The following is a 71,696-nucleotide window of genomic DNA, read 5'->3' as shown; positions in this document are numbered from 1 at the left end:
TTTTGACTGATTTTGCCAAGACAAGTCTTATTATGTTACGTAGTACATCTTACAATTGCTAAACTGGTACAGTAAATCCTTTCTTAACATCGTCCCGGTTAACATTGTTTCGCTATTAAGTTGCTGATCTATGAGAGAACATACTCGTTTAAATTTAAAGATGTTGTCCCCGCTATGAAGAAAGTTATCCTCTGCTTGGCCAATAAAGCGGGTTTTGATGAGGTGGAAGAAGCTGACATGACACAACTTCTGCAATCACATGAAAAAGAGCTAACCAGTGAAGATCTGAAACAACTGGAGATGATGATATTCAATAGTTTGTCTAAAATTATTTAAATATTATACTCTATATGTAAATCATTGCCTTTTGGCAGATGATAAAAAATTTTCCTGGAACCTAACTCCCCCTATTTACATTAATTCTTATGGGGAAATTGGATTCGCTTAAAGTAATTTCAGTTAAAGTAGCACTTTTCAAGAACGTTACTACAACATTAAGCAAGGACTGACAATATTTGAAACTCAAGAGTTCAAATTTTAATCCTAATCTGACATGTTAGGGATGCCATGGACATTGTGTGTTTGGTGTTTTATTAATGTCAGAAATTTAAGATTACAATTGAACAATTTATTTGTCTTGAGTATTTGCAAAGTGATGTACAGTATTTTTATGAAATAACATTTTGTACATGTCAAAGTCAGTTTATTTATTTTATTTTAATGAATGATGTGTGGAATGTTCTTCCAGGTTGATTATCAAGCAACAGCTCAGGAACTGGAGTCTCATTTCCATGGCTGTGGTTCCATCAATAGAGTCACGATCCTCTGTGACAAGTTCTCTGGTCACCCAAAAGGGCAAGTTGCATTGTTTTGAAGTTTGTTGTTGACGTGTTGCTGTGCGTTTTCCATGTTTATTCCTCTTCATTTTGAAGTGTTTTGCTGTTTATGCCTCCAGCAAGGAAAATAAACATGATTAAGAGCCTTTACATGAAAACCAACCAAACTTAAATAAAAGGTGATGATGAATTCTAAAGACATTCTCACAAGAACTGATCAAACTATCAGATAAATATCCTCTATTTATCAAATATGTAGAGTGCATACCTCCGCCAGGCTGAGCAGTTTACGTTTTGTATCCCAGTCATGGGCTGGATCTGGATTCGGATCTGAATGAAAACCTAATCGACTTGTTCTTGTCACCAACCCAACTCCTCCACCAAGTGTTGTCATAATCCGTCCACAACATTTTGAAATATGCAATGTATAATTTTTGGCCCCATCTCTCAATGGTGAAGAATCACTTATCCGGATCCGGATAAGCCATATTATATCCATATCTAACAGCCAGATCGTATCCGGATCTTCACCAAAAACAAATTGATTGGTTTGAGCAGGAGAGGTTAGATAGAATGTTGGTCATTTCAAGGTGCAGGGATGATTGATCGAAGTTGGGAAGTTTACAGACTGGTTCAGAACTACAGAGTCTCCTATAAAGGCCTTAGCTGCAGAGTCCACTTGGCCTGATGACAGTCAAAATTTCTGCAGGTGAGGAATAGAGTTTGGATGGATGGGTGCGAGTTTATCCATGTTATAATCCAGTCAATCTACCATGAAAAAGGCTAAACCTTGCACAAATTGCAAATTGAACTGGAAGTGCGTTTTATAACTGCTAGCGGGGCCCAAGCGCCCCACTTTGATCAAAACCCACTTTAGGTCATAGATCAGATATCTGAAGTTTCATATTTTCTTATATAAGGATTTTGATTCAACCAATTATGGCTGGCGTACCACTTCACCCAGGATAACGTCATTATTATTAAACTTTATTTCCCATGGAGAGTTGATCACGTGTGCCAAGTTTCGATATTTATTAGGTCATCTCTGTCATCTCAGTAGAGATGACCTAATAACCCCAGTCTCGAAGTCTGTCCGTCTGTCCGTACGTCCGTCTGTCCACAATCAAACCGAGTGGAGACAAATAAGCAGTAGTGGAATGGATAGAGGTCGATGAAACGTGCACAACGATATAACTTTCAAGGTCGTCCAAGGTCGAGGTCAACGTCACGAGGCTGTCAAAGTTGCAAAAATCGTCGATTTCAAATCGTATCTCCTCCCTCATTTATCAAGAGAGATCAAATGTTATTGGTGATTCAGATACTATGGACTATTATATAGAACAACACGAGCCTTTTTTTTGAAATTTGCTCTCGTTCCGATTTTATAGCCCTTCAAACTTCATTCTGATTCCCCGGATGGGCCGTTCATAAAGTACGTACATACAAAAAAAAAGTATTAAAAAATTAAGAACCGGAACTCTCCGGGACAAATATTGCATTTGAAGCTTTTGTCAGATTTAACTAAAACAATGGAATACAAGTTTATATGCACACTTACTTTCATTTATGACATTAACATTGTTTTGAATGTCAATTTGTACTTTTATTTTCATAAATGACGTGCTGTGATATTAAAAGAAAAAGGTAAATTACACCGCGAGGCACTGCATCGTCATGGCTTACAAACATCGGTTCATAAGGAACTGCTGGCTTTGCAAGTGGTTAGCGATGTATGAGGGGGGTGGGTGGGTGGTCACTAGCCTGCATACAAGGGGGGTGGGAGGTTTTGAAACCCGGAAGTAGAGCGTACGTACTTAATGAACTGCCCCTATTCCAGTCTGGCAGAGAGTTACTTTCGACCTCTGGCAGAGATGACCGGCACTCCCTCTTGGGAGTATTTTTTTATTTATTTATTATCATTGAGCGGTTTTGGAGATGTCTAAAGTTTTTACTTTAATCCAAGGTGGCTGTCATACCACGTGACATACGACGTCACAATTATCATTAAAAATGTTATCCATGGGTTAGTTCCGATGTTGAAAGTTTAGTGTTGATTGGACACATGGTTGCTGAGAAAAAACAAGGACAAATGTGTCCAAGAGCAGCATCCTCAAGGTTTTGTCAGCGAAAAAAAACAAAACAACAACAACTTCCGATATTTTGTCACGTGCCTTGATTAAGCCAATAGCGAGACCCGTCATAGTGTATTTACCAAATAAATAATGTATTTACGAAATAAATAATGTATTTACGAATTTACATTACATTAAATGGAATAATCTTTAAATAGCAACGTAAACTTTAAAGCAAATGTCTGAATATATTTAAAAGTTCATGATAGACGCTGTCAATAGGTACCCTCAATGTGAGGATGTGTACAAGTGCTTAGTATTTAAGGAGATCCGGATCGTGTATATAAAAGAGCCGAGTCCGAATATAAAGGTTTTGTCTTCACAAGAAGAAGAAGAACAATGCCGAGCGTTCTTAGAGCAGTGTTCGCTACGCGAGACGTTGCTAAAAAATTTAAAGCAAATAAGACAGTGAAATGGGGTGGAATAAAAAAACAAAAACAATAGGGTACCAGCCAAGATGGCTTTGTCCCCTAATTATCATTTACCTCCGTCACCGAAGGTGGATGGATGTCGTTTTCACCCCTGTCTGTTCGTCTGTGAGCATGCTACCTCTCAAAGTTGGACATTCAGACAAAGTTTGGTGGACAGGTTGGATGTATGACAAGGACGAATTGATTTGATTTTGGTGAAGACCTGGATCCAAGGTTTATTTATTTATTTTAAGTGATTCTTCACCATTGAGTGATAGTGTTGCAGGGCGGGTATCGGCTACAAGCACGACCGCTAGATGGAGTAGTAGAGTCGGCTCCACCGATCACCCGGAATTTATAGGTCGTTACCCCGGATAACTCCGCAGCCGACGGGTCCCTTATCGGACCGAAGTTCGCCAATAGATTGACCACGTGGGGTAGGGTCGATTGCCAATTTCAATTTACCTAAATACCCACGTCGTCCAACTACCGGGGAAATTCACCCTCGACGATGCTCGTACGGAACGAGCCGCGAGCGTACTCGAACCGTGTGCGACCCGAGCGGATGATCATTGAGCCTCCGTCGGTCCAAATGCCCCTTTACAGCGGCAACAGCCTGGCTAATTCTCCAACACGCACAGTGTTAAACCAATAAAAGAAAGACAAAAACGAACCGATACATTTAACACATGGGTTTATTTATAATGGAGCATGGGGGCACGCAAGAAGCAGAGTTATCCGAATATAAGAGGCACGTATGTACAGCAAGGCACTTATACAATTTCCTACTTACGAGACTGGCGACACACACACACACACACACACACACACACACACACACACACACACACACACACACACACACACACACACACACACACACACACACACACACACACTGGACCCAAAGTGGTCTTTATTGAGGCCTCCAGCTTGGAGGTAGCTTGGGTAGATTCAACATGGATGAATGCATTGAACACAAAACTCCAACATGAGTTGTTATAACATACTTTTGTTGCGGTTGCTGGCCTACAAAACGTCAAAGCTAATTGACATCACGATATCTTTAACCCAAGGAATTGTGGGATACAGCCTGCGTCTGTTTTATTTTAATTTAAAGACATTAGACTTGTTTTAAAGGATAGAGATATCATTGGTGCTATTTTAGTATTTGGTGATTGCTCACAACCAGGCAGAGATTCTCTGCCAGTAAAATCCACAACCTGATTGTGCAAGCAGGAGAGGATGCATGGGGTGGACAAGATGGATACAGAAGGAAACTCCAAAAAGGGGAAAACTGGAAATTTTGAAGGAGAAGGGATTGTGGTTGGGGGGAGGGGGTCTGTCCACTCCATATAATACAACTAGATAGTTCACATAGAACATCTTACCCCACACAGCCTTGAGAAAAAGGACATTGAAAGGGTCTTTTAATCTATTGCTTTGCGTTTCCGAGCACAGTTTCCTACGAACTGCCATTTCGTCTGAATCTCGATATTCCCCAACATTGAAAGAGCAAGCGGAAAATTTTATTGGTCGAGCTGGCGTAAAATTGTGTAATATTTTGTCCAGGTAGTGCGAAACTGGAGGGTTTTTTTTCAGTTCCAATAAGGCAATTTGTGTTCTCCAGTGTTCAATTCATCATTCGATTGGAATAAAAGGAAAGATTTTAAAGGTTGTAGAAACAAACATTTCGGAAGTTTACTGCCGTACATGCTGCGTCTTGTACACCACCTTGTGTAACACGCTGCATTAGTTCTTCGTGCATGTTGTTCGTGTCCTTTATGACGTCGCTAAAAACAGTAAGTTTCCTGCTTGGCATGATTTTCAATTTTGTTTGACTGCCAGACAGGCAGACAGAGTTTTAAAAAAACAAAAAAAAATTTACCTCCACCACCGAAGGTGGAAGGAGGTTATGTTTTCACCCCTTTCTATCGGTTTGTTTGTTACTTTACTTGCAAAATCGAAGATTTTTTTCAAGTCCATTGGTTCGTTGATTTTGTTATTCTTTCTGTTTGTCGCCTGAAGGTCACAATTTTCAATAGATCTTCACGAAACTTCACCACATGGTAGAGTTTGTCAGAAGGAAGAAGCCTATTGTTTTTGATGTCAAAAGGTCAACAATAGGACAAAGGTCACCAACTTGGGTGGAATTTCTAAAATTATCAATTTTCATCCGATTGACTTGAAATTTGAAGAGGATTTGTATGTTTGGTCATTGAATTCAACCACCAATTATCTTTTAGGTCAAATTTGTTTTATGGATTCCGCAAGTGTCGTGCTCTGCACAATGTCTTCTTCTTGTTTGTCTGTTTGTTTATTTGTGTGTGTGTGCAGGATATCTCAAAAAGTTGTGGACAGATCCGGATAAAATTGTGGACCGGTCCGGTATGTGACAAGGACGAACTGATTAGATTTTGGTGAAGATACGTTTCCGGATCTGATAATTTTTTAAGTGATTCTTCACCATTGAGAGATGGGACTAAACTAATATAGAGCACGATATCTCAAAACGTTGTGGACGGATTCCGATGAAACTTGGTGGACATGTTTTGTGTTTGGCAAGGACAGATTGATTCGATTTTGGTGAAGATCCGAACACGGATCTGGATGCGAGAATTATTTAATTTTAAAGTGATTCTTCACCATTGAGAATTGGACCAAAAACGAAATAGTTCTGTTTCGCATGATATTTCAAAAATGTATTGGGCCTGATATGTTCTCGTGGATCAGGCATTGTGTGGTGGAGGTATGCGCTCTACCGAGTGCCCTTCTAGTTACCTTTGTATTACTCCTTTCTGCGCTTATGCAATCGGGACGAGATTCCGTACAATTTGCCAAATTTAGAGCCAAAGTACTTCCAAACTACATGTTTGTTTTCCGATTCTTGTTCAAAATATAACATGAAATGAAGTTGTTCCTCGATCATAGACTGACGTCCATAGACAGACCGACAGATAGCCAAAGTGATCCAATTGCTTCACCTCGCTTCTTTTTTGGAAGCTAAAGCCAAGTTGTTATGCAGAGATAACATGGTTGTCAACCATGGATGTAGATTGTCATCTTCCATAAGGATGAACTTGGGACCTTGCTGTTTGGGCCAGAGGGACGATTACAGTTGTGATGATCTCATCCATATGTCTGACATGCCTGGTGTTGGCTTAATGGTTAGGGTAGTGGGCTTGGGATCCTAGGGTCCTGAGTTCAAATCCCGCTCAGCTGTTGAATTAACACCAGGTGGGGTTGACTCTGCCTGTCATCCTTCCGAGGTCGGCAAAATGAGTGCCAGCATGCTGGTATACTGTGTCGGAGTGGCGACCCGTCCAGGATTGTTCCCAATAGCCAAGGAGACTGCTTAGGCGGCACCAACGCTCTGCACAGAGTATGGTCCTAATGGATGGATGGATATGTCTGACAACAGTCATATGATGACTTCAATACCAACTCGTATCAGGCTTTCCTGAGCAAACCAATCATGCTGCCTAATGGCATGATTAGTAAATTGCTCACCACCTATTCTCTATGCTCGATTCCATACATTGCGAGTCGATGTAGAATCTCAGGTCATTCATCAGCGCTTCCTTCGAGCAAGGATGACCATTCTTACGAGCGGTTGCATCCTTCTGGAGACCCGAGCGTTGTCTTCTCCGTAAACTGTCCAGCCTGATGGTACTTGGTTAGTGCCCTATAAATGATAATGTGATGAGTATTGTACTGGACGTAACCACAGTCGGATTCACCCGTTGATCCTCCTATCCACCCCATTAACCATCTTGATCGTTTGAACCAATTTCATTTCGGTGTTGAATGCCGTCGAGCCGTTCCTCAACCAACTTGTACATTTGACTGAGAAAATTCTGAACTGTGAATCCATAGGTAGGTTATTTCAGTTTAAAAGTTGTTGCTTAATCATTATTTTTTTCAAGAGGTCTTCTTTAACGGCCAGTTATTCCCCTCATTTTTGGGAGGTTGGCTGGGGAAAATTTTTGGCCCGAGTCTTTCATGAACTGGTTGGCCAGGCCCTGCCGTTCGACTGGTTAGGGCAGGAATTTGGAATTTGTTCTGATTGACGGACATCTGGTAGCTTGAACCTGTTCCTGCTTTTGAGCCTGGAGAGTAACTGCTGAAATCTCTGTCCAGGTTCTTCTGGCCATCATTGTTCTTTGTTCCTTTCACACTTCTTTCTGCTTTTTTCACATTTCTTTCCTTTTTTTTTCATTCTAATTCTTGCTTTTTCTTTTCTTTTATCTCTTTTACACTCTATTTCTCTTTCTTTATCTAACTGTCTTGGGAGAAGTGAATTATTGCGGAGAGTTTTCTGTTAAGGCTCACTTTGGCTGCACCTGGATGGGTTTGGGGCTCGAGGAGTAGCACGTGAAACCTGAATCCTATCCAGGTTCCTTCTGATGACTCCAATGCAGTGTTTGGTCTTCCGTTTGATTATACGGTGCCAGCAATAGCTCGCCTACTCTTCACGAAGGACACAGTGTGATCTTTAATGTCCACAAACTAATTGTGGCACACGAGACTATTTTTTATGAAGAGTACGATTCAAAAAAACAAAGCGCATCCAACGAACAATATTGCATGAAACACGACGACACTGATTTTACAACTTCCATACAGGACAGAGAACTAGTATCAGGCGGGTTTCATCCAAGACCCCAAAACTTCCTCAGTCAGGCCTAAATGCTTAGGAAATACACTTGGGCAGCTTTTGGAAAGTTTGATGAGTTGGTATGGAATAACTTCAGAGAGAGTTACTGCATGGATGGTTTTTATTTGAATGTATACAATTCCAAAACTTTAATCCAATTCGATCAACATGCTGGTCCAAAGTCTTGACATTTACCCCCCCCCACTACTTCTTTCCTCCACCCCTCCCTCCTTCCTCTACCCTTCCCTCCTTCCTCTACCCTTCCTCCACCTCTCCCTCCCTTCCTTACTTCACCCTTCCTCCCTCCACCCCTCCCTTCCCTCACCCCCTCCGTCCCCTCCCTCACCCCTCCTCACTCCCTCCACTTCCCCTCCCTCTCTCCCTCCCTCCACCCCTCCCTCTCTCCCTCCACCTCTCCCTCCACCCCTCCCTCTCTCCCTCCACCCCTCCCTCTCTCCCTCCACCCCTCCCTCTCCCTCCACCCCTCCACCTCTCCCTCCACCCCTCCCTCTCTCCCTCCACCCCTCCCTCTCTCCCTCCACTCCTCCCTCTACCCTCCCTCTCTCCCTCCACCCTTCCTCCCTCTCTCCCTCCACCCCTCTCTCTCTCCCTCTCACTCCTCCCTCTACCCTCCCTCTCTCCCTCCACCCTTCCTCCCTCTCACCCTCCCTCTCTCCCTCTCTCCCTCTCTCTCTCCCTCTCACCCTCCCTCTCTCCCTCCCCCTCCCCCTCCTCTCTCCCCCACCCCTCCCTCTCTCCCTCCCCCTCCCTCTCACCCTCCCTCTCTCCCTCCCCCTCCCTCTCACCCTCCCCCTCCCTCCCACCCTCCCTCTCTCTCCCTCTCTCCCTCCCCCTCCCTCTCTCCCTCCCTCTCCCTCTCTCCCCCACCCCTCCCTCTCTCCCCCACCCCTCCCTCTCTCCCCCACCCCTCCCTCTCTCTCCCTCCCTCCCTCCCTCCCTCTCTCCTCCACCCCTCCCTCTCTCCCTCCACCCCTCCCTCTCTCTCTCCCTCCACCCCTCCCTCTCTCCCTCCACCCCTCCCTCTCTCCCTCCACCCCTCCCTCTCTCCCTCCACCCCTCCCTCTCTCCCTCCACCCCTCCCCCTCTCCTTTCAACCCCCCCTTCTTCCTCCACCCCCACGCCCCTTTCCTGCATGTAATTTTGTGATCATTACAAATTGATTAACCCTCATTCATCAACACGTCATCTCCAAATTACGTCACAAATGGAGATGAACCTTTGTTTCATTGATGCTGAGGATTTGCATATTGCATGCCACAGGTTTGCATACATTGAATTTGCAGAGAAAGACTCTGTGCAGACGGCCATGGCTCTGGACGACTCACTTTTCCGAGGCAGGCAGATCAAGGTGAGCAGCATACCTTCCTTTCTCACAAAGCAACTTTGCTGCTCTCAAAACTAAAGAGCACTCTTTTCTTGGAAAGGTTTGTTGTTGTACTATAACTTGCCTTAACCCAAGCTATACCTTTCGTTCGTCTTGCTATTCTAATCACTTTAAAACATGTTTATTGTGTACCAATAATATGATTTTGGTGAGGATTCTTTTTTACATTGACAGTTGGTATTCAATCAATGCCATTTTGTCAAGATGATCATTGTGATAGCAACTGCTACATTGTTTACATCTTCCAAACATCCGTAGAAGTGGTAGTAACTCAATATGAACTAAGGTCTCTGGAACAGAACTTACTATAAAGTAGCGTGCTGGGTTGACCACTATGCACGGCAAGGTATGGGCACTCATCATGCAAGGCGGGGGAGGGGGCACCCACAATTCAAGGTAGGGGACAGGGGGTACCCACGATTCAAGGAGAGGGGCACTTCCGATGCAAGGTAGGAGACGGGGCCCCACAATTCAAGGTGTGAGGGGCACCCACGATGCAAGGTTATTAGATTTGAGATGAAAGTAATTTTTAAAATGGATTTTTGGTATGACATCAAATAGCCAAAGTGGTGTATCCCCCAGTCACAAATCTGCAAGCATGTGAGTGTTCACCATTACCTCCTGTATGCACACTTGGTTCCAATAACTTTTGTTATTTTGATAATTTAGCAATGGACTGAAGAAAGTAATTATATCAGTTTTGTGTATGTATGTACGTACGCACACACACACGTACGGATGTAAAATGTTCCTGTGCATCATTTATACCAAGATGAGAAATGAAACGAAACACATCTCATTTGGTGAAATCATTATTTAGTGTTTGATAAACATGAAATCAACACGTGTCGACATGTGTACAAGACATGTCTCCAGAGAATCGAAGAAGGGTGCGGTAAAGTCAGTTAACAGCTCAGTATCTGGTGTGACCACCATTTGCATCGACACATACTTGGCAACGACACTTCATTGAGGACCCAAGATAGTTGAAGAAGGCTTGAGGGATGTCATTGCCAGATCTGTATGAAGGCCTGCAGCAGTTGGGCAAACATCACTGGCTGGTTTTGAAGACTGGGCAATCGTCATTCCATACATGTTCCATGGGAGAAAGATCAGGTGAAACAGCTGGCCAGGGAAGTGTGGAATGTTCTGTTGTGCGATGTGAGGGCACACGTTATCCTGTTGAAGCGTGATGGCATGGGGAGGCATCAGCACACATCACAACCCAGCTGGAGGTCATTAATGACATTTTTACAGGTATTCGGTACCGTGATGTGAGGTTCATTCCTCCCGATTCTGCAGGTTCATGGACGTCACATGCGGCATCCATTATGGCAGAACGTCACATGTGACGTCCATGAACCTGCAGGAACGGGAGGACGTGAGGATGGAGAACTTGATCATGGAACCGAACACCTGTCAAATTGCAATTAATGACCTCCAGCTGGCTTCTGTGATGTGCGGTGATGCCTCCCCATGCCATCACGCTTTCACCGACAAACATTACACAACACGTGCATGTGTTACGTTCCCCTTCCCGTCGATAAACACGACAACGGTCATCACCACTGTCAAGATGGAGCCTCGACTCATCTGTAAAGAGGATAGCAACCCAATCTTGTCTCCTAAGCCTCGGAAGTTGTCTACTCCAAGCTTGGCACGCATGTCTGACTTGGCAACAAAATCAGACGTACTGCTGGCCGTCATCAGATGTTATGCTCGCGTAACCGATTCCTGACAGTTCTGGCACTGATTGGTCGCAAGCTCGGGATGCTGTGCGCTGTCATACTTGTTGTTTGGAACCGATTCCTAAGGTGTATGGATATGGTTATCCTGCTGACATGTCGTCACACATGGTCACCTTGAACATTGACTGTCTCTCATGTTGCCAGTTTGTTGATAGCGTCTCCAGAGTGACTGTATGGTGTTCTGATGAACACCAAAATGCCAAGCCACAACCTTTTGTGGCATTTCTGTCTCAAGAATGCATGTAGACGTTCATTTTCGGAAAGGCGTGGAATCACGTTGACGACGTTTAGACGTCAATAAAAATGCTTTTCACAACTGGGATAGTTTACCGAGTTGCAATTTGCTCAGTACCTCTTGTGGCACTGTCACGTGACTCGATACACGTGCGTGCAGTGCACATTATGCTCGTGCCAATTCCGGATATTCATGGGTTAACTAGGGAACATGTCAAGGCACATGTTAGTTGACCATTATATTGCTCGGGTACATGTCAGTATCGGTGCAATTTTATTTAATTTTTATTGGAGCAGGGGAACATTTTTCCTCCAATATATATATTTTTTTCTGGGCATGGTAGGGCTAAATAGCATTGTTACAAGCTTGGAATGTTCTCATGTTATGGCCCAACTGGCTAGGTAAATCCGAAAAGAACCAACCGACCAGGTATCAGCACCACGGACCGCGGATTCCCCAGAGGACGATTCCGGAGTCGAGGTGCATACTACCCACGTGGACGGGGTTCTTTTTATGGCGGTTACACCCCTCGCCCTTACAGAGGGATTGTTTACAGGTAAAGAGTGTCTGGTTTGTTTGTTTATTTTCCTGGGGGTGGGCGTAGTCGGGTGGTCCAATTTAGAAACTCGTGAATGTGCACCATCTGAATTTTAAAAGATCATTCAGTTTTGAGCCAGTCACACATCTACCACGTCATCAATTACTCTTGTAGAGGATGTGTCGGCACAGCGTAATGCTATAATACCAATAAAATGTTTAATGATTCGCATATTTCTCCTTTTAGGGGTCGAGGCAGAGCTACTTCCTGGTACTGCCCCTATTAACAAAAGATCGACGAGTGGAGTTTTCTTAATGTACAGGGGAGCAAGCGTAGTTTTTTTTTTTTTTTTTTTTTTTTTTTTTGGTCCCCCTTCAAAGGTTTGGCTTTTCATCCAAGCAGAAGTGTATGGTAAGATGAACTGAATATGTTTGCAAGCCACATCTGGTAAGATGTAAATGTCGGAAGCATGGTCGTCCATGCACATTTGAAAACGTATTGCTTCTGTCACCATGCCCATGCTGTACATAAAACAAATGGCTTCCCCATTGTTATTTTTATTTTAAAAATCTGTTCAGTCTCTTTTGCAGGTTGGCAGAAGATCAAGATATTCTCGATCCGTTGAGTCTGCAATGAAGGGCTGAGGATAGGATAGTTCTTCAGTTTAGCCCTACATAAATAATGGTTTATGTTAGGCATTTGATCTGAAGTTAGAGTTTAGGTGAAGTGTTTGGGTAAAATAAAAATAAAAAATAATTGTTACATTTATTGGTCTCTGTCTTGTTTCGGAATATGTAACACCGTACTGTAATCCACTATATAATGGTCTCCACCGTTTTGAAGCTCTGTCCATCCAGGGCGGAGCTTGGCTTACTGACCTGACTCCACCCACAATTGTAACTTGGAAAAAAAAATCGAATTGTACATACATCCAACCATTTTGGGGTTGCTACTTATAAGCTTCAGGCCGAGAGCCTTACACCTCGAGCCTCTGGTGTACATTTCAAGACTGAACAACACTCGTCTCCCATATAATGAAAGAAAAAGGTACGTTTTGATTACAACTTGTGCAGAGGATATGAAGTAATGCATCTTATTTTTCGGAATGATCGAGGCAGCGGACTATTGCACATACACCTTCCAAAGAAAAAATTTGTATACTCAAGAGAACTTGAGTTTATGTACATTTTAAAAACTGAACAGCGTGTCCATCATGAAAGAAAGGTACTTTTTGATTGTAACCCTTGCAGAGTAAAGAAAATGGTAATGATTAATATTTGGTCTTTCATTTAAAAAAAAATAAAACTCAAACCCGTTCTTTTGATGGCCTTTTATGCAAAACACTGGTGGAAAACAAAAAAAATGAAAGGTTGGTTTTTGTTTTTTTTGCCCGAGTTTTCAAGGTTGATCGGGTGCAAATACAGGATTAACTAGCATCCGTTGAAGACAGTCTTCGATATCCCCGCCATAATTAAAAAAAAATAATTTTAATCTGTAAACATCAAAAGGCACGAGTTCACCACTTGCTTGATATGTGTACCAAATTTCGTAAAGATATCTTGAGGGGATTTGTAGTTAAGCTCCGGAAACTAAATGTGATGGACGGAACCCATTTCTATATCCCCCGCCAACTTCGTTGGTTGGCGAGGGATAATAATAAACAAACTATTACACATGTGCAGACATGTATTCACTAATGTGAACCAAATAAACTGTTTACATTACATCATTTCTGGATCTGGCGAATTGCCAGTACCCATTCTGGAAAACTTGTGCAGCATCTAATTCAAGATTTCCAGAGGTTTCCCACGGGTGCTGGCCCACTGGTATACTTAATATTTACGGTTTTACTTTCATACCATTCTTCTGGGAATTATAATTCTGGAAATATGTATGTCTGTGATGGGTGGATGCAACTTTAGGGCTTTTCCGTGGGCGCCATGTTGAGCGTGGTGAAAACAAGATCGATGTAAAAGCTCATGCATGCGATATGATTTCTTCCATTTAGCATCAATATGCAAGATGGTTATAATCGATGAGTGTTAAGTAATGATACCAGGTATCAATATGAAGGGCATGTTGGCTTTCACTTCGATCTTTTCATCGCGCTCAAAATGGTGTCTGCCGAATTCCCTGAAGTTGCGTCCATCCATTTGTGTATGCTATAATTCACGGAAAAAGTGAATGAAGACAGTTGGATGCTTCGCCGCCATGGCAGATGTTGATGCTAATCTGCTAAGATGAAAAAAAACACGTGCTTGGTACACAACGACGACATGAAATTATGTCAAAATCTGAGGAAATGTTGGTCAGCTATAAGTGTGCCAAGTTTAGACAAAAATCATCCTCATCAAAATGTCAAGTCAATACTGTACAAACATTAGTATCTTTTGAACCATCACTTAATAAGATATTGTGGAAATGGATAAAATCTCAAACTCCTGGCCTGCTTGAACACTCAGCATTGTGAGATGCAATAACTAGTCAAAACCATACAGGCTGCCAACCATGCCGTCGATACTTTAATGGCCAGAAATCAAAAAAAAAAAAAATGAAGACTGGTGATAACGATAACCAGGGCCAAGCCAACATTGGCCATCCTGTCAGGAAATAGTGCGGTCAGAAGTATAAAGGCCGCTTACCTGAAGAAGATGAATAATAGAGAGAAGACAATCCAATCCTTGCTGAAAAAAAAACCCGAGACATCCCCCATTGCTTTTGTGTGAACAGATCATTGTGAAAGGCTGGATTTTAAAAGTCCGGCTCAACGGCAGAATGATCGTCTGGCGTGTTGTTATGTTATTATGGTTGGCACATCCGATCTGAGTATGGGAGGTCAGTGGTTCAAACCCTGGCCGAGTCATACCAAATAATTTTAAAATGGTACGTGCCCCTTCCTTGCTTGATACGTAAAAGGATAGACCACGGTCAAACACTGCCGGCAAAGTAATGGTAAATCATCCAGTTTAACCCTTGTCAAGCAACTACCTTGGCAGCACCAACGGTCTGTAAAGAGTATGGTACATCAAATTATGGTAGAACTTTGACATTTAATTCAAATATTGAACTCCAAACTTTACGGCTACATGTGCTGAGAGAATGTTCTGTTCCTCGTATTTAAATGTACATTTTGTTTCAAATACATAAGTTTGTACAGTACTGTATAATCTGCTGTTTCTTGATAATAATTCGTGGAAAATAATTTATTTTCTTTAAAACGTGAAAATTAATGACATGAATATAAGTATATTATGGAACAAAGGCTGCAACAAAGCTGTCTGCCAAAGATTTGCGAAGCAATGTGGGATGTGGATATTTGGAGAAATCTGATTATGGTCGTCATGAGAAGTCAACGTGACTTGACGGAACTTGATAAATTTCAGTAGCTGGTTTTTCATCAAAAACAGCCAGTCCTACAAATTCATTGGAACAGTTACAATGAGGGCTGACAGGATGGCTGAGAGGTACACACCACTCACCTCTAAGCTCTCTATCCTGGGTTAGAATCTTGACCCAGCTATAAACTGTCATCCCAGTGTTTCACCAATGTGTGTGCAGTCCCTCAGATATTAAATTGGATGTCCCATCTGCTAGCATGAGTTGGTGGACGCCAAAGATTGTACGGTGTCCGTTGCAAAGAGAACATGAGCTGTCGTGGCCAAAAATATTGGCACCCTTGCACTTTTTTCAAATAATGCACCATTTCTTCCAGAAAATTGTTGAAATTAAAAGATTTTGGCATCCACATATTATATTTCTTTGGTTTGCACTGGAACAAAACAAAAAAAGCTGAAAAAATTACTAAATCAGAGCTTATCCCACACAAAAATCCTAAAATGGCCCGAACAATATTATTGACACCTTTTAGAAGTTGTGAGAAATAATTAGATTTCAAGCAGGTGATTCTCCTTTACTTTGGAATTGAACTCACCTGTGATACATCACTTATTCAACCAGTTTGAATAGAAAAAAGGAATCATTCTGCTGTTTTGTGTCACTGTGTACACCGCAATGAACATGGACAAAAGAAAGAAAACCAGAGAATTGTCTGAGGAGGTTTCACACAAGATTGTAGCCAAGCATGGACAATCTCAAGGCTACAAATCAATCTCCAGAGACCTTGATGTTCCTGGGTCCACCGGATGCAATGTTATCAGGAAGTTTAAGGCACATGGCACAGTAACCAACCTCCCTGGACATGGCCGCAAGAGAAAAGCTTGATCGAAGATTGCAGTGAAGGATTGTTCGAATGGTGGAGAAAGCACCTCAATCAACTGCCAGTCAAGCTGACCTTCAGACACAGGGTACAACAGTTTCAACTCACACCATCCGTCGCCAACTCACGAAAAGGGAGTTGTATGGTAGGAGACCCTGGAGGACCCCACTGCTAAGAGAGAGATATAAGAAAGCCCGACTGGAGTTTGCCAAAACACACCTGAACAAGCCAAAATATATCTGAGAATGTCCTGTGAACAGATGAGACCAAATTAGAGCTTTTTGGTGAAGCACATCATCTCTGTTTACAGAAAACAAAATGAAGCCTTCAACAAAAAGAACACTTTCCCTGCAGTCAAACATGGAGGAGGGTTAGTGATTGTTTTGGGGTTGTGCTGCCTCTGGCACTGGGTGTCTTGAATTTGTGCATGGCATCATGAAATCAGGAGACCAAGGCATTTTGGAGCACAATGTTCAACCCAGTGTCAGAAAGCTGGGTGTCCATCGAAGGTCATGGGTCTTGTAGGACAGGAATGGTTCAACACAAAATGCTGGACTGTTCTGAAGTGTCCAGCAACGAGTCCAGATATAAATCCCATTGAACACTTGTGGGGAGATCTGAAAACAGCAGTTGGGAGCAGTGTGACCACTTCTTGGCTTTTTTTCACAAGATCTTGGCGATTCGTTGTTCACCTTGGCTTCTTTAGTCCGGTCGCTTAAGGTCGAAATTCGACAAAACATTTACCGACTGGACAAAAGCACCAAATTTTGTACACCACTTCCTTGGCCAATAAGACCTAATTTTGGAAGGGGAGCCAAGGTCAAGGTCACAAATTACATTTTCTGTATTTCCAGAGAGCACGCCTCGCTCTATCAAAATACTCTGTTACAAATCAGTTAGACGCCCTCATTTGCATTCTATACGCATCACTAATGTCGAAATATATTCAAATCGTATTACGAAGTGGCAAAAAAGCTGGTTTTCCCATGTTAGTACCATGGGAATGGTCAGGACCGTAAAAATCTCGCCAAAACCTTTACCTACTAGATACCAGCAACAAACTTGCTACACAGCATACTTGGACCATAACCTGCATTTTCAGAAGGAGAGCCCAAGTCGAGGTCACCCATGAAGGTCAAGGTCAAAAATGACATTACTGTATTTTTGGAGAAGATGCATCGCTGTATCTAAATACGGTCACAAATTATGCAATATGTTTCATCTATGTTTTATATACAACGGAAATGGCAAAATATCTTCAAATCACATTACAAACCTGCATAAACCCCCAGTTTTCACACTTTAGTACCATGTCCTGGATCAATTCGTTCAAGTTAAACGGGCCAGGACCTGATCAACGTAAGTGACATTGGGTAAAGATGGGTTATTGTACCCCATACAAACAAGGTACGACCCCTGAGATCGGGATGAGTAGTCGAATCTTGGTGACAGTAGGTTCCTCTTCCAGTCCCCTCGCGAGACGCATATGGGAAACCACAAATCGGATCATTCGCCAAATCGAATTTGTCATGGCAGGATTTGTGCCAACGAGCCTTGTTTCGGATAAAACTCTGCTGTCCCAGAACTACCATACCCCACATTGACGGGAAGTGCATTAATTTCCTGGAACAGCCCAACGTTCTGAAGGAAATTGGTGTATGCTGCACCATTTCCATCCCATGAGTTGGAATCAAGGGGACAACGTAATTCCTCTGCAGATAGTGACTGGCACACGACACAAAGGTCCCAATCAACCCGGCGCATGACCTGGAAATAAGAAGAGTTATAATAAAAGGAGTCGTCTGTATCTGTACCTATCGGGACTAAATTAGGATATTGTCAAAATATACATCCAGCAAGCCCTAATTATGCCAACAGGCTGATTTCGTCATCAAGTTGGACTCCCCGACACAAAAAAATGTAGGAATTTTTGAAAAAAAAAATAGGAATTAACTTGGTACAATTGAAATTATAGTATTTATAACCTACCTGAAATTATTTAAAGTCACACTTTCAAGTAGAATTTAAAAAAAATCAAAAGTTGGTTTAAAAATTAGAACACAAAATTTACACACGATTTAAATCACCATGCTTGTTATTTATTATGATTGATTCTATTTGTATATGCACAGAACTGACTTTTCATAAAACATTGCTTAGCCATTAGATTCGATAATAATCATTCACAAAATGGTCAAAAGTGGTAAAATCAGCAAATGGATAAGGTGAAATCATGTCAAATTAAAAGTGCCTCAGCACTGGTACACTTTCTGTTTTGATTGGGGCCCTCAGGGCATGACAATAGGATTGCTGCTCCCTCTCAGGAATAAATAGGCGATCATAAAAAGCTGTTTTACAGCTAAATAAAAGTCTAGGGTAACCTTTATTTGATGGAAGTTTCAACTCTGTGGCATATTTATAGGCCAGGTAATTAGAAAAAGACTTCAAAAAAGGTCTCCGCACTGGCACACTGTGTCGTGGAGGTCACTCCCCTTCTTGCCCTTTTTTTGGCTTCTTGCCCTTCTTTACTACACCCCTCCCCTCCTGCTGAGAATTATCCCCATCATAAAACATTCAACTACATAAAAAGGCTTATGTTCTCTCTCATCTGATTGAACACAAAAATGAAGGCAAGCCTACCCAGCCCTCCTCCTGGCCTTATAATCATCATCATCATCGATGATGATTGATCGATCGTCTTCCTCCAAGGTCAAACCGGATCAGCAATTGACGATCGATTTTATTCTCCAATCATGTCAAAATTCACTCCACAATATCACATATGATGTCTATTATCTCTCATTTAATTAGTAGTATGCTTTCTTTGTCATATCAATGAGAACAAATGACTGAAAACACAAATTTCCGAGCAGATTACAAATTAAAAACACACTTACTGCCGCCAGTGCCACCATTTTGTTCGCATTCCAGTGGTTCCTCCGCAATAGGAGCATTTTTGGGCGTGGCTAAACACAAAAATTCGAAGGCCTATGAAAGCTGCCAATGCAATTTTTGTGCTTGGCTCCCCTTCCAGAATTGTTTAGTATATCATATAGAAGCCCTGTACCAAGTTTGGTGCTTTTGTCCAGTCAGTAAATGTTTTTACCCTAAGCGACTGGACTACTTGGTTTTCAATTATCATCGCTTTTCCGAAACCTTGTGAATTCTTGGCTTTTTTCATTGGCTTACCTTGGCATTTATGAAAGAGGAGTGGTCTCAGTGGTTGGGAGAAGGCATCCTTCAAACCTGGGAGAACTGGAGCAGTTTGCACAAGAAGAGTGTGCCAAACTGCCAGTAGAGGAGGTGTAGGAAACTCATTCGCAGCTATAGGAAGTGCTTGACTACAGGTATTTTGTCCAAAGGCTGTGATACCAAATATTAAGTCAAGGGTGTCAATAATTTTGTCAATGCCATTTCATTTTATTTTCTGATTTAAAAGGACATATTAAGTTCTGAAACAAAAACAAAGGCTCAGTAATACTAAAATAAAGAATTGTGGAGACAAAATACTTTAGTCAATTTCAACTTATTTTTAGAGAACATTGAGTTATTTGAAAAAAAAAGTGCAAGGGTGCCAATATTTTGGTCACGACTGTATTACCGGCACTGAACAAATTCTAAATTTCTGCTCTGACCAGCAGAGGGCTTTGCTTCAGTAGCACAGCTGTGCCCTCAGCCAATGATGCTACCCCACATCCCTGTGCTGCACATGGAAGAAATTGCAATAAAGTTGGTGACACTATTCCTCTTTCTGGATCTTTTTATTTTGTCATTCAGATGACATAATCGGGTGACGGTGCAACATTCGGCAGAATATGAACAAAGATCAATTTTAGAGAAAGGACAGGTGTCCATTCCACAACACCTTTTGCTAATCAAAATGGACGAGTTCACGCAGATGTTCGCTTTATATATTAAACAGTTCATGAAATACCACCTGCAGCCAACTTGAGCAACTGGAGGAGAACACGAGTTGGAAAATGTTGAGCAAGATCGCTTCTTCAAAACCCCTTCAGCAGACTTGCATCATCATTGAAGAGATTACATTGTCAAAAGTTCTACAGAATAGGACAAAAGGCAGAAATTGAGGGAATCTGCATATTGCTCACACAAAATGCCATCAAAATTTACAAAAAAACAAGCGAATACTTCGATATCGCGCGGCTGGGGGCAGTAAAAGTCTAGGTTAAGAATGATGAAACAATTTTGCAGTTATAAAATTTAAATGTAGACACGGTGAATTAGCATGCATGATGGGAAGAGTTGTGATGTTGGACAAATTTCTATTTATAGCCCTCAGATCAAAGGGACATAAGTGTGACAGAAGACATAGGACAGAATAGCCAATTATATAACAGTGCGATGTCGCCGTGCTGTAAAAAGTGAAACTGTTTTTTTCGAGATCAGTGTGTTACAAGTTTTTGACTAGGCCGTGCAAGCAGTTGTGGGATCAATTTTCTACTTACTTCGATCGGATGGGATCACCCGGGGTGTAGAAGGGGTTGCACATCACGTCGGTGTAAGCTGTGTGCAGCTTACGGAACATCTGCCATGAACATACAATTGAACGTCAAGCGTCTTCTACAAACTATTCATGTAATTGGGGAAAAACGTGTGGGAATTCAGCCGAGGCCACTCATTCATTCATGCCCGATCTTTAAACCTAATGATGTGCAAGTTAGGAAAAACGTACATTTTAAAGAGCCAAACAGTCAATTGTAAATCGTGTAAATCTTCCCGTGTTCCCACAACCTTTGTTACGCAATGGAAAAAAAAAAAACCTCTATTTGAGGTATCCAGGGGGGATACTTACACTTCTTATTTCATTGTCCCTGAAAGATGTATTTGAAGAGTCGATGACGATGACAAACTTCACTTTGGTATTAGCCACGTATCCATATCTGCTCTGTGTCAAGGGCACGTGGTTAATGAAACACAATGACGTTAAATGTATGGGGAGGGGAGGATGAGGAGCAGGGCCGGATTTAGGCATGGGCAAGCCCAGGGGGCTCCACAACCAGGGGGCCTCCACATATTTCATGAAAAAAAAAATTGTAAAGAAAAAAAAAATGTATTTGTGAGTGCCTGAATGGTCGTTGGTAGTTTGTGGAACAGATACAAGATATTAATCTTATCTCATTCTCTATTTTATATAGAAGTTCAGATTCTTTGTTCTTGAAAAATGTACTTTATGGATGACTGCAAATATGTCTAGTCACCTTTTTTAGTATTCTAAGGTAGGATGGGCCACCACATGTCTAAATCCGGCCCTGATGAGGAGGAGGAGGAAGAAGAAGAAGAGTCTCATGTTCCCCCAAGCACACATCAAGGGGATACACCTTGTAGTCCTCTGTTGGGTACAAGAGACCCAAGTAGAGCTCACGTAGATCACTCGCGGTCTTTCCAACAGCCGATAACTTCTCCTCGACCACATCGAGGGACGTGTGCACCGTGTAGTGAAATTTGAGCTCATTCGCCGCTGGGATGTTGCTGATGTACAGAGGGTAGTTCTGTGGATAAAAAGATACACCCACTGGTCGTGAGGTCGTCATAATCTACTGAATATTCGTATCTGGGGGCACGGCTGTGCCGCTGATGCAGTGCCCCCGTTCCCAACCAGCTGGTGCTCACTTTGCCGACCTTGGAGAGATGACAGGCTGAATCAACCTGCCTGGTGTTAATTCAACGAAAAAAAGGTGCTTCAACTCAAGGTCTTTAGACAGCCACCTTAATTAAGGAAGCATTTAAAAATCGATCACTGGATTGGAGAAGTCGCCATAGCGACCTATTTTAATATCGATGTTCCAATTGTGCGTGAAGGAGAATGAGGGGAAATCAACGATGATGAGGGAACAAATTACAATTCAGTTCCTGAGGTAAAGCACAAGAAGGAAACATCATGAAATACTCAATCATTGATGTTAAATCATATCCCTCGTATTGTAAAAAAATCGTAACAAATATTAATGGTTATATACTTATATCGAAATACATACACAGCATGTATAAAACGGGAGTGAGAAAACACGAAGTCTGAGGTAAATTGTCGGCCGTTCAAAATGTTGCCTGAAAAACATTCAACAAGCCTGAGGGTGGGAAATGCGAGGAACTGCCGCCAAAATAATTAAAAACATTTGTACAATCCATTTAAAGAACGGATCTTTGATCTGTCCACCGACAGTTGTGAAAGAACACAAAGCAACGCTGGACAATACTCACTTCCTTTGTGATGACGGCAACACACACCGCCATGGTGGAAAACGTACGGGGTGCTCTTCTTCCTCTCCAAGGAAGTATCTTCTTCTTCTGCTTCTGCTTCTTCCTTTACTTAAATGTAACCATCCCACTCAAAGAACCTACAATCTTCTTCCTCCTCCAAACACCGATACATACTCTTCTTCCTCCTCCAATAACCGATTCATACTCTTCTTCCTCCTCCAATAACCGATACATACTCTTCTTCCTCCTACAATAACCGATTCATACTCTTCCTCCTCCAATAACCGATACATACTCTTCTTCCTCCTCCAATAACCGATACATACTCTTCTTCCTCCTCCAATAACCGATACATACTCTTCTTCCTACTCCAATAACCGATACATACTCTTCTTCCTCCTCCAATAACCGATACATACTCTTCTTCCTCCTCCAATAACCGATACATACTCTTCTTCCTCCTCCTTTAACCGATTCATACTCTTCTTCCTCCTCCAATAACCGGGACATACTCTTCTTCCTCCTCCTATAACCGATTCATACTCTTCTTCCTCCTCCAATAACCGATACATACTCTTCTTCCTCCTCCAATAACCGATACATACTCTTCTTCCTCCTCCTATAACCGATACATACTCTTCTTCCTCTTTGATGGCGCCTGCACGGCACGCCTTAAAAGCCACACCGTTTATTTCACGAACATTATAATGATTTTGCAGTTATTGATGCTTGTAATCTTGTCTTCCGAGCAGGTCGTGTCGAACTTAACTAACTTATCCCGATTATTTGATAAATAAGAGAACAAGTAAACTCGGGCCAGGCGGGGCGACAGCTGAGAGGAACACACATTCTTCATTTTCGGCCCGAAGCCGTCTGTCTATCCTGGGTTCGAATCCCGACCGAGCGATAAACTGTCATACAGGCGGGGTGATTCATCCCGTCCCTCGGATGACCGTTAAGCCGGACGTTCTGTCTGCCAGCATTGCTTGGTGGACTGTCCTTCACGAAGAGAAGGCGAGTTATTGCCGGCATCCTGAACAAATGACATATTCCTGCCATAAACCAGAAGGGGGCACTGCGTCGGTGGCACAACGGTGTCCTCAGCCAATGATGCGACTCACAGGCAGCCGTTTCGTGTTATTTAATTAGTCCAATATTTAAAACTATCTCCATCCTTGAGCCTGGTGTGAGCTTAGCAGTTAATAGGCTGACTTGTGATCCTCAAGTCTTCAGTTCAAGCCCTGTTGGTTACTGAATTAACACCAGGTGGGGTCGACGGAGCTTGTCATCCTTCCAAGGTTGGCGAAATGAATACCGGTGTACTTGAAGAGAGGCACAGCATCAGTGGCACAGCTGTGCTCCAAGAAATGATAAATACCTGGCAGCCAAGCTGCCACATATAAGAACAGAACAGAGATCTCCATCTTGACATCCTCAACTACATTACATCACTCGCACTCCCCGGTGGAACGATGTCCCTGTATATGTATATTTAGGTTTAATGCACAATATCTCTTCGATTGAGAAGGTTTAACAAAGTTTGTACGAGTACCAATTATTTGATGTATCGTACATCATGAAATTTTCCTTTCGAATAAATCAATCGTCCATGATGATGTGCAGTCAGTTGTCCAAGTTCAAAGTGGTCAAGAAATAAGCCTCAACCTTAAGACCATTGAAAACTGTCATATGAAGTTAATGAGTACAGATTTAATTGGAAGGGCACACGGTAGAGGGCATACCTCCACCACGTAATGTCTGAACCACGAGAACATATCTGGGCCAAAATATTTTTGAGATATCATGCTCTATATCGTTTTGGCCCCCATCTCTCAATGGTGAAGAATCACTTTAAAGATAAAAATTAAATAATTCTCATATCCAGATCCAGAATCCGGATCTTCACCCAAATTGAATCAATTCTTCCTCGTCACACACCCAACATGCCCACCAAGTTTCGTCCGAATCCGTCCACAACTTTTTTGAGATATCCTGCTATATATCATTTTTGGCCCTATCTCTCAATAGTGAAGAATCACTTAAAAATATAAATAATTCTCATATCCAGATGCAGAATCCGGATCTTCACCAAAATTGAATCAATTCTTCCTCGTCATCCAACCGACATGTCCACCAAGTTTCATCCGAATCCGTCGACAACTTATTTGAGATATCCTGCACACAGACAGACAGAGAGGGGTGAAAACATAACCTCCTTCACCTCCGGTGGTGGAGGTAATTAAAGGTGAACAGAAACGATTTTTTTTTTCTGAAAACAATCGAAAATTATTAATTACGGTCTCATTTGAAGGAGAAAAAAAGTATGAAATTTTTCTGCCAATCACAAAGTCCCCCAAAAAGCCCCAAAGTGTCGATTTTCGATTTTCGCCAGTGACGTCACACCTTGAACCCACCTTGATCCAAATGGCGACTTGCATAGACAAACAGTGCATTTCGAGCTCGGATTCCGATACTGATTCCACCGTCAAAAGCAACTCTGAAGGTTCTCAATATGTTGAAAACGATCAGTGGGGATTTTGAAGAAACTATTGGAGACAAAATTAGTGATGGAAACGATTTTGGGGGAATTGTGGAGCTGTATCATTTTGAGCCTTGCACGAGTGATTCAGAGGAATATGGCGACAAGAGGGGTTAGTGAAGATGAAAATGCCAGTCGCATGTTCACTGCAGATTGGTAGGGTTTGTTTTTCCATTCTATTGACAACTTATAAGGGATTTTGTTTTAATTGATAAATCAGTTATATTACTCTGGCAGAAACACGGCACGGACACAACACAGCATGAACACGACACAGCACGGACATGACATGAACACGACGTAGCATGAACACGGCACGGACAAAGCATGACCACTGCTCCGGCACACTCGGACACCACCGACAAAAAGGGCAACAAATGCTTGTCCCACCACCGCGAGCTGATTAGGTGTTCTGTATGTTGCGGGATCGTCCCGTTTCATATTTCCCGGGATGCCATTGGTGTCTGTGGGTAGTGCCGTGTCATGTTCCACCATAATGTCAGTGCTCTGTCATGTTCCACCATCGTGTCCGTGCCGTGTCGTATCCCACTGTCGTGTCGATGTTCCACCCCAGTGGAGGGGGGCAGTGGTGTTAGTGTGGTAGTGGTATTGTGGGGTGGCGAGGTGAGGTGTTTGATTCACTGCTCAAATCGCCTGTGTACATGTGTGGGTAGCTGGGTAGAGATGATGTTAGTTTCGAACGACGGCTGTTTCTTCCGCTTAATCGTGAGAATGGAATCCTCTCTCAATCGTAGTAGATAACCACAAGATTTAGCCATCTCTGTCATTTCATAATGTGCTCTGTAAAATGTTCTGAGCACAAAAGCAAACATTTTGTCGGCCCGATCCTCACTCAGGTATTTCGGACAAACCTCGTCAAATTTCTGACAAAATTAGGGTGTTTCGGCCATTGGTGGAGCATGAACCCAAATAGGTTTGTATTACTATACAACCACGAAGGATGCATCGACTCGGTATATCTGACGGAAAATCGAAAATTATTCGCCGTTTGAGTTCAATCGTACTGTGCTGTAACCCATAGACAATACAGATATGGCGGTTGACTTCCGGGTGTGACCTCACAGCTAAGTGCGAAGAAGAAGAAGATTTCATCTTTTAATCCCAAAATTACCTACTTTATAAATCGCAAATCGGAAAGAGACACATCATATCTATTTTGTGGGGTATCACGGGATAGTTTAGCGTCGAGGTGGTCTGAGCGTTGGGGTTCCCCTTTAAGGATACAAAAGGATCTGTGAGACCATCAACATCATCCAATTCACCAGCAAATGTGCAGGTTGTGCAAGATGTTCACCTGAAGTCAGTCAAAATTGGTGGGACAGGCATCCCAAGGAAGTGGCTTGACACATTTAACTTGAAAACAAACTTTGTGATGTTCTTGGCAATGTTCCGAGACATTCATTGGAAAAGTCAGTGGAGAAACTATCAATGAGATTACGAGAGTGTGTGGGAAATGCAGGAGCTTGCATGGAATTTTAATTATTGCCAAAAGAAATGGCATTGACTGAGGCATCAAATGGTAAAAAGAAGTAATATCTTTAATAGTTAATAAATAAGAAGTTAAAAATACACTTGGTTTTCAATTTTTAGAGTCGTTAATTTACTTTTCAGAAACTGTGTACATAACAATGTCCGGTGTCTGCGTGTGTCAGTTTTGCATCTCCTCTCAAACCACTGGTCACACAAGGTTGAAAACTGTACCATATCAATCACTGAGGAACCAGGCAGTGCAGGCTCAAAATTAACTGATTTATACAAAAACATTTCCATTATTCACATCGATAAACGCCAGGAGAAAGCAAATGTGAACTCTGCTTAGCGTGGCTCGGCGACGAGCCGTGAGACGCTGCTGATTGGCTGCGCGAGGCTGTGTGCCGTGATTGGCTCCTGGAAAATTACATAAATACACCCTAATTGTACCTGTTTCACCGTTTTAGAATTTCAAAATAAAAAAAACAATAGGGGCAATCTCCCTTGGCTCACCTGATAGAACCAGGGAACCACTGGTAGGCATGGATGACCAACAAAATATGTGAATCAGCTCGTGATTTGAACAAATTTGTGAAAGCACTATGCAGAGATGATTCCCACCAGGTTAAATCAAAATCAGGTGAATCATGTTTCAGAAGAAGTCAAAAGTTGCGATCCTAGAATCGGAACGACCTTTGACCATTCAATTGACATTCTTAATATGCAATTTTTTGATGGAATTTGCAAGGCATCAGGAGGCCTTGGTCCTCAGAAGTTGTACAAAGTTTGGTGAAAATAGGAATATTCGTTTTGGCATCACGGTTGATGAAGGTTGCGGTTAAATTTCATTGAAATTGTGTGTGTAGTTTCAGGGAAAAAGCAAATACCTTTTTGGGGGGGGGGGGGTTAAATGCCGTGAAGGAACTTTGGTACATCACGAGTGACAAAGGTTGTGGTCAAGTTCCATCGAAATCGTATGTGTAGTTTCAGAGAAGAAGTTCCGAGTGTTTATATACAGCCTGACTCACCGACTGAGGGACACCGCGCTATGCTTATTCCTCACCTGAACAATTTTTTTATTCCAGGTGAGCTAAAAATTAAAGTTACAAACAATGCAATGTGGGGCCTGGGGCCCAAGTTGGGCCCAAAAGTGGGCTTGGGGCCCATGGGCTTGCTAAATGTCACCAATAAAATGTGTGGAATAATAAAGGAATAGCATCCCTTGTGTTCTGTGTTATGAGCAGGCTGTGGGCAGGTGAGGGACACCAAGTACCATATATGGCAGATGGTCATGGTAAAAACGAATGGCAGGAAATATTGTGCGTGTAAGACTTGTCGGTGGAGAAGTTGTGTGTGTCTATGGGGACTGCAGTCCGCCAGGGGGAGAGAAATGATGGATGCTCCACCACGCCTCACCCCACCCAGCCCGATCTTAATTGGACCAGTCCCCTCCACCCCGATGCACGAGAGAGCTTCGCTCTGAACATAGATCAATACAATCATTTATTATAAACCCTACACGAGCACATGGACCATCCTAAAGTCTTAGCTCTGTCGCTGACCCCCTCCCCGCAACTCTCAATACATAATTGAGAAAAAACTTTTAAAAAACATAAAGAGGGAGGGTGGGGTATGCTCAGTTGGACATTGTCAGGTGTCCCACTTGCGAGCATTAGGTTGTGGATGTGAAAGATCCCAGTGTGTTTCACAAAAAGTAGGTGAGTTATCAATAGCACCTTGAACAAATGACAAATTCCTCCCCAAATCACCAGCAGTTGGACGATTTAAAGCCTAGCTAGCCGGTTGATGGAAATACCGGCTAATAACCATCCCCGGCCGACCCTGTATGGTGGGATAATTGGGGCCGTTGGTAATGAATGCAGCGTTAAGCGAGTCTGTATAGTGTAGGAGCGTAAATTAGATGTATAATGATTGTACAAGTGAAAATAATATACATCTTTATTCGTATTTGGTTATAGTGTTGCATTGTGAACCGATTCCCTGATTTAAGACAAGACTCATTGACTGGGATTTGCTATGAAGATAAAGTGGTTACCGTCAATGATCCCAACAAGAGGCAGTTGGTGGTTGCAGCCTGGAGTGCCGCTCTACGTGTACACTACCTAGGTACCGCGCTTTCTCAGTCCTGGTCCACAGATCAAGGCTTCCAAGCCTGAGAACAGGTGCAAGTTGGAGACCGACTGGCCTGCAGCTCCTCCAAGCTGCGTTAACCGTGAGCGGTTTTACAACAAGATGGGCGTTGAGGGAGTATGTATGCTATGAAGGCAGATGGGCTTTCAACCTTTTGGCTTCCAACTGCTCTTCAGCTTCAATTGTTGAAATAAATGTTGGCGTTAAGCAATACTTTGTCAGCTTCACATTTTTTTCTAAAAATGACAACTTGGAAAACATTTGTTTTGGAAATCCTCCAGAGGTTTTTCAGGATTTTAACTACGGAAGGGAAAAACTGATAAAAGGAAAACTCTTCTTGTTTAGTAAATAACAAGGCAACCTTTTTGACTATAACGACCATGAAGGGGAGTGCAAGGTGAAGTAAAGTTCTCTTGGCAGTGTGACGGGGCTAGCGGGACGGCCTCGACGAGAGGTACTTACACGCTCTTCTGAGTTATCTAATCTCGGGGGCACTGCATCAGAAGCACAGCTGCACCCCAAACAAATGACACCACCCACGGCCACGTGCCGCATACTAAAAAAGAAGGCGGCAGTGTGACCTGTGTGCTCAGGGTAGTTGTTTTAATGAACAAGGTTCATGCCAAAATGCATCACATGACATGAGGAAATTCCAAACGAGGGAATAACAAACTTGGGAATTTTCCACATTGTCATTACCAGACAGAACAAAGGTTACATTACTCCAATGACGTAATAGTTAACCCTCAAAACACCAAATGCTGAAATAGATTTTGCTACTCTTTCAGAATGGGAACAAATGAACCATTTTAAAGAATTGATCTTTTTTTTCTCTTCTATTTACCAACATGTTTGAGATAAATTCTCAGTTAATGAATGAACCTGCATGTATGTACGATATTGTCCTTCAGAGGGTTAAAGTGCATTTTAAAACCTTCAATTATAACCTAAAATTAATTCAAGCCCTCCCCCCCCCCACCTCCCACTCTCCAAGCTATTTTAAACAGTGAAATTGAAAAATCTTTGGAATGTCAAGTCACATAAAATACAACAGAAGGATATAACATGGGCTTTGCTGGCATTTTGTTTTTTTTAGTACCTGCTGGGATGGATGACCACATTCACATGGTGACGCTTGGATCAGTGGCATTGCGTTAAGGCACCTTGTGCTTAGTTTATGGATCCTGATGAGCCTTGGGTTTCTTGGCGATGGCAGAACATCTAGCTTTGATTTTGGAGCAGGATTTTTTTTTTCCCGATCTCACGGGAAGAGGGGCGGCATGCAGAGGTGGCACGTGAGAGATCGCTTTATTGCGGCTGACACTCGGTGAATGGACAGCCATGTTCGATTTGAAAACGGAGCTGCTTAATGGGATATCGTTTACGTCCTCGCGTCCATGGACAACATGCTCGGATCTGTCGGGCTGCACCTCGTCGCCAAGTGATACGTCGCCCGACGTCAATGGTCCTGCATCACATTGGACAAACAACAGTATATACCAACGGTGACAACGATAATCTGGCTCCTTTAAACTTGCAAAATAATTGAGGTCAGGTGCCGTAACGCTTCCAAAATCGTCAATTATAATTTGCCCTTTGTGTTCCTTTGTTTTGCAGCCGGAGGGGAATGTTGGGAGTGGTAGGGGAAGAGCAGTTACCTGGAAGTCTGGTTGAGGCTCTTTGTGAGCAACGCGATTCTGGTAACGTTTTCTGCAGTTTACACTTCAGCTCACGATTCGTGCATTTGTAGAAGACAAGCTCCTTCTGCAGTTCCTGCACCTTGTCTTCATAAGATTGCATGATAGCACAGATCTCACTTTTGCCTGCTGGATAAAATGACGAAAATATCAAAAGGATAATTGCCATATGTTCTGAGGTGTAGCAAGAGAGGCGGTAGACATTGTGACTATTAAAACTACAGCCATTTTTGTGTTTATGGTGCTGCGGTGCTCACATTCTGGGAGTGTGTGTGCAGTCGATGCGTCATTCATGAATAGCTGCAGGCTACATTCATGCTCACTCTGCTGTACGGTGAGCTTACGCTCGTTCTCCAAGGAGAGGTTTTGTATCGCCACTTGCAACTCGGCCACGAGTTGTTCGCGTTCCTGGGCCTTCACCTCCAGCAACGAGGAGGAGAGCTCCAGGTACCGTTTTTCCTCTTGGAGAAGTACCACCTGGAGATGCACCAAAATACTATTGTGGGATGGATTACTGCAGCAAAGTGTGCGCAGGAAGTAAGAAAACCTTAGTGGACAGGTTCTGTGGGTGTGGGAGGAAACGCCTCTTCAAAGGTCAACCTTGTCAAAGTACTTGCACAGAAGATGCTGGGTCTCCTTGATGGTCAGGCTGGCCAGGTGTCCCATTATGTTGTCCCAACTTTGGCAGAGGACTGCAGTGGGATCTCTGGGTGCGGTTTGCCGGGAGCCAAGGACTTCATTGCGGCAAGCAATGGTGGTGTCCAGCGCCTCAATGGCTTTGTGCAGTTCCAGCATGTAGTGTTCGTCCTGTGTTACATGCAGCACAATGTGTGAATGTTGGTAAATCGCATTGTATCCTCATTGCTGTCGCAATTGTATCCTCATTGTTATTAATGTTGCATAACATGCGAAAAGTAAAAATTACAAAACGGCTTAACGATACGGCAATGGCTGAGAAAACTCTGCATTCAACCAAAAAGCAGGCAGCTTCATCAGATGTGGTAAAGAGCAGCAGCTCGTTGGCTACATGGTTAGCCAACATGAAAACAGTCAGCAACTCAGAAGTTGCTTGATCATTTGGGGGAGAGAAAGGCTCGGGAAGAAACAGCCCCCAGGAATCCCAAACAGAAGGGCAATACTAGAGCCAAACGGACACAAGGACCTTTACGATGCCTGTGATGGCTCTAACTTCCATGGTGACATTTCACAGCTATATCAGCAAAATGTGGTGGGCAGTGATCAATACCCCCAGTGTGATGTTGCAGCAAAGGTAAATTGAACTATTCGAATGCTGCACCACCATATCCATCCACTCGTGCACGAAGGCTTAAATTAGCATGGAGTAGCAAACAGAAAATAGTGTTCAGTCACAGATACGTGAGACTTGGCCGAATTGTTCAATGAATAATAAGATAGTAAACTTGTGACATCACCAAGTTGAAAGCCTGGTGTTTCCTTAATGGTTAAGGTGGCTGGCTTAAGATCTTAGAGTCTTGAGTTCAACCCCCAAATCGTTGAATTAACACTAGGTGGGTGACTCAGCCTGTCATCCTTCCGAGGTCAGCAAAATGAGTACCAGCTTACTGGTAACAGGTGCATTGCATTAGCAGCACAACCACGTCTTCAGAGAATGATGCAACGAAGCAGTTACAGGCTGCATACGAATAAACAAGCAAAGAAACAAACAAACAAACAAACCATAACGTCAAAGAAAATGTTCCTGGATCAAAATAAGCCACACTAAACATTGTCACCGGAGGATAGTTGACTTAATAATACGGTGTCGACAATAACTAGGATTCCATTGTGGGGTGTAGCATTGTGAGGAGACTGTTTGACCGATACCTCCTTGAATAATATATTTCCCTTTTGGAGTTGCATTTCCACCTCAGCACATTGAGCCAAGAGTTCCAAGTGGTTTTGTTCCAGGGTTTTCCCACTGGTTCGTTCTGTATCGTTGCCAGAAGCCTTGCATTCGTCCAAGGAAAGCAGGTGGGATCTCAATATCTATCTATCTATCTATCTATCTATATCTCTACATCTCTATATCTCTATGTATATGTGTGTATATATATATATATATATGTCTCTCTTTTTTTTTCTAATCAAATTGTTTCCAGACTATAACCTGATAGCGATACTGTTACTAATCTGGCAGCCATTGTCCCCCCAGCTGAACTATCCTCCTTGGCTGGAGGACCGAATAAAGACCCAGTGGGGTCCATTTCATTTTGGATGTGTGTGTGTGTGTGTGTGTGTGTGTGTGTGTGTGTGTGTGTGTGTGTGTGTGTGTGTGTGTGTGTGTGTGTGTGTGTGTGTGTGTGTGTGTGCCCAGTCTTTAAGTAGAAACGGTATAAGTGCCTTGCATCATTGTACATTTGATTATATTCAGTGTAACTCTGCTCTTTGTCTCCCTCTCCCCATTATAAATATACCCCGTGTTAAATGTACCAGCTCGTTGCCTGTCGTTTCTCTCATTGACCCAGCACGGTGCGGGCTTGAGAAATAGGGAGGCCGTTTGTGCTGTAAATTGTTCATTTGGTCCGGCAGGCTTTGGTAGTCCCCACTCGGTTACGCCGGATCCGAGTCGGTAACAGCGACTCGGTTCGGCCAAAGTCGGCCGAGGGTGGTTTCCCCGGTAGTTAGACAGTGTGGGTACTTAGGTAAATTGGAATTAGACAATTAACCCTACCCCACGCCGTCGAAATATTGGCGTCCACGGTCCACTAAGGGACCCGTGACCTTCGGAGTTATCCGAAGGTTACGACCTTTAATTCCGGTGTTCGGTGGGAGACGGCCCAACTGCTCCATCTCGCGGTCATCCTCGCCACCGAACCCGGCACCACAACATTACCTGACAGCCAACTTTCGTCTGCTCACCAAATAGTAACCACGTTCAGTGGCCGTAAAGGTTAGAGTGTCTGCTCTGAGTCTTGGTGGTCATCGGTTCGATTCTGACCTTGGTAGAGTCGTACCAAAGACTTTGAAAATAAACCCAATTTGGTGGCATCCATGGGGAGGAGAAAATTCCACTTTAATTGCCCCTCCGATTGTGGAGAGAAAAGCAACGTGACCAAGATGGTGTTTCTGGTGGCTGTGCTTGTCTGGAGTCAAGTCCGGTGTTGTGCATGTTGTGTGCATGGAATGTGCATGGAGTGTGTGTGTGTGTGTGTGTGTGTGTGTGTGTGTGTGTGTGTGTGTGTGTGTGTGTGTGTGTGTGTGTGTGTGTGTGTGTGTGTGTGTGTGTGTTTTGGTGGAAAATCCACTATACTGTTTCTTATATGTTTATTTGATTCTTATGTATTTGTGGTAACTACATTTCATACTAAGAAAATTATGCAACTAAACAAAATGAAGGGTAAAGCATGGCAGTCCCCAGCTGAACTTGCCTCCCTGGGGACTAACTCTCCTCAGAGGATTTGTGTTCCTCAACAAGGTAATAGTTAACTCAGATATCCTGACTGTAGGAGGTGGTTGTTCTGGGTTAGCCAATGGGGAACACTTATCCAATGCAAAGTGCGTAAATGTGGGACTTGCAATTGCAAAACTTGTCCGACGTTTGCCACGGCCATTATAATTAATTGTACAGTCACAGCTAGATCTTACAACTTAAAAGAAACCAAATAAATAATTACATGTAAAACCTCAAACATATTTATTTATTGACTTGTAGCAAATGTTTTGTTTCACCTACTTCTTGACTTGTCGGTGAAAACAATGCAGAGGTGTAATGTAAGAATGAATGCACACAGGAGCGGCAGAAGAAACCCAGATAAAACTACTTCTTGTCCACTACTCACTCGTCACTTTACTTATGGATACTGTAACGTCAGCTTCAGTGTTCAGGTTGTATAAAAGATAGGCGGTGAAAAAAATAAAGGATGGGATGGAAGATAAAACAATCACACAATTACGTAAGCAGAGAACACTTTTCTGGATTAAAGAATCAAGAACTGCTTTACCCATATGAATTAAATAAAATAATTAATCACACATACACATAACATAATGGCCAAAACATAATCGTCTCTGTTTTTAACTCTTAATACCACAAGACTTTCAGAGACACAGAGTACATAATTGTGGATGTAAAAGTCCAGTTACAGACACACCGCAACAAATAGTAAACTGGTGTAGGTTATATCTTAACAAGTCAAATATCTGTAGATTACTTAACAGCAGTACAATTAAGATCAATACTTAAGCCACCAAGGATTGTGTACACTTTACGAAATGCAATTAGGAGGGGGGGGGGAATCTTCAACGATAAGGAAACTGTGCACTCTCTGGACGTAGAGGAATGGATGAGTAACACACATCATTGTAATTGTGAACATTCCGTATTTTATATCAACACATTATCACAGGTGATCTGAGAATAGTGAAAGATAGAAAATTCCATGCATTACTTACAAAAGGACCAAATTAGAGAGAAAATACCACAAAATGGAAGTCACTACTCATCGCCCAGCATGATGCACGGTAAGCGCGATGAGAAGCTTCTGAACAGACCTGGCTGGATTGGTTACATTTGATCCTGAGCTGTTCCATTTCTTGCAGCAGGGCCTCTCGCCGTATTAGCTCTTCCTCTTGCTGTACCATTGACTGGTGTAGCTCCCCAAGTTCGTACCGCTGTTCTAAAGCCTTTTCCACCTCACGATCGAGCCAGTGCTGCTGCCCATCAAATCTCTGCACACACATTTGGTCACATTCAATGTTAACACCTCGATATATGAGCAGTGCTGGGTGAATAATAAAGTCAACAAGTGACTTTGAAATGATGTAATTCCCCCCCCCCCCCCAGAATGCTTGGCATGCATGTGCAGAGAAACTATGAGCAGCGAAGTCTTTCAGGGTGGCCGAACGTATATCATGCATGACGGATAAAGTTTGTAACATAAAATGGCTCACAAGGGTTCTGAAAGAAGCTTTCAAAAAACTCCGAGAACGTCTCTAAGAGAAAGGGGTTTGCCTCTGAACAACAAAAGATTGAGACCTTTCTGATCAATGTGCTGAAAAAGTTGATATCTTGCACCCTGTGCTGTAAAAACGCATGGTGACGTGGGCCCGTGCAAGGCCTGTGGACCAGCACGTTCTACCCAACGTCCCCGATCATCTCCATCAATGAGTGCACTCATTACCAGATAGGATTATCTCACGTGAACACAGCAGGTTTGGTGATTTACTTCATGAAGTTCGCAATCGGAAAGACGATGCTTTCATTACCAACATCCAGGTGCACTTCCCAGAGGGAGACACCATATCTGGTTTGGGTGTTTGTTAACACTGATGGGAACATCATACCTGGGGCTTGTCAATGCACAGGGTAAGTTTAAAATTGATAATTTTACAAGAAAAATACGAGATTTTTGCATCTATTGGTAAAAGAATAAACATCCGTGTGTGTGTGTGTGTGTGTGTGTGTGTGTGTGTGTGTGTGTGTGTGTGTGTGTGTGTGTGTGTGTGTTATCCACTGCTGCTAATAGCTAATTGTGTTAACAGGAAATGGTACAAACCCAATACCTCTCATCCATAGATATTTCTCGTATTTCCTGCATTCTCACGAGTCTGATTTGCATTTATGAAAAGAACAATTATGGTTAACTTTAACCACCATCTTGAATTTGCCACTCTTTCATACAAATGCTGAAAATTATGTTTAAAAGACCATTTGAAAGACAGATTTTGTGCTAGTAATGGCAGGTTAAAAGTGCCCTGCAAGCCAAACGGAATCACTGTAAACAAACACACACACACACACACACACACACACACACACACACACACACACACACACACACACACACACACACACACACACACCGCATGCGCAAAAGGCATTCAAAAGGCATCAACTTTACTATTTAACTTCAGTTTGCCCTCTCCCCGTCTTGATGCTTCCAGCCATTTGATGCATTTTTCTGGTAAAGCCAGTGTAACCCTAGCAACGTGCACACTCATATTCAGAGAGGAGATATGTAAACAGAAACAAAATTGACCTGCTGTTCCTTGGTACAACTCACCGAATCCTCGAGGTTTCCACCGTGTCCATCTGAGCTCACTTGCACCTGCTGCAGGTCCTGCTGCTGCTTCTTCTGCCAAACCAGGAAAGCCCAAGGTGCATTTAGAAGTAGAACAAAGTAAAACATTCTTGTTATGCTTTGACGTTGTTATACAAAAATCTCAGGAAGATTTGTAACGATAATTTGGCAAGTGAAGCTTCGATAAAAGTGACGTTTATGCACGTATTGCACCATAAGTTTTTGTTTTAAGTGTTTCAAAGCTCGTGATTGAGCAAAAAAAATAAACCAATGTCACCCGCAGGGTGACCCGTATCTTGCCAAAAGGTGACCACGTGTGACTTATTTAAGGTCACACTGAGGTGAACAGAGCTGCTATCCACCAGGAGCGACTCCTTGAGGAATATCTGCCTACGAGATTCCGATGAGAATCGTTCTACAAAGTAACCATGAAAAATATGCGTTTGCCTCATAACGTCACCAAATGACGTCATAATGTCTCAAGCTTGACATATCTAGAAAGCACTCATCGAGGTGTTCAATTTGAGGTACTATACGATATGGTTCCTAAAACTTGAAAATTTGACCTTGGGGTCAAATATGTTTGACCTCAGGTGCTAACCATGAAGGTCAAGGCCAATCGCCACCAAAAATTAATCAGCTGAGCACCAGACCATATACTACATTCCCATAAAGTTTGGAGACGATTCGATTAAAATTACTCAAAAAATAAGGGTTTCGTCGACTCCCCTGATTTGCGACAAAGTGACCTTGACCTTTGGCCTTGACCTTCAAAATTTTATGCGCTGAAAGGGACCTCTATGGGACTCTGATATGCGAAGTTACAAAAATTTCCAATGATAACTGTGCTCTGCAGAGTGATTTATACGTGATTACAGACAAAAAAAAAACATATGAAGGTCAAGGCCAATCGCCACCAAAAATTAATCAGCTGAGCGCCAGACCATGAACTATATTCCCATGAAGTTTGAAGACGATCCGATCAAAATTACTCAAAAAATAAGGGTTTCGTCGACTGCCCTGATTTGCGACAAAGTGACCTTGACCTTCAAAATTTTGTGCGCTGAAAGGGACCTCTCTAGGCCTCTGATGTGCGAATTACAAAAATTTCCAATGATAACTGTGCTCTGCAGAATTTTTTATACGTGATTACAGACAAACAAACAAAAAAAAAACAAACAAAAAAACATACAAGCTGACTAACATATCTTGCAAAAACTTCGTTTTGGCAAGATAAAAATGTTGATGATAGTTGTAGAGGCAACTTGTTGACTACAATCGAACTATACCAAATGTGAGTAAAGGTACAATGTTGGAGAAACAAGAACAATCAAAACAATGGGAGAGAAATCAAATAAAATATTAATGTCGTCAGACAGATACATGATGAACGGAGATAGAGCAAGGACTGTGTCATCTTGGGGTGGACAATGGCTGCTTTACCATTTCCTGATGTCTTTTTGAAATTTTTTTAGTACAGAGAGTCAAGGCTCATGGAAAAGCTAGAACACAAAATGGATCAAGTCGCAACAAAACAAAAGCAACATGATTGAGAGAGCGAGAGAGAGAGCGAGATAGAGATAGAGATAGAGATAGAGATAGAGATAGAGATAGAGATAGAGATAGAGATAGAGATAGAGATAGAGATAGAGATAGAGATAGAGATAGAGATAGAGATAGAGATAGAGAGAGAGAGAGAGACAGGGATGGGGGGGGGACACCAAACAGTAGGGCCGAGGGACAAAATAGATGGAGATGGCCAAACAAGGGATGTGGGTAAAATTGGAGAATGCAGGCGTGGACAAGGGAAATACAGAAGCAAACTCTCAGGAAGGGAAAACTGGTAATTTGAGAGGGAAGGTGGTGATCTGAGATGGTGGTGTTGAACAGCTGACTTGAAGAACTTTTTTGTTTTTTACTCAACATAACATGTACATAACATGGTAAAGTGTTTGCCCCTCCCTGATTTCCTCCCCACCCCCTTTTGGAACAGCAGTACTGTAGTATACAGTAATTGGTATATTTATTATAATACACTAAGGAATCTGCTTTATGCACATATCTCCTTCTGCTCACTGCTATCTACACTCCCTTCTGTGGTCTCATTGGCTTCATGCTGACTTACTCTCTCACCATTGACTATTCTGAGCTTCCTCCAAATTCATTTTGCTGTTTTTTTTTTCCTCAAGGCAAAATGACTCTTGAATCCTGTACACCACCATCTTGGTGATCCAAACTTTTGTCCATTTGTTGTACCAGCTCTGCATTTCCCATACTTTTTCTTCTGAAGTTTTTGGATGGGAGAGTGACATAGGAATTGTTTAATTTATATGAAGGGGGGTAGTGGTTATGGGGAGGGTAGAGGTTAGGGCATGGGGTGGGGTGAAGGCAGGAACGGCAACGTGATAAGAAGTGGCCTAAGCTCTTAGTGCTGCATTATCAACGATAAAAAGGGTAAGAATGGTAATTAGTGTGTTGAGTAAATCATGGAGAAATAAGTGCAAGGTGCGTAAAGGATGAGAATCTCGAACTGTGCCTCCATGTGGTGTATCTCAGAATCGAGGATCAACTTGTGCTGTGCATTTTCCCAAAGCTTCTGCTCCAGCACTGTGTACTGACGGCGCATCAGCTCAAGGTTATTCTCCAGCTCATGCAAGTGCCGCTCACTTTGCATCTCCAGGGATGTGAAGTGATCACATTCCTCTTGCTGGCACTGCATCTTCTGTAATGAAAGAGCCATGAGAGAAGCTTTACATAATCAGCTACAAAGTCATGACCCTCATACATGAAAAACATGGACCTGGATTAAAGGCTAAAATGACGCTGGCAGGATATCCTAAGATATGCACTCACCTCGGAGCAGTCCAGTCTGGATTCAAATATTGGCCCAGCTATAAACTGTCATCTTGGTGTCATCACATGCAGGACGAGGCATCAATGTGTGTGCCGTCCCTCGGATGGAAGTTAAACTGGGTGTCGCGTTTGACAGCGTTAGTTGGTGGACGTTAAAGATCCCATGATATCCTTGGTGAAGAGAAGGGCTATCACAAATGCATTGGCCAAATTCCAAATTCTTGGCTTAACTTACAGGGCGCTGCAGCAGCGGCAGAGCGGCACATCCAACAAATGATGCTACCCACAGCTGTGTCTTGCACACAAGGAGAAGGACGAGAAGGAGGAGAAGGAAGAGAAGGAGAAGGATAAAAAGGAGAAGAAACAACCAAAGTCGATCCTGCAAACCATGAAAGTGAGAAACTCAATGTGGGAAATGTAACTATTTTGTTTGAACGATTAGAATGACACTGAATGAAGGGAATAAAAGGAGAAAATATTTTTGGTGGGTGTCTTGAACAATGACACCAGAAAGCTGTACTGTCTGAACCAGTCAATGTCGTAGGGCAGCAGGTGTTCCTGCAAAGCCGGGTATAGACTTGGGGCAGGATGGCTAACTTGATGCTGTCATTGTCAAAACATAATTTTGAAGCACACCAGTCTACCAGGTATGATAAGGGTGCAGCTCAACGCTGTCCTTGCTTGCATAGCACACTGATGAGCGAGACATCAATAAACTGGTGTGTATTCAGCAATGATTGTAATTGTGATGTGAAAAGAATACTAGCACGAGTTAATTGCGTTTGGGATTTGTCTGGCATTCGGGCGTCACGTGATGATCACGACGTGCCTCGGAAAGGCCTTGGCGATTCGGCCACATTGTGGGAACGGTTTTACTGTCCGAGCTATAATAATTCAGAGCACTTTCGACGTAAAGCAACATAAAAACACCACAAGGTCACAAAGTAATCCGATTTTATGTTTTTGATGAGCATGATAAAAGAAAAATACATCTTCGATTGATAATCTAATCAATTAATCTCATTGTCTGTCTGTCTGTCTCTGTGTAACGCCAATTGCCACCAAACTTGACACATTGACCAAATTAGACCCCCTGTTGAACAGGGGCTACTTGGTATTTTTTTTAATGACCGTTAATAATGACTAGTGCATGCCCGTAGGTGCGTGCCTGTAGGTGCAAACAAACAAACAAACAAAAACTTTCAAACCGCGTGCCAGAAACAACCACACAGGCCGTTTCTTCGTTCTCACGTGCCCGTACGTGCGTGGCCGTACGTTCAAAAAAAAACCGCGAGCCAGAAACGACAACCACACAGGCCATTCCTTCGCTCTCGCGTTCTCGCGACAACCACACTTCCACACACAGAGTTAATTAAAATAAAGTTTACCTCCCTGTCTTTGCTTGCCATGACATTCGCTGCCATGTAACCGGCATGGCCCGTGACGTCATCGTCGGCCGGCCGCGCACCGGCCTACGCAGCCACACCTACGTAGCAACGTGTCATGCCATTGGTTGGTAAATAAATGGCCGCAGCAACGTGTCATGTCATTGGCTGGTAAATAAATGGCCATAACTTGGGAAGGACTTGTCCTATTAATATCAAATCTTGAAAAGATACATCCTCAGGTCCCCAGCAATATAGCTGGAAAGTTTCAATTAGATCGGACCAGTGGTTGTCGATAAACAGTGGTCACACACACACACACACACACACACACACACACACACACACACACACACACACACACACACACACATTGCTGGAATTATAGATAGATGATATTGCTAAGTTAAATTCTAAACTATATTGTGCCGGTTTTTGGGTGTGGTCTCAACGTCTCCAGCTCTCATTGGTTTGAACTCGCATATTATGTCATGCCTTACGTCATTACATCCTGTCTAACCCTAATCCGAGGTTCCTGTAAGTTTAATTACTGTTATTGTAAATCCCTTAATATAATTTATGCATAATAATTTGCTATTTTGATACATAACTACACCGAACTTAACTTACCGAAAGTAAGTATGAGGGAATGTTTTAACGAGTGGGTAGAGCGAACACGAGTACTGTACAGCAAGTGAAACTGTACAACATGGTTATTAACATTTGCATGTGTTCAAAGCACAAACGACTCGAGGTTATGATGCATAAATTATATTAAGCTGGACTTACCCAAAGTTCAGGTTAGTTATGTTCATTTGTAGTTAACGTCCTTTTCAAGAGTTTCCTTTACATATTGAGCAATCATATTGGCAATTCATTTTGACTGCAAACTGCCGTGATGTTTGTGTTTGGGTGGAAAGGCTCTATGGCTGGCGTTTGAGCCTAGTTTACCCCCCTCTCAGGACTGTGGAGTGGGGGGTTCAACGGTTGCTGATTTGATCCAACCGTGCCATCCTCCCTGCCTCCCCAGCCCAACCACTGCCTCCACCCCCACACCGGCGCTTCTCCTACACGCCCGCCAACCCACCCTGACAGTTCTCCTATCCCCCCTCCAACCCACCTGCTCTCCTGCCCACCTCCCAGGGCCCTCCAACTATCCAACATCCCCCCCGCCCCGCCAATTCTCCCACTCCACCGGCCTTACAGCTTTCCCACTCCCCCCTCTCAATTTTTCTCCCGAGCAACGCCGAGTACCCTTGCTAGTAAATAAATAAAACATCACCGGAGCTTTTAGTAAGAGCTGATACAAGTTGTAACGATGTAGCGGTGATTCTAACTGGGCGAGCTTTCGGTATATTTGAAGGAGTGGGCAGTGTTCAGCATTTTGTATTAACCCCCCCTCACCACCCCTCCTCGGCATCAAGCTTGATGAACATTTTAGCCAAGTCAGGGCATGGTCTAAAGCAATTTGCTTACTCCGATCAATTCACTCCCAGTAACTGGTTGGTAAAGGTCATGCCAATGCAATCAAGTCTGTACACACCATAATAATATTGTTACTTGGGGGGGGGGGGATTAGATATTCCCATAGAGCAGATAGGATGTATAGAGTAGCATGGTCTGTGTGAGTATTCAGCCATCTTGATGTATAAGTGGGGAAACGTAAGAATTGTCTTGTTTGCATGTGCACCATACAGGGGGTGGTGTGTGGTAATAATTAGGGAGCCATTATGGTAAGGAAATTTGTGTAAAACCTCTATGTAAACCTCTACTGGGGGGCGCCGGGAGACTCAGCACGAGAGCGAGGGGAGTAGCATTTGCCGCCTCCCAAGGAGCGGAGCTGTGAACACCTTCAGAGGAGGAGTTATAAACGCCTGTCAAGGGGGTGGAGCGTTGCCCAGAGAGAGGAGTGTTTGGAACTAAACGTGCAGTTGGTGAGAGAGAGACAATGCAGAATGCGGCAGTGGGTTTTGAGGTGGGCATGGGGAACACGACAGGGAAAAAGACTGCTGAAGAGAATCGAGTCTGAGCTTTGTCCGAGGAGATCGTCCTGCCTTCTGCCTCTGCCCATTTAGTCGTTCATGCCTTTCCTCATTTCATCAACCTGCCAGTGTGCCTTCGTATCATCGTCCTGGTTTTTGTCTCCCCATTGTGTGCTCGCCTCATCGTCGTCGTCCTCATCCCTCATCGCCTGCTCGCCCCTGTTGCCGCCAGAGCTAAGTCCCCTGGTTTTGTGCCCTTCCCATCAGTGACCGAGTCTGGTGTGTGGCGCTAAAGTTTTTATTCTCATTGTATATAATTATTTATTAATTGAATCCCCTTCCTCCCAATCCACTGTCGTCTGCTCGTGATTACATCATCCCTGGTTCTTTTTATTTTTTTGTGGTAAGGGAAATAAACCAGTTGGTTGTAAAAAGCTTTCACATTTTCATGTCTCTCCTCACAACCCACACATGTGTTGTCCACCATAATTTGGAAAGTCACCTTAGGGAGTAAACCGCCAGTTCGGCTCATCCGCCCAGTGTCAGTGTTAAATGACCTGGACATGACAATATTATTGAAATATGCACTGTATTAGCACAAGTATTCATGGAATAATCTCCAAAACAGCAGGGTAATCAAATAACTTTGAAGATTTACATGCACCCAGTGGTTCATACTTTTACATATCTATGTTCTCGTTCATGTGTCATGTCTTTATACTGTTATGGTTTAACAAATTGTATGCTGAAACTGAAATGCACACAGCATGTAGACTCTTAAGAATAGTTATTTACGTTAAGAATAGCGTGTTCCCTGTCATGGTTATTTTGTGATGAAATGCGTTGGGTGAAATGCACCCCCTCGCGATCCATTGGGATCATAACATCATCAACACATAATGACTGTGCCGTCAGGGCCGTCATTACGTAGGGCTTACGATGTTTTACTGTCGTGGCTTATTAGCATATGCAAATAACACCAGCATTCGGGAATCTTCGCCGAAGCCATGGCTTCAGCACCATGGCCAAATTCCAAATCCTTGCTTTAACTTGCACGGCAGCAGTGGCAGCGCGGCACACCCAGCAAATGATTCTACCCACAGCTGTGTCTTGCACACAAGGAGAAGGAGATCACAAGAAGGACTCAACAAAGAAGAAGAATGAGTGCATACTCGGGCGGGCAGCAGAATAGGTGGGGCTGCGTGGGCATCCCCTAATGGCTGGCATGGAGCCAGCTCATCAGATCTGACATTGCCCAAGAACTGGCCCCGAGCCGCCTCGGCAGATCTGAAGTGTGGCTCTTCTGCCCCACCTGCCATCGGGATAATAAAGCTGTGTCTGAGGCTCTGGTTCGCTCACTGCTGTGGTTATATATATCTATATATATATATATATATATATATATATATATATATATATATATATATATATATATATATATATATATATATATATATATATATATATATATATATATCTCTTTGTCCCTGGTCCCAAATGTTTTGGTTTGCTGGCTGGGATCTGCGGCGCTTGTGGCCGGTTCCGATGGAGCTTGTGGACCCTTGGTTGTGGAGTGCGGTGTCGGGGCCATTCCAGAGAGCGACAGGAAGAGTGGTAGCAAGCTGGGGAGGACGACAGTTCCATGTACTGGCAGGCTGAGGCCACCCTGGCCCTGATAATTGTCTTCCCATGTTTGTGTATCTGATGGGTATTCTGTCGTCAGGTCAGGTCAGGAATGGGAGCACGCACTGGAGCAGTGTGTCGCTGCATACACTTTCTGCTGGTACTCCAGGGGCCTCCGTCTGGCCATTCCCCAGGCAGACGCCTGGCCCATCCTCATCTCCTTGAGATGCTGATCAACCTGCTGCAACCACGAGGCACGCAGTCGGCCCATTGGCCCCCTCCACTCACGAGGCTCCATTGCTGAGATAAGCTGGTGAGCAGGATCAGCATCAGGAAAACGAGCCACGTGTCCATACAGCCGCAGCTGATGCTCACAGACTATGCAGGTAATAAATCTCATTTGAGTGTCTCTCAGCAATCGCTCATTGGACACAAAATCCGACCAGTGATAGCCAAGGATTCGCCAAAGGGACCTGGTACCAAAGGAATTAAGTCTCCGTCTCAGATCCCTGGTCAGAGTCCAAGTCTCACATCCTTAGAGCAAGACTGGAAGCACCAAAGACCTGAAGACTCAGACTTTCGTCCTCCTGCACAGGTACTGACACTGCCACACCCCATGATCCAGTGAATTCATGAGTTGTATTTTTACAGTTTTCCACCTCAACTCGCTGAACAGCTCAGCTCTACCATTAAGCCTGGCTCTGCGACTCTGGTCAATGGTATCCAATGTCCTTTGGGAGACAAAATTCTTCTTTGCCCAACGGTGAGTTCCAAGACATCCACCGGCAACATCAAGGATGGTGGTCTTGAAGGCACTCCACAACTCTTCAGGAATCCCCAAAGCACCCAGACCCCCCAAATCCGCACTCAGCCTGTCGTATTATCCGGTAGGGAAGGAGTCGGTTAAGTTAAGTCTGCAACTTGTGCATTTTTTATTTTATTTTAGTAAATACACACATTGATTGCCTTTTCCCTTTGACTGCCCTGGTTGCCCTTTGACTTAATTAAAGCCATTGAGTTCCCTTCCCTCCTTCCCCGTACACCACATTGCTTGCTGTAATAAAGTTCCTTGTTCACATTTTCCTTTCAATCTGCCTGTGGTCCTTTTCCCTTATTGGTCCAGAAATGTGAATACATAGATTAGCTGGGAGATTATAATTCCCCAAAGGATTGGCTCTGACATCAGTCTGGCATTGGGCTTGCAGTAACCTCTGCAGCTTTAATGAAGATCCAATACACATAAAAGTAGCACAACCGCACAGGGCACAATTCCCCAATAAGGAGACTGCATGTACCACAGTTAAATGGTAGTCAGAGGACACTGGGTCATGTGGTTAAATTGTTGGCATTCGCTGTCGATTAGTAACCTGCCGCGACATGGACTTATTCGTGTGCGATGGCCTCGATTCCCGGTGAGTCTGGGGAGAACCAGAGGCATCCCTACCCTCATAGAACCCACACGAACCCCGCGGCCACAATACATTGGAGCTATAAAGACATAAAATTTCTTGGCTTTTTATATCAAATGCATCCTTTTCTGAAATTATTGCTGCCATTGCAGTTGTAGATGTAGGGAATGTAGATTTCATGTTCTGTTGTCACTGAAGGGCTGATATATCATGATTGTTTTTTTTTTTTCAGTCTATATCTTCCATGTTCACTCTTGTGGACACGTGGAAACCTCTAAAGGCCCTGTCACACCTTGACGACTTAGCCAGCGTATGCCGACGTATGAAAAATGTCTAAAATGCTGGCACACGTCGAATACGTATGGGTAAGTTTTGTATACGTTAAGAGCACGCTGGCATACGTCATAGTATGCTGGCTAAAACGTCAAGGTGTGACAGCGGCTTCACACTTCGATGTCTAGTGTGGTTATGATTTGAATCGTCAAGCAGCAGCCTATGAATAGCCTACAACACGTGATCGTCGGCGATACGCTGTCACGCGCTATGCATAAGTTAGACTATCGTTGGGCATAGGTTGTGAACGCTGACAACACGCTCAGCATTCGTTGGTATAAGTTATCTATATGTGATTAAAACGTTCTGTGTACGTTACTAATACGTTATGCATACGTCCAACATGTTATTATACGCCCAAAACTTCAAAAAAACATCAATAGTTCAGCGTACGCCAGCGTGTTACATACATTTTGATACCTTGCCATACGCTGGCTAAAACGTCAAGGTGTGACAGCCCCTTTAGCCACATAGATGTATTCCGCTGACCTGCATGCTTGCATTGACGACATTCATCCTGCAGTGTAACTCACGCTGCAGGCAGGTTACTGCATCACCAGATAAACTTAGGCCCACCTGTGCTGCTTCCTGGATTTGCTCCTGGTCTTCATGCAGCTCGGATTGAGCCTTCTGTGCCTCTTGCTCCATCACACGTAGCCCTTGCACAGACTTCTGGTTCATTTCTTGTGTTAGTTTACCTGCATCACATGGCATACGGGTCATGCCACTTCATCACAACAAAATTCCACAAACAGGATGCATGTGGTGATACATGGGGATCATAACTACCATTAAAGCCAGTAAAGGCGACCAAGATACTTATGGGAGGAGGTGTTTGAAATGTGTTTGATTGGTGTCATTTGTTTTGTTAGCTTTATTGGTAACGACTTCAAGTCAAAAAGTAAAAAAGAAAGTAAAAAGACTTAAAAGACTTAAAAAAGAAAGTAAGCAAGAAAGTAAAAAAAAATTTAAACTTCTTTGAGGTTTATTATTTACTTGTTCATTCATGAAGAGTACATACTGCCACCCACTACAGCCCCCTAAAGGGTAGGTTGTCAAGCAGTCGTGCAGCATATGAGACATGGAAACATTACAATATCGACCATCGTGCACACACTGATCCGAAGCAAATTGCTTTGTCTGTGAACAGTTTCAACCTAAGACAACTGACATCATCAGAATTTAGGTTCTTCCTGCCAACCACAGTGTGTGATCCAGAGTTATTTAAACCGTAGTACCCATACTCATACATTTAAGGTTTACAGTTTATTTCGCAAGTACATCCATATGTAAATGGATTGCAGGCGAAGGCTTTTTGTTTATTTTGATTCAAATCAAACTCAATCATATTACCATGAGCTGCATGAAAGGTCACATAATGGTTGGAGCATCTGCTCTGAGTCTGGGAGATTGATGGTTCAAACACCAGCTGAGACACCAGAGTTCAAATTATGGTACATGCTGCTTCCTTGCTTGATGCTCACATTTAATAAGGATAGAGGATAGAGGATAGAGGATAGATAAACAGACATAGGTTAGCAACAATTGCAGGTTTGATGAGTCTGATGGCTGCCTCCTGCATGGAAGTTCATTAAAAGGAACTTGTATTATTATTATTATCAAATACATATAAAAGCCGGTTCATTTTTACCTGCGACATGTTGCAGGTCTACAAGAGCTTCACATAATCATTGTTGTGGTTCTTGTTGGGATCGATTTTGAAAAGTGCACCCATTGGTCAGACCGCTGCTGGACCGCACCCTCATTTGTCACTTGACTCCACCCACCATGGCACCCACAGAAATAATATGGTCGCAATCTTGGTTTTTCTGGTCGGCCAAAGACATCAGGCCTGTCGGCCTCTGCTGATTATACACTGCACTAAAGCCGTTCCTGTGGTAATTTTATAAAACATCATTCAATTTCCATTGGCTTTGTTACTCACGATGCAGTCTGCAAGCATCTTTTGTTGCCTCTTCCACAACTGAGCAACGTGTGCTTCACTCAAGATTAAAACTGTACCACCACTTGCCGAAAGTCATCTGCTCAATTTACGTGTTCTTTTTGAAAGTTTTCCCCATCAACTTTGGTGTGCAATTTACTTGTTCAACATAAAGTAAATGTACAGTACACTAAAAGCGTGAGTGAAAGGTCACCACGTCTGCCCTTAATTTGTTTATGTATAGGGGCCGTTCAAAAATTATGTAACGCTCGGGGAGGTAGGGGATGTACGTCCCAACGTTAAAGAGCCTTAAAGGAAGGTCGGAGTGTGTTCCAGTGGCGTTAGATGACGCTATTAACCAATGACTATTGTGTTTACCTCTATAAATAGTCAGTTTTTGCATTCACATCTTACTGAATAAGAATGACGTAAAATAAATTGGGGAAAATTGTGGCGTGTGGTACTGTATTGCATTGATGTTGCAGGTTGTGACCACAGTGCAGTTATTCTTGTTGCACTATGTTTGTTTGTACGGACGGATGGAACATCGACGGACTGACTACACCACATTGGTTGGACAGCTGGCACGATTGGACACAGTTGTAACCTGAAAAAAAAAATTACACATCCGCCATTTTGTGAAGGCGACAGGATGCATAGGCCTCGGGCTTCAGGCCTTTGGTGTCAACCTATGGGTAAGTGCAGTTGGAATTCTCCAAGCTACATAACCACAATGTAATATACAGTATATGCACACATAAGCAGTATGCATGTTTTTCCTTCATGTTCCTAAACTAGATTATTATCCCCAAACTTTCGGAGAAAAAAAGACGCGAGGATATTGTAATCTCCACCTAAACAGTTGGGCAGAAATTCACCAAACTTGGTAGTTGTGATCACTAAATAAGACTGTAGTTCTCTTTGTTAATCCAGTTGGCGATTTATTACAACTTCAACAATGAACATGGTCTGAAAGATATAAGAATGAACATGATGATTAATAATGATTAAGAATCCTCTAGTCACCACATGCCAATAATGTGCAAGAGCAGTGTCAAACGGTCAAATCCCGAAAAATGCAATTACATTTTTAAATGAAACTTTGTACTGTATATGCAATCAACATTTGAGGACATATGAAATATGTAACGATTTTTAGGAATTTGACCCTCGGTTTGTGTGCCAAGGGTGGAGGTGTCATGGGGGTCAAAATGGAAGAAAAAAATTTCACTCAAAATTAGATATCGAGTCATTCCTGGTGGAACTTTTTGCCATCTCTCACCTTCGCTTTAGGTGGGAAATGTGGGGTAACCCCTGCTAATTTGTGTAATAATTCAAAGTTTTTGGATGTAATTTTGCTTTAAGCCTGAGTTTTCAAGGCTGAATCGTGTGAACAGACAGAAGTCACCCGTCATTTTGATGAGCTTTTCTGCTAGTTACATTATAACGATCAGGAATCATCCACATTAATGCACAGAAGGATGTTGCACCGTTTTACACCTGCACCATTTCAATCATGGGGTGCGTTCAGCGACAATAACATGACTAACTCGATTTGTATTTTGGTTTCTAAAAATGTCTTGCATTCGAGAAGTTTTTCGAAGAGGAGGTTGGAAATGGGAAAAAGAGGTAGTACTGGTCTGGCTTCAACAGTTTTAATAAAATGAACAATTTTTGGTTTCAACACACAGAAGAATCATGGTGCCGAATTCTCCGATTCTTGTTCACCTCACTGACACGTGTGAATCCGCTACTTAATGACAGAGGCTCACTCCAACACCTCAGTTTAAACCGAAACGACATACATGCGCCAAGTACAATCACTGCCAAGCTCTTTAAGACATGTTGAAAACATGCTCGAAGTATGAATACATTACAATCAGTTGATTATTCCATGCGAACGCCTCCACATTGTACATGGCCAAGAATAAGCAGGAAGAGTATATACAAATTATCACTGCACTGCTGGAGCCATCATTGAACCATTCACCATGCTCTCCCCTCGACCAGGAGACTCATCTACACACATGCCCTTACCATCTCATTGCATGTAGCATAACCCCTCGACCCAGCGCACAGTTCCCAAAAGCAGAGTGGATGTTGTGTGCAATAAAAAGGGTGTTCTGAAATGTGAAGCTGATGTGATTTATTTGCATACTTGTTTGGACAAGTTGATTGATGAGCTGTTTCTCCATGCGTATGTTGATTACCAGCTGTCGCATCATCTGCTGGGCCTGTTCCATTCGCAATTCCGATGCTCGGAGCTGCCGGCGCTTCATTTGCAGGCTATTCTGACAACCGTGCCTCTCATCTAGACCCTGAGATTGCCTCTGGTCATCAAGCATCAGAGAGGATTCTGAATTTGAAAGGTCTGCACAAAACAGGTCATGGATCTCAGCAATTTTACATTATACATAAAATGGAGACATAAACTTGCACTGTTTCAAGAAAATCAGATTATAATTTGATTGAATTCTTGAATAACTTTAGCCTAGCAATGTGCAACATTTGTGAGCAGCATGCTATACCATAACCATGTGCTGTTGGACTCATCTCCATGTTCCCATCACTTCCATCTGACAACCGACGGATGAGAACCTCGTTATCTTCCTCAAATTTCTGGAGGAGAATGGAAATGCGCGAACGGGTCCACGCCATGATGCCTTCGAGTAAAGGAGTTGAGCATCACATCCGACCTCCGACGAATATGCCTGCATCCGACAAGCATCACAAACACACGTGATGTGGCTTTCCTCGTACAAACAAATGGCTCTCAAGTGACATCACAACTTCATAAACACCGCTCAAGTGTGACCAGAAGCTAAAAATGATGGACGTTTCGATAAACGAAAGGAGATTCCTTACTGAGAAATTCCAATCGTGTGGTGGTTCGCAGGTCTACTAAATACGAGGTAATACAGTGAATGGAGCCCTAGGTGATGGAACTTAAACCCGACAATGATTTTTGGACAATGTAGCACGGCATCAATAACACATAGATGCGAGGAAGAAAAGAGGGTAAATGAGACCACAAAGAAAATGCCGATTCATCTGCTCGAGCAAATGGAGAGGAGAGGAGAGAGAGAGGACTTTTATGTCCTTTTATTACAAAAGTATAAACAAAAATTTCCGAGAGAGAGAGAGAGAGAGAGAGAGAGAGAGAGAGAGAGAGAGAGAGAGACAGAGAGAGAGAGAGAGAGAGAGAGAGAGAGAGAGAGAGAGAGAGAGAGAGAGAGAGAGAGAGAGAGAGAGAGAGAGAGAGAGAGAGAGAGAGAGAGAGAGAGAGAGAGAGAGAGAGAGAGAGAGAGAGAGAGAGAGAGAGAGAGAGAGAGAGAGAGAGAGAGAGAGAGAGAGAGAGAGAGAGAGAGAGAGAGAGAGAGAGAGAGAGAGAGAGAGAGAGAGAGAGAGAGAGAGAGAGAGAGAGAGAGAGAGAGAGAGAGAGAGAGAGAGAGAGAGAGAGAGAGAGAGAGAGAGAGAGAGAGAGAGAGAGAGAGAGAGAGAGAGAGAGAGAGAGAGAGAGAGAGAGAGAGAGAGAGAGAGAGAGAGAGAGAGAGAGAGAGAGAGAGAGAGAGAGAGAGAGAGAGAGAGAGAGAGAGAGAGAGAGAGAGAGAGAGAGAGAGAGAGAGAGAGAGAGAGAGAGACAGAGAGAGAGAGAGAGAGAGAGAGAGAGAGAGAGAGAGAGAGAGAGAGAGAGAGAGAGAGGAGAGACAGAGACACAGATCAACTTTTACATGGTGAAGGATGTTCACATAGAAATCAAAAGAAGACATGAAAGAGGAAGGGGTACCAAAAGAAGCAATGACTATAAATGGATTATTAAAGCACCATCAGTTATACTATACCACATAAAGATTGTTTAACACACCACCGATTTTCAAATAAGACAGGATCATGAGTTTCAGACTCAAAACGGACATGAGATGTGACCAATGTTTTTAAAACAACTAAAACATCATCAGCTAAAATGTCAATGTTGTGCAGTTTACATTTCCTTGACAAATAAATGGCAACTTTTGCCTCAGAACACAAGAAGTTTGCCAAAAGACATTAATTTTTACACTGATGAAAGATACTAAAACCGAATATGCAGACACAATGCGTAAAACACAAACCAAGCCCCTGAATAATGCGTGATGAAATTTTAAAAAGCGGAATCAACCTTGAACATTCAACAAAAGTATGAAAAACTGTCTCAGGGGTATTACAAAAAGGGAACAAATCCGAGTTAACAGGAAACGTGTGATGGGACAAAACGTTGTGTGGTAAGATGTTGTGTGCCAGCCGCCATTGCAGATCTTCTGAGCGCTTGACAATGGGTTCTTTGTACATCACATGCCATTTTATTGTTGCAGAACGGTCGGCTTGAAGCAGTGCTCGCCAACGAGCTTGCGGCTCTGCAGGTTTGCTTGGAAAAAGGGTAATAACACATAGACCATACACAGAGAATTTCTCCATCAGATTAAAAGATATAAAATCTTGAAATGAAATTAAAATATTTGGAAAAGGACATTGGGATAGAGGGAGGGCAGCTTCGATGTCTGGATCTCATTTTTAAGGCAGTTTGCTTAAAAATTCGTAAAAATCACAGAGAAAATTCTACCAATAACTTTGACAGACCTCACACTGGTGGCTGTGGCAATGTCAGCAGCTGACTTCCATCTATGTACAAAGGGATTCCGAAGATGTTTAACTCTGGTAACATTGACATCCATAAGCTTTTGCATAAAAGAACGGTCACTACAGACCCCATTAAAAAAAAATTACCCCCGTGCGGGAGTGACGGTCATCTCTGCGAGAAAATATATAGCCTCCTGAAGGTAGGCCAGTTTTTACAAACTTTGAAGTCACATGACGCGAAAACGAAAACGAATATCGAAAATCCGGCCTGACAAAATTTAGATATTGTCCCATAGATTTATATGCCACAATCAAATTCAAGATGGCTTGAGAAATGTAGGAGATAGATTTTGAAAATAGTCATTTTCGCATTTTTTGCCAACTTTGAAGTTTCGTGACACGAAAATGAAAGCGAATATCGAAAATCCGGCCCGACCAAATTTAGATATTGTCCCATAGATTCATATGCCACAATAAAATTCAAGATTGCTTGAGAAATGTAGGAGGAGATAGATTTTGAAAATAGTCATTTTCGCATTTTTTACCAACTTTGAAGTCACGTGACACGAAAATGAAAGCGAATATCGAAAATCCGGCCTGACCAAATTTAGATATTGTCCCATAGATTCATATGCCACAATCAAATTCGAGATCGCTTGAGAAATGGTGGAGGAGATAGAATTTGAAAATCGTCATTTTCGCAACGGACAGACGGACGGACGGACGGACGGGCGGACGGATGGATGGTCATCTACACCCATATTATTAGGTCATGCTCGAAGAGATGACCTAAAAAGGATTTTAAAATATTGGTTCATTTAAAAACATCTGAAGGGAGTAAGCACTGGTATCACGGCGAACAGAAACAACCTGCCATGCTTCCAGCATGCTTCTGTAAAACAGAGGGACCAATGTTATATCCACTCGCTTCATGTCAAGAAGAAAAAGTTCATCACCATAGCCAAGTTTACCAGCTTGCCGAAGCAAGCAGTGTGCGGAGGCTTTCCATGGGACGTCGGAATATAGAAGCCTTCGTACAATAAGGTGGTGAAAAGCCATGACGTTACTTGTCACGTCTATTAGCCCTTGTTCACCTTCAGCGATGGGCAGGCTGAGTAGTCCGGGCCTGATCCAATGCTTCCCCCCCCAGAAAAAAAATCTATAAAAAAATGTTCTGAAGTTTGTTGAGTATAAAACCTGGGGCCTGTAGTGCCTTAAAACTATGCTATAGCATTGATGCCGCAGGTTATTGATGACAAGAGTATGACCTCAGAATGAAATCTGCCTCAATAGTCCCCACCATTTTAACAACCGCTGCTCAGTTTTAGCAATCAACAATTCCCAGTTCTTTGAAATAAAATCCTGAGTTCCAAGGAAGGTAGTGTATCCCTTCACGTGTCCACTCAAGCTGTCCTGGCAGGGCCAGAGGGGGGATTCCATTTTGTGGACCCAAGTACAAAGCCTTGCTCTTTTCTCCAATTAACTTTTGTTGAGCTAGCCAAGCTAAATTCATTGATGGACTCAACCAATGCACAAACATCATCATCAGAGTGCACAACCGCGCAGAGCTCATCCACGTAAGCGATGGTTCTGACGGGATTTCAACACGGCAGAGGATAAAACCCACGTAGCCGTGTGTGTAAACGAATAAGTAAAGGTTGAACTGAAAGGGAATATAAAAGACCAGATCGGGGCCACCCTTGATGAATACCCCCGGTAACAGAGAAATGCTGACTTAAGATGTTATTCACCTTGAGCAGACTAAAAATATTATCATACAATAATTGGATATGACAAATAAAAATTTTCCAAACAAATAAAATGATCAATGTGTCAAAGGCTTTTTCTTGGTCTACAAACACCAGAGCAGCATTTCTTTCTTCAGCAATGCAAATATCGATCATGTCACGTACAATGAAAATATTATCAAGTATTGTCCTTTTAGGAATACAATAGGATTGATCGGTGTGTACAATCTCCCCAATCAGGGGTTTGAGGTGGTTGGTAAGGATTTTTGAGAAAATTTTATCGTCCGTGCAGAGAAGCAAAATGGGACGCCAATTTGTAAGTTGCTGGAGGTCTCCTTTCTTAGGTATGAGGGCAAGTACAGCCCTACGGCAGCTGAGTGGTAACAAGCCTGACTGTAGGCTATCGATTAAAAGGTCAAGTATTTCAGGTCCCATCAAGTCCCAGAAGGCCTTGTAGAACTCTGCAGGGATTCCATCGAGCCCAGAAGCTTTCCCGTGGGCAAAGTTTGCAAAGCAGTAAAAAGTTCCTCTGGAGTCACTTCCTTGTCAAGTTGTTTACATGCAGACTCAGACAAAGTGGGCAAAGAATTGGTTAGAGAACGAATCATGCCTGTTTTTGTGTTCTTGGCACAATACAAGTGAGAGAAATATTGCTTTGTCAAGCTTCTGTTGTCTGTTGGATCATGGGTTGTTCGACCTCCTTGCATCTGCAGCGAGGTTATTATCTGCTGGCTTCTCTTTGTTCGTGTTTCCAAAGCAAAGAAAAACTTGGAAGGAGTATCAATGAAGCTCAAGTTCTCCATTCGTAATTGTACGAGAGAGCCCCTCGAGCCTACTTTATTCAGAGTCGAGCAAGGAGGGCTATTTTTTTTTGCTTGTAGAGAACTGGTTCTTCCAGCATTGGGAGTTGGAAGGCTTGATTGGAGAGATGATATTTATTTGGTGATAAGAGACTGCAGAGCAGATTCATCTTTTGTACAGGAGTTATATTGCTGGCAAAAGGTCTTCATATGGGTTTTCACATTGTCCCGCCATTGTGCGAGGCAGGAGTAGGAAGGCTTCCACAGCAGTAGAGTTTTCCAAAAGGCTCGAAAGGCAACAGGAAAAGCATCGTCTTTCAAGAGACTCACGTTGAAGGTCCAGTGGGCGGCACCGCAATTACGGGCCGGGGAAAGAATGCGAAGAACAACCATGTGGTGGTCCGAAAGACCACTCGGGACGACGTCAACATGGCCTACAACATTTAAAGAGCCATTGTCAAGATAAAACTTAATCCAGCATCGCAAGAAAGCCGGCCATCTGTACACCAGTTCCACGTATATTGCCGTGCAGATGGGTTTTTGAGCCTCCATACATCCATAAAGGGAAAATTTGGACAATGCTCCCTTCAAGGGCACTGCACTTGGTGGGTGGGGCTCTTCTCCATTGCCATCAAGGGTGGGGTAAAGTGTGCAATTAACACCTTGTGCACAAAAAGAAGGATTTAAATAAATAGCCACCCAAGCACTAGGACAGGCGAAGCTAATAAAAAAAAAACCCCCCACTGTCCTCTCATGATATGAGTCCATTCGCTCATACACGAAGAGCGACATCTTGTCTCTTGCAGAAGAACAAGATCAAAACGTTTTTGTTCAACAAGCAGGCTCACCTGAGCCTTACGCAGGTGTGAACGTCCCCCATTTATATTTAAAGTTACAACAAAAAAGGTCATGTACTGGATGTAGGGATGGTTATGAGGTAGTGGGGAAGTTGGGCTGTGCTTGCAACTCTTTCCGAGCTTTAAGTACACACTTCTTAAGATGGAATACTTGCGACTCAGTCACACCAAGTTGTTCAGCCTTAAGGAGGAGACGCTTTGAAGAGGTTATAAAGCCAGAAAGGTTCGGAAAGAAATTAATAATTGGTTTGCGGGCGCCAACAGTGACCACTATTTTTGTTGTGTCTGTGTGTTTGTCTGTTTGTGACTCTCTCCAGAGCATAGCTCCATGACGTTTGATGCGATCTTGATGAAACTTGGACACAAGCCAGATATTATGGTCTAGTTGTGTCTTTTTGTATGAGGGGCGTCCCACGCCCCTTGTGGGCGGAGCCACACCCACTTGAACTTTTTATTAATTGGTTCGCGGGCGCCAGCAGTGACCACTATTTTTGGTTCGCGGGCACCAGTCGTGACCACTATTGGTTTGCAGGCGCCAGCAGTGACCAGTATTTTCGTTGTGTCTGTCTGTGACTCTCTCCAGAGCATAGCTCCATGACGTTTGATGTGGACTTGATGAAACTTGGACACAAGCTAGATATCATGGTCTAGTTGTGTCTTTTTGTATGAGGGGCATCCCACGCCCCTTGTGGGCGGAGCCACGCCCACTTGAACTTTTTTTCTCGACTTTTTCTCGCAATTTCATGTCCTAGAAGCTGTGCCGTTTTTACAGCCATTTTTCCCTGCTGTGCAGAGGTTAGGCTTTTTCTTGAGGCAATGTTTTATGGCCGGATGCCCTTCCTGACGCCAACCCTGGTCGCCTCTTACGACACACAGGGATATGGTACACCTATTCTAACCAGGGCATACACCGGGACCAGTACACTGGTACTCACTTCGCCGACCTCAGAAGGATGACAGGCTGAGTCAACCCCCTGGTGTTAATTCAGCAGCCAACGGGCTTTGAACTCAGGACCCTGGGATCCCAAGCCGCCACCCTTACCACTAAGCCAACACCAGGCTTTCCTAGAAGCTGTGCGTAATGTCCATAAGTACAACATTTAAAAAAATTACCTCCGGTTGGGGGTGACGGTCATCTCTGAAGCTCTGTAGATGTGGATCTCTGATCGGCTTAGAATGGCTTTGATGTAGTCTTGTCTTTTGGTTCAACGTACAGACGAAAGCCCGGGAGTAAAAAGGATAGAAAACTTCAGAAATCAAACTACATTTCTGAGTTATCCGGAGATAGATTTTGAAAATGGTCAATTTGGAACATTTATGATAAATGTGTCTTCAAAAGGATAGAAACCGGACCTCAGAAATCAAACCGCATTTCTGAGTCATAAATGGCGGATGATATTTTGACAATGGATGATTTCACAAGTTTACAGCATCGGTGACCTTGACATTGACCTTCAATCAGGTCTAAAGTCATACCGTCGTGCATCACTCACCGACCCCTACCTACATACCAAGTTTCATCAAGATTGGGCGAAATTCTTTTTTGACCGTATCATATCGGCGATTTTTCCAACTTTGAAGACACGTGACTCGATAACCAGGATGAATTTTAAAAAACCGGCCCGACCAAATTTAGATATTGTTCCATATTATCAGAATCCAAAGGAATTTCGAAGATCGGATGACAAACGGCGGAAGAGATAGATTTTGAAAATGCACCGATTTCGCAACTTTGCAGTGACCTTGACGTTGACCTTGACCTACAATCGGGTCAAAGGTCATAACGTCGTGCATCCCTCATCGACATCTACCCACATACCAAATATCAAGAAAATCAGAAGAAAAAAAATGGGGACGGACGGACGGACATCGAGACTGGTTTTATTAGGTTATCTCTAACGAGATGACCTAAAAATCCGATTTGATTCGGTCAATTTTGACGGAACAGATCGGTTTTTACGGTCGGGCTTCCTCAAAAGCTTCCACTAACTCAATCGCACCTATCGTGGCATTGTTCAATAATGGCCGCGAACCATCGTCGCCTCCCGGCTCGTTTTAACCTTTTTCTTTCGAAAAGTCTCCTGAAGGAAGTTTAAAATTTCCATGGGTTATACATCATCGTCGTCGTCATCATCACCACCACCACCACCACCACCACCACCACCACCACCATCACCACCACCATCACCACCATCACCACCACCACCATCACCACCATCACCATCACCACCACCACCATCACCATCACCACCATCACCATCACCACCACCATCACGTAGTCTAGTTATTGAGCTCTCGCCAGGTCGTTCAGACCTCACCACCAGCACAAGAGGAAAGTGACGAGGCTCCATCCGACTCGTAATCCGGGTGGTCTTCATTCGTTTTCTCACCCACCGAAGCCGATGGCGATGCTTCCATAACTGGAACTTTAACCTCCACTCGAGGTGTAACCGATTCTTACGCAGCGGTAGATTTAAAAACCACGGCAGTAGTTAAAGCTTCCACAACAGAGGCTACGCACGCTTCCTTAGCAGCAAAAACCTCTTCTGCCTCCATTACCTCAGACACTTCACCCTCAGCAGGGCGTGGGACGAGGGCAGGTTTGAGCCGCTTCTTCTTCCTCCTCTTCCTCTTCAGATAAACGAGACTTCTTCTTCCTATTATTATTCTTCTTCTTCAGATAAACGAGACTTCTTCCTATTCTTATTCTTCTTCTGCTTCAGATAAACGAGACTTCTTCTTCTTATTCCTCTTCTTATTCTTCTTCTTCTTCTTCAGATAAACGAGAGCAGGTTTGAGCCTCTTCCTCCTCCTCTTCTTCTTCTTCTTCTTCTTCTTCTTCTTCTTCTTCTTCTTCTTCTTCTTCTTCTTCAGCTAAACCGCTGAACCGATTCTGCGTCACAAGACTCAGCTACAATCGAGTTACCGTTTCGAAAACACAAACGTTGCATTCCCTCGACGACTGATTCCTCTTTTGCGACTCTTCTTCGAGGACACGGTAATAAAACCTGTATCAACTGCCGGGGAATTATTGATACCCGTGCTCGAACAGGAAGGTTGATCTACCGTCCTTCAAGTGCCACGATTACAATTGGGGTCGACATTCGGCTCTGTCTGTCGAGATATGCCACGAAGGGCAATGTTCATGTCTGACTATCTGTTCGGACAAGATGTGTTCGCATTGAACGAAAGGAGGAAAATTGGACAAGATGATTTTCACCGCCGATGAGTCCAACATGCTGGCGTTAACAAATGTGTCTGGCGGTACAGACAAACCCGTTTCAACCACCTGGGCAACAAAGTGCTCCTCGGAAAGAAAAACAACAACTCGTTGGTTCATCTTCGAGGCTGTTAAACACGTTTTCAAAACGTACCAGTTCTCCCAAGCCCGTCATGGCGTCCTCAACCCGAACCCCGTCGGGTGGACTGACTATTACCCCATTCCTACGGGCCAGTGACTCATAAATGCTATTCTGTAAACGAACGCTTGCCAGAGCTGAAAATGAACAAAATCAAATTTTTTTTTTGAAAAGCGAACAAAGGAACAAAGGAAAACCTGTCGCAAGCAGAATTTGCAGCCGAAGGTAGAATAAAAGAAAAATAGAAATGTAAAGCCGACAAAGAATGTCGATATTAAGTACGGCAAGCAGAGTACAGGCCTCAACAACACAGAGTTCTTTAGGCCAAGCACACAGAAACTAACCATTCATTCTCTCTTTCTCTTTCTCTTTCTCTTTCTCTTTCTCTTTCTCTTTCTCTCTCTCTCTCTCTCTCTCTCTCTCTGTCTCTGTCTCTGTCTCTGTCTCTGTCTCCGTCTCTGTCTCTCTCTCTGCCTCCGTCTCTGTCTCTCTCTCTCTCTCTCTCTCTCCCTCTCTCTCTGTCTCTGTCTCTGTCTCTGTCTCTGTCTCTGTCTCTGTCTCTCTCTCTCTCTGTCTGTCTCTCACTCTGTCTCTCACTCTGTGTGTGTCTCTCTCGCTGCGTCTCTCTCTCTCTCTCTCTCTCTGTCTCTGTCTCTCTCTCTGTCTCTGTCTCTGTCTCTCTCTGTCTCTGTCTATGTCTCTGTCTCTCTCTGTCTCTGTCTCTCTGTCTCTCTGTCTCTCTGTCTCTCTGTCTCTCTCTCTCTCTCTGTCTCTGTCTCTGTCTCTGTCTCTGTCTCTGTCTCTGTCTCTGTCTCTGTCTCTGTCTCTGTCTCTGTCTCTCTCTCTGTCTCTGTCTCTGTCTCTGTCTCTGTCTCTGTCTCTGTCTCTGTCTCTGTCTCTCTCTCTCTCTCTCTCTCTCTCTGTCTCTCTCTCTCTCTCTGTCTCTCTCTCTCTCTCTCTCTCTCTCTCTCTCTCTCTCTCTCGCTCTCTCTCTCTCTTTCTCTTTCTCTTTCTCTTTCTCTTTCTCTTTCTCTTTCTCTCTCGTCGTGCGTGGGTGTGGCGTCATGGCAGCTCCGTGTGTGCAGCTGTGAGTACTGTGCTGTGTTGGTGCTGTTCCTATCCCCTTTTCGTTTCCCTCTGTGTCACTGTACGTGTTTGTGGAGTTTTTTTTTCCTTTCCCCGTTTTTCTCTCTTCCTGTTGAGACGAGAGAGAGGGAGAGCATGCACGATAAGCGTTTTTTTTTGTTTTTTTTTCATAAGGCCTTTCCAGAGCTTTTGAGGCCTGCGTTTCCTAGTTGGCAGCTGCCTTATAATCTTAAAAACACTAAAGTAATCGATTGTTTCTCCCCTTTTAGTTGATTTCAAACAGTGATACGTGTTGCACCAAGACCGAGCAAATGGCTAATGGGGATTTATCTCGTAAGCACAGATTATGTTTTGTTCTGCCCGAAGGTGTAATGATGGATGACATTCTTCTCTAAATTGGAGAACAGATAGGTGTAGAAAACATTCGTGCTGCTTCAAAAATGAGCCACAAGATTGTAGTTTTTGTTTCACAAACGCGTTTCGTCGACATCGTTGTCCAAAACGGTTTATTCCTGGGAGATGATGAAACCTTTGTCCCTGTCTCATCAAAATCGATACTCCTGCTACAAAGATAATATTAAGCAATGTTCCGCCTTTCCTTTCTAATGAAGCGATTCAACAAATGCTCGGTGATTATGGCACTGTAGTGTCGAGAATTATAACAGCCCCGTTACGGACGAGGAACGACAGATTAAAGCATGTGGAATCCTTTAGACGTTTCTGCAATGTTGTGCTAAAAGACGGTAGAACACAGTTGAATATCTCGATGACCTTAAAGTGGCGGAGCATGACTACAGGATTTTTGCAATGACAGAAACTTTAATCTGTTATAACTGCGAGGCATATGGTCACACTAAATATTATTGTCCTGGCGGTAAGAAAGAAACATATGCTGCAGCTGCTGCAGATGGACTGGGTCATGCGACCGCAACTACCACAGGCAGGTTGTCACGTGACTGTCGAGGCTGCAGGTAAACCAAAACATGTGACTACCCCTGTTGAAAAGGAACTGGGCCACGTAAATACGGATGCCGGAGGAGGTTTGGGTCACGTGACTGCAATGGCAGAACCTCCCCTTCTAACTACAGCCGTGTCGGTAGATTTGGCAAACCAGCCACAGATAGACAAACGACATACGTTAAAATGTTCAGGTAGGATTGGAGATGGTGTTGATTGTAACCAAGTTGAAACAGCAGAAGGGCTGGAACCCTTGGAAGGTTTATTCAGTGACGATGATAAAGATATGGAAACTGCTTCAAGGAGAGTTTTGAAACGGCCCGACATAAGCAATGAAAGTAATTGTAAAGGCAGCAAAGTGTTGGTAGTCCAAGAAGATGGTGCTCTCGACAAGCCTTCACATACTGAACAGAATGGTGAAGCACTGGGAGATGAGCTTCCACCCATTGCTAATGTTGAAGGAGATGAAACGATGGACAAGAATGCTTGCATGCATGAAACGGAAAGCTTGGTTATCGAAGATAACAGTCAACTTTAGAAATATGACAAAAAAAAGGAAAAAAAAAACAAAAATTGACAGTGATGAAGAAGAAGATTCCTCCATGCAGTGCCAACAGGAAGAAAGCACCACTTCCGATACAAAAGGGGGTCAAGGAACACAACTACAAGTAAACAACACAGGTGTGGTCCCCGATGAATGGTCCTCCTCCTTAAGTGAAACTTCGGGGTCACTACAGGAGGATAACAAGCAAAATGTAGTAGTAAAGGAGGAAATTGTTTGGTTTCTAAACTAAACCTTCAGGCAACGCAAGGTGAAAATTAGGGATTATTTTCCTGATATTAAAGTTTTCATTGCGACTGCAAAACATATGATACAGAGGAATGACGACTCTGTGGAACTTTCTGAACCACAGTTTCAACGCTTCACGAAAGCTTTAACAAAAGCAAACAAAGAATTGCAGGAAGAAGCTTCTTTTTAGTGCCTGGTCCTTTCTCACCTAAACTTCGACAATGATGGAGTTAAAGATTGCAACCCTGAACATGAAGGGGGGTCGAGCCCCATTGCGAAGAATTCAAACGATCCAAGCTTTAGAGAGAACAAAGGCTGATATTATTCTCTTACAAGAGACCCATGCTACAAACACTCCAAAAACTGAGTGGGAGAAACTTTTTAGAGGGCAGTGGTTCCTAAGCGGGTTTCCCACACCCAAGGCTGGGGTTGCCCTGTGCTTAAATCAAAAGTTTTCCGCACAGCAGGTTTCCTTCAAGGAAATACGCAAAGGGCATCTCATATCTGTGGAGTTCTTGTGTAATGCACAAAAAATAATTGTGGTGAATGTCTACACTCCGAGTGACCCTATAGAAAGGAAACTTTTCTTTCCATTTTTGGAAGAGTTCATTAAAGACCAGGACCCGACTGCGTTTGTTTGCTTTGCTGGAGACTTTAACTGTACTATTCGCCCAGAAGTTGATAGGAATGGTCATGAGCCCCATGTAGCCTCAAGTAAAGGGTTGAAGGACATCATTACGAACTATTGTTATACAGACGTATGGAGACTACAACAACCAGACCTGCAGAGCTACACATGGTGCAGATGTCAGGACGGGTTTATATCAAGAGCAAGACTTGATAGAATATATGTCAATAAGCCGATGCTAAATGTTATAACTACATCCCAAATTCTACTAACCGGTTTTACAGACCATAGTTTAGTTGTACTTTGCTTTAAATTACCATTGCCATCAACTGGCAGTGCATATTGGACCTTGAATACTCATCTTTTAAGTGACAAAAAATTTAAAGACTATTTTAAGGCTGTGTGGAAAAAAATTTGCACTTCCAAGTTTGAGCACGCAAACCTCCGAATGTGGTGGGACCTCGCAAAGTCCCAAATAAAATCCTTTTGTCAGCAATATAGTTTATACACAACTATGGTGGAATCTTACTCAATAGAGTTGTTAAAATCTGAAATTGTGTCTTTAGAAGGGAATAATGACGATGTTGGGAAGGACACACGAGATCAGCTGTTATGGGCAAAGAGAACTTTGCTAACAGAAATGTTTAAACAAAGGGCAATAGGTACCTTGGTACGAATGAGGATGAGCAATCTGACACTTGATATGCCAAATAAAGAATTTTTCAAATTAGAGAAATCTTCCAAGAAGTTTCAACAAATTCATAGCTTACTCACTCCAAATGGAGTCTTGAAGACATCCCAACAAGGAATCCGGGGTGTCTTAAAAGATTTTTACTCAGACCTTTACTCCCCCAGGAAGGTAGAAAATGGAATGATACAGGAACTGATTGCTGGACTTCCAAAAATTGAAGAGGACCAACAACGAGTGCTCGACTCCTTAATCACAGCCGAGGAACTCGAAACGGCTATGCGAAGTTTAAAAGACGGGAAGGCTACTGGGATTGATGGCTTACCTGGAGAATTTTACAAGACCTTTTGGAGGATTATTGGACCTGAGTTGCGTGATGTTCTCGACGAAAGTATTCGCGCTGGAGAATTGCCATTGTCATGTCGGAGAGCAATTGTGTGCTTAATACCCAAAGCTGGTGACCTTCAGTTCGTTGAAAACTGGCGACCTGTATCGTTATTATGTGCTGATTATAAGATTCTCTCGAAAGTTCTTGCAAATCGCATGAAAGATGTGGTCGGTTCTATTGTACACTTGGACCAGACCTATTGTGTGCCGGGAAGGTCTATACATGACAACATTTTTTTAGTGAGAGATAGTCTTTCTTGCAATAACTGTTTGTTTGATGATTATGGGCTAGTATTTATTGATCAAGCTAAAGCGTTTGACCGCATTGATCACCAATATCTTTTTTCTGTCCTTGAAGGGATGGGTTTTGGGAATTCGTTCATATCGTATGTGAAATTATTGTACTCTGGCACTTACTGCATGATAAAAGTTAACAATAAGCTATGTTCCCCCTTTCCCTTTCGGCGAGGCATTCATCAAGGGTGTCCTCTTTCTGGCTTATTGTATGTGATAGCGCTGGAACCACTCTTGGTCTCCATTAGGCAACAAATGCCCCAGAATAATGGAGGCGTAGAAGGTCCAAGATTTGTGTTGACTGCTTATGCTGATGATGTTTGTGTATCAATTCGAGACCAAAACAGTGTCTCATGTTTAAGACAATGTTTGGAAAAATTTTCTGCAGCATCTTCTAGTGAGGTTAATTTGAACAAAAGCACAGGCCTATGGTGTGGTCATAAGGATCTCTCCTCAATACCACCACCTCTACTCCCACAGGGTATGGTATGGAAAAATGATGGGGTCAAATATCTCGGAGTCTATCTTGGCAATCCTGAGATAGAATCGAAAAATTGGGAGGGTGTGGTCGAGCAGATTGAAAGTCTGTTAAAAACATGGAAAGGACTACTTAGGTCCCTGTCCTATAGGGGACGTAGTCTGGTTATCAATAATCTAATAGCAGCTAAGTTATGGCACAAAATGATTGCCTTACAGCCACCCAAAGGGAAAGTCCTTGCCATCCAGCGAGCACTGGTGAATTTCTTCTGGAGTGGCGACCACTGGCTACAACCGGCCATATTGTACTCTTCTCGGAAAGAGGGTGGCCAGGGCGTGACGGACATCTCTGGCCGAGTCACTGCTTTTCGTCTACAAACGGTGCAAAAACTGCTGTTCACTGAACGACTGCCATGGCGTCCCTTTGCTTTCTTTTTGCTGCAACAGGCTGGAGGATTGCTATATGACCGACAACTTTTCTTGATTGACCTGGAACAGATTCACCTTGGCTCACTTCCAACATTTTACCAAAGCCTGCTGGAGAGTTGGAAGGGTTTTAGCATCCACCGTTTAATTGATGCTTATAACTGCAGAATGTTCCTCCAGGAATCTCTTTTCTACAATCCATTTCTCCCAGGTATTCCTCAGAGTAATGCCTTGATCAAAAATTTCGTACAAGGACGAGTCAATAAAGTGTGCGATCTCAGAGATTCAGCAGGACTGAAATGGAGACCTGTTGGGGAAATTGCAGCAAGCCTGCAGTCAAGATCGCTTCGACTCGTAGACCAAGTTATCCGAAGTGTGATTAGGAAATTCCGACTGCTGAATATTGGTTGGGAAGGTGTTGGTATTGAGGAGGATTTTAGACTGGGGTTTCCCGAAATTAAGGTGCTCCCCCTTGTTCGCTAAAGCAGTGATAACTCCTCCCCCCCCCCCTTTCACTTGCAAACTAAAACTGGGCTTCATGATCTCTGTAGACAAAGACAAACAGTATTATCCCCTTTTGGATCAGCACGTATAGCAAGGTGGTCAGAAAAGCTAGGACCTGTGTGTCCATCAGCTCCATTGTGGCCAGTGATGTACACATTACTGATTTATGGCCTATTATTTATGGCCTATGGCCTATTAGCGGATATACAATGGAGACTAGCCCATTGGGCCCTCCCATCCAACACCCTGATACACCTTTTCAATAGCTCAGTGCAAGTCACTTGTCCTTTCTGTGAACACAAGGAGGACCTTTTTCATGCATATGTACAATGCAAGAGAGTAAAACCTCTTCTTTCTTTACTTTCAAACCTTTCTCAGAAACTGTCCTTTCCTTTCACTCTACATAGGTTTGTTTTTGGGGTACCTTTTAGCCTCCCATGCAAGGATTCTGGGGTCTTGCTTACTTTATTGGTGGCTGTTGCAAAATATAGTATATATAAATCTAGGAAAATTAAGATTGATAATGGTCATTGGTCCAATGTCATGCCGATTTTTGAAGGGTTCGTTGAAGCAAGAATTAAGTTAGAATTTAATTATTATGTAAGTTTGGGGAATATTAAGCTTTTTGAGAAGAAATGGTGCTGTGGTAATGCTTTGTGTCTTGTGGATAATTTGGAATTGGTGATAACCTTGTAATGATTCAATGGACGAAGATGCCTTCTTGCATGTTGCAATCAATAAACGGTTTTGCAATCTAATATCTCTCTCTCTCTCTCTCTCTCTCTCTCTCTCTCTCTCTCTCTCTCTCTCTCTCTCTCTCTCTCTCTCTCTCTCTCTCTCTCTCTCTGTCTCTGTCTCTGTCTCTGTCTCTGTCTCTGTCTCTGTCTCTCTCTGTCTCCTTCTCTCTCTCTCTGTCTCCTTCTCTCTCTCTGTCTCTGTCTCTCTCTCTATCTCTCTATCTCTCTCTCCCTCTCTTTCTCTCTCTCTCCCACTCTCACTCTTACTCTTACTCTTTCTCTCTTACTCTTTCTCCCTTTCTCTTACTCTTTCTCCCTCTTTCTCTTACTCTTTCTCTTTCCCTTTCTCTTTCTCTCTTACTCTTTCTCTCTCCCTTTCTCTTTCTCTCTTACTCTTTCTCTTTCCCTTTCTCTTTCTCTCTTACTCTTTCTCTCTCCCTTTCTCTTTCTCTCTTACTCTTTCTCTCTCCCTTTCTCTTTCTCTCTTACTCTTTCTCTCTCCCTTTCTCTTTCTCTCTTACTCTTTCTCTCTCCCTTTCTCTTTCTCTCTTACTCTTTCTCTCTCCCTTTCTCTTTCTCTCTTTCTCTTTCTCTCTCCCTTTCTCTTTCTCTCCCTTTCTCTTTCTCTCCCTTTCTGTTTCTCTCCCTTTCTGTTTCTCTCCCTTTCTCTTTCTCTTTCTCTCCCTTTCTGTTTCTCTCCCTTTCTGTTTCTCTCCCTTTCTCTCTCTTTCTCTCCCTTTCTCTCTCTTTCTCTCTCTCTTTCCCTTTCTCTTTCTCTTTCTTTTTCCCTTTCTCTTTCTCTTTCTTTTTCCCTTTCTCTCCATTTCTCTTTCTCTTTCTCTCCCTTTCTCTCTCCCTTTCTCTCCCTTTCTCTCTCTCTTTCTCTTTCTCTCTCTTTCTCTCCCTTTCTCTTTCTCTCCCTTTCCTCCCTTTCTCTCTCTTCTCTTTCTCTCCCTTTCTCCCTTTCACTCCCTTTCTCTCCCTTTCTCTCTCTTTCTTTCCCTTTCCTCCCTTTCTCTCTTTCTCTCTCTTTATTTTCTCCCGTTCTTTTGGTGATTAGTTTACAACACAGTGATTCCCATACAGGTTCAGTGGGGGGACCAGCAGGAAACTCCGTTTTGTGGTGAAACACCAAGAATTACCTTCAAACATAGCTTGTACAGGTTCTTGCTGGTGGCAGTATGTAGTCCATTTTTTTATGCCCGCATCATTGAAACGTTGCCACAATTCACGGCTTCTGAATATATCAGGAAAGAGAGGGTTAAAAAATAGCGGCTCAACTTCGTACATGCCTGGGGAGTATGCATCCGCTTTGTGACTCACAGAGAGTCCTTTCCAGGCGTTGAGAAGGCTCTGGTAAAATATGGGGAGTACTGATGTATCCACAACCTTGAGGTGGGTCAGGAATACTTCGAGACCACAGCCGAATCTGCCCGCCTGTTGCAAAATGTGATAGGCCAAGGGTTGGTTTGGCAGGGATCCAGCGTATAGAAGACGTTTGATGGAACACAAGCGAAAAGCCATGATGCGGGACTTCAAATGAACAAAATTTTGACCTCCATCGGACGAAGTATGGCATATGACGTTTGGCTGCAGCCAATGATGGCCTCCCCCAAAAAAGTCTACCAATCTAACCTGGGTCATGCTCATCAGTACTTCTGGTGGTTGCAGGTAAATAAATCTATGCCATAGAGTTGCAGCAACCAAATTATTGGCCACCAAGACCCAGGGGCAAGAGTGGTCAACATAATTATGTTGACATATTCAATTCTCCACATATTCCTGTCTTCTCCACATATTCAATTTCTTTCTTATTTCTTCAGTCATGCCTTCCCAGTTCTTTTTCACAAATTGTATGGAACCGAGAAAAACACCAAGATAAGCGACACATTCTGTCTTCCACTCAAGGTTTTCCGGAAGTGGCAGTGGAGGTGTCAAGACAGGAAGGCAATTTTAAAGGTATGACACCCAGAGCCTTACTTTTCTTCCAATTAACTTTTCGGGAAGAAGCCAGAAAAAAGTTCTTAGGGATTCTGTGAGTGCAGCGATATCTTGGTTGTTCCTGATTATGACACAAAGATCATCAGCATAAGCAGATATCGTCAATGGAGGACTCCTTGGAAAGCAAGTTACACCGGAGATATTCTCCTTGAGTGTACAAAGTAATGGTTCCATTGCCAATACAAAAAGCAAGCCTGAAACTGGGCAACCCTGCCGCACCCCTCTCTGAATGAACCTATATCGGGGAAATCAATTCATTGTTAACCTTGATTATATTAAATATGTCAGTGTATAATAATGATATAAAGGTTCTGAAATCCATGTGCTTCGAGGATCCACCGCACAAAAAACATTATCAATACTATCGAAAGCTTTTTCCAAATCCAGAAAAAATATTCCAAAGTCATTTTGATCATGACAAGCGTCCATTAAATCCTGTACCAAAAAAATGTTGTCATAAATGGAACAGCCGGGGATGCAGAAAATCCGTTCAGGTAGGACGAGATTGCCAATGACTTTCTTCAATCGATTTGCTATCGCTTTTGAGAAGAGTTTATAGTCAGTACAAGGTCTTGAGACTGGTCGCCAATTTTTCATCCGTCGGAGATCACCCGACTTTGGGAGGAGACTCACCACTGCTCTCCGGAGACTTAATGGCATTACACCGGATCGCAAAGATTCCTGGATAACGTTCAAGAGTTCTGGACCCACAAAGTCCCAAAATTCCAAGTAAAATACAGCAGGTATGTCATCAATTCCAGGTGCCCTTCCAGAGTCCATTTTACGCTTCAGACGCTGAGTCTCAGTCAGGGATGGGAGATGGGAGGTAAAGAGGTTTATCTTATCCTCATAAACATCTTTTTTGAAAATAGTTCTGAATAGAACTTTCTAATGGTATTTTTTTACCTCGTCAAAATTTGTAATTACATTCTCACTGGGGCCCATTACTGATAAAATAAGCCGAGATGGCTTGGTTTCGGATTTGAGGTGGAAAAAGGATTTACTCGGGCGATCCGACACTTTTAGATTATGTATTCTCAGCCTAACTAATGATCCAGCATCCTTTTCTTGCAATCGTTCTCTAAGCTGAGTCCTTTTTTCTAGGAGTAATTTATAATTTGTCTCATTCTCTTGTTTCGCCCGTTTGTTCTCCAGTTTCAGAATTTACGTTTTCTAACCTAGCCAATGTGATTTGACTTTCATGAGTCCTGTATGAATTAAACTGTTGACAAAACAGCCGTATATATTTTTTCTGTTATGCAGATTTCTGAAACAGCCGTATATATGGTTTTCAGATTGTCCCACCAAACATTACTAGATGGAAAATAAGGCTTTTTTTTCTTCTAATAATGCTATCTAGAGATTGCGAAAAGCTTCCTTAAAAGTGGCATCATCAAGAAGACGTGTTAAATTTCCAATAAGCACTTTTACAATGGAATTGGGGACAAGGTAGGCCCACAGTGACCATGTGGTGGTCAGAGAAGATGGAGGGGAAAATATTTCAGGAGGCTACATTCTTAAAATGTGGGGTGATGTACCAGTGGTCAAGCCTTGCTAAGGACACATGACCATTGGAGCATCGACACCATGTATACTGTTGGTCATTAGGGTGCATAGACACGATACATCAAGGAAACCGGCGACGGAAAGAAAATGGGAGAAATCACCATGGGCTTCGGGATGTGGTTCCGGTGAGTTTCTGTCCAATTTGGGCTCAAATGTACAATTAAAGTCACCCCATATGCATATACACTGATTGAAATCGAACAATTTTAAATGGTTTACCACTACCGAAAAGAACGTTTTTTGGTCAAAGATCTCGCTTGGTGCATATACATTAAAAATAATAAATTTTAAGTTGCTAATTACCAGTTCCAGGGAATTAAATGGATTTTTATCACCTCCTGAAAGAGGCAAGATTCAGCTGCAAGTCCTGGCTTAAACAAAAAACCAACTCCAGAAGATAGGGAAGACACGTTACTGAAGAAACATTTACCTTTAAAAATGCTGCACCAGTCATGTTCAACCTTATCAGTGATGTGAGTTTCCTGCAAGAGGATCACATCAACTTGCTTCTGTTTTAATAAATTATTAACTTGGGTTTGCCAGATGTGGTTAGCAACACCACCATTTATATTAAGTGTTGCAAGAGTGAGTTTTTTCACCATTTGGTAGTAGATTTTGTTTGATGCTGAGAATGCTCAGCCTTTGCCTTTGTTATAATTTTCTTTAGTCGATGAAACTGTGACTTTGTTAGATTTAATTCTTCGGAGATTTTTTAGAACCTGCTTTGCAGTCTGAATAAAGGGAGCCAGATTGGGAAAGTGATCAATGATTATAACGTTCCGTTGTCTTTAGGTTTCATTTAGAAACGAGAGAACAAGGTGTGGAGGGATTTGGGGCTGATCTGCCATTGGCTGTGACAACACATGTCCATCTCTTCTTCCGATTCTGTAAAATCAGACATTGCTCTACTGGGGTCCAGGTCTATACTCTCAGCCGTTAATCCAGCATCTGGGGGTCCCCAGAGAGTTGGGTTTGGGAAACATCTGCACACTGCCCACCATTTTCCCATAACGGGATAACACGTATGAAGGGAACGGGCTCCATAATGGGCTCTCTCTCTCTCTCTCTCTCTCTCTCTCTCTCTCTCTCTCTCTCTCTCTCTCTCTCTCTCTCTCTCTCTCTCTCTCTCTCTCTCTCTCTCTCTCTCTCTCTCTCTGTCTGTCTGTCTCTCTCTCTCTCTCTCTCTCTCTCTCTCTCTCTCTCTCTCTCTCTCTCTCTCTCTCTCTCTCTCTCTCTCTCTCTCTCTCTCTCTCTCTCTCTCTCTCTCTCTCTCTCTCTCTCTCTCCCCCCCTCACTCTCAAAGACAAAGGTGTAGAAAAGTGAAAAGAAAAACGTCAAAAACTCAGGATAGAAAAGAACGGAGGGAAGGGGGTGGCGGTGGCAGGAGACAAAAAACACACTAACAACTCACCACAACACAGAACAGCAGCACACAGCCACCATGACACCACACCCGAAAAACGAAAAAATGACCGAGCCAATTTTTTTCCACCCATCACACGCAGCTGTTTATAAAGAATAATGTTTGTGAACATCTCCCTGAAACGTCTAGATAAATGTGACGTCGTTTTTCAGTGAAAGCTACTCAAGGTTTCTGGGTTGTATGCAGTATATACTGTAGTCGGTAATCAAACTGACTCCAAGCTGCCGATTCCCGAAAAATTGCTGATATCGGCCAAGCGTGTGTGTGTGTGTGTGTGTGTGTGTGTGTGTGTGTGTGTGTGTGTGTGTGTGTGTGTGTGTGTGTGTGTGTGTGTGTGTGTGTGTGTGTGTGTGTGTGTGTGTGTGTGTGTGTGTGTTGTTCACAAAGCATAACACATTCCCTCTGATAACTCCCGTCCCCCTCACCTCTCTCTCTCTGTCTCTCGACATATCAGGACGGTCGTTATGTCTGGACGATGGTGATCTCCATATGTGTCTGGACGGTGGTTA

General features: G+C 43.1%; 3 protein-coding genes across 7 annotated transcripts in view; 1 reads left to right on the top strand and 2 right to left on the bottom strand.

Annotated features, from left to right (window-relative positions):
- LOC147016533 (polyadenylate-binding protein 2-like) overlaps window positions 1-12,725 on the top strand; it is a 21,754-nt gene extending 9,029 nt beyond the window's left edge. For both annotated transcript variants that reach the window (XM_085845259.1, XM_085845260.1), the window contains 4 exons: window positions 749-855; window positions 9,317-9,404; window positions 11,825-11,979; window positions 12,208-12,725. In XM_085845259.1, the coding sequence (XP_085701385.1) occupies window positions 749-855; window positions 9,317-9,404; window positions 11,825-11,979; window positions 12,208-12,247 (390 nt within the window). In that variant the 3' untranslated portion in view covers window positions 12,248-12,725. The remainder of the gene's footprint in view (window positions 1-748; window positions 856-9,316; window positions 9,405-11,824; window positions 11,980-12,207) is intronic.
- Window positions 12,726-19,919: 7,194 nt separating this feature from the next.
- On the bottom strand, window positions 19,920-22,690 carry TRAPPC2L (trafficking protein particle complex subunit 2L). Of its 2 annotated transcripts, none has more exons than XM_085845263.1 (5): window positions 22,397-22,690; window positions 21,515-21,687; window positions 20,991-21,078; window positions 20,644-20,723; window positions 19,920-20,235 (listed from the first exon to the last, which is right to left on the bottom strand). In XM_085845263.1, the coding sequence occupies exons 1-5, from the start codon at window positions 22,427-22,429 to the stop codon at window positions 20,190-20,192; spliced, it is 420 nt and encodes a 139-aa protein (XP_085701389.1). In that variant the 5' UTR covers window positions 22,430-22,690; the 3' UTR covers window positions 19,920-20,189. The 2 variants fall into 2 exon arrangements, with proteins under 2 accessions (XP_085701389.1, XP_085701387.1); XM_085845261.1 differs by lacking the exon at window positions 22,397-22,690 and adding an exon at window positions 22,174-22,319.
- A 6,473-nt stretch (window positions 22,691-29,163) lies between these two features.
- Window positions 29,164-58,704, bottom strand: LOC147016531 (kinesin-like protein KIF27). 3 transcript variants are annotated; one of them, XM_085845255.1, is made up of 11 exons: window positions 58,424-58,704; window positions 50,371-50,553; window positions 50,001-50,213; window positions 46,477-46,598; window positions 38,852-39,037; window positions 36,298-36,369; window positions 34,787-34,963; window positions 30,875-31,081; window positions 30,532-30,751; window positions 30,236-30,400; window positions 29,164-30,045 (listed from the first exon to the last, which is right to left on the bottom strand). In XM_085845255.1, exons 2-11 carry the CDS (start codon window positions 50,498-50,500, stop codon window positions 29,753-29,755), a joined length of 1,785 nt encoding a protein of 594 aa, XP_085701381.1. In that variant the 5' UTR covers window positions 50,501-50,553; window positions 58,424-58,704; the 3' UTR covers window positions 29,164-29,752. The 3 variants fall into 3 exon arrangements, with proteins under 3 accessions (XP_085701381.1, XP_085701379.1, XP_085701380.1); XM_085845253.1 differs by having other exon boundaries at window positions 30,236-30,403; window positions 58,424-58,701; XM_085845254.1 differs by lacking the exon at window positions 58,424-58,704 and adding an exon at window positions 58,183-58,402 and having other exon boundaries at window positions 30,236-30,403.
- Window positions 58,705-71,696: the final 12,992 nt, after the last annotated feature.

The sequence above is a fragment of the Eptatretus burgeri genome, chromosome 11, assembly GCF_056783735.1.
Source record: "Eptatretus burgeri isolate ZD-2024b chromosome 11, Ebu_testis_v1, whole genome shotgun sequence".
Taxonomy (NCBI): domain Eukaryota; kingdom Metazoa; phylum Chordata; class Myxini; order Myxiniformes; family Myxinidae; genus Eptatretus; species Eptatretus burgeri.
Note: the sequence above shows the minus strand (reverse complement) of the source record. Positions and strands in the feature narration are given on the sequence as shown.

Coding starts and splice junctions, on each gene's coding strand:
- LOC147016531 (XM_085845253.1), bottom strand. CDS start 50,500: ATGGCGTGGACCCGTTCGCGCATTTCCATTCTCCTCCAGAAATTTGAG. Junction 36,370..38,851: donor CTGAGATACACCACATGGAG/GCACAGTTCGAG, acceptor CTGGTTTGGCAG/AAGAAGCAGCAGCAGGACCT. Junction 30,752..30,874: donor TGTGCAAGTACTTTGACAAG/GTTGACCTTTGA, acceptor GTGCATCTCCAG/GTGGTACTTCTCCAAGAGGA.
- TRAPPC2L (XM_085845261.1), bottom strand. CDS start 22,254: ATGTTTTTCAGGCAACATTTTGAACGGCCGACAATTTACCTCAGACTT. Junction 20,724..20,990: donor GGGACAATGAAATAAGAAGT/GTAAGTATCCCC, acceptor TGTTCATGGCAG/ATGTTCCGTAAGCTGCACAC. Junction 20,236..20,643: donor GGTGATCCCATCCGATCGAA/GTAAGTAGAAAA, acceptor CCTATTCTGTAG/AACTTTTGACAATGTAATCT.